Source organism: Prionailurus bengalensis, chromosome B2, assembly GCF_016509475.1.
Source record: "Prionailurus bengalensis isolate Pbe53 chromosome B2, Fcat_Pben_1.1_paternal_pri, whole genome shotgun sequence".
NCBI lineage: Eukaryota > Metazoa > Chordata > Mammalia > Carnivora > Felidae > Prionailurus > Prionailurus bengalensis.
The window spans coordinates 143,231,904-143,303,992 of NC_057349.1; the positions used below are offsets into that span (position 1 = coordinate 143,231,904).

The 72,089-nt window shown below is 39.7% G+C and overlaps 2 protein-coding genes across 2 annotated transcripts in view; both read right to left on the reverse strand.

Annotated features, from left to right (window-relative positions):
• Positions 1-5,718: 5,718 nt before the first annotated feature.
• Positions 5,719-35,428, reverse strand: RSPH3 (radial spoke head 3). The gene is given in 10 exon segments (XM_043593202.1): positions 5,719-6,211; positions 6,752-6,838; positions 8,592-8,754; positions 10,319-10,522; positions 11,545-11,690; positions 13,471-13,612; positions 26,371-26,458; positions 32,404-32,543; positions 32,545-33,138; positions 35,375-35,428. Coding segments are annotated over 10 exon segments (1,953 nt in total). The 3' UTR covers positions 5,719-5,876.
• Positions 35,429-69,801: 34,373 nt separating this feature from the next.
• The window catches only part of LOC122490140 (T cell activation RhoGTPase activating protein), a 9,683-nt gene continuing 7,395 nt past the window's right edge, over positions 69,802-72,089 (reverse strand). Inside the window, exon 10 of the mRNA XM_043592680.1 lies at positions 69,802-71,889. Within this exon, the coding sequence (XP_043448615.1) occupies positions 70,622-71,889 (1,268 nt within the window). The 3' untranslated portion in view covers positions 69,802-70,621. The remainder of the gene's footprint in view (positions 71,890-72,089) is intronic.

Sequence of the window (72,089 nt, forward strand, 5' to 3'; positions counted from 1 at the left end):
GCCTGATGGGCTGCTGGTTTTCTCAGTTACTGTGGTTCTGGGTCTGTTGGTTTTCACGGCTATGGTGGAGCTGGGAAGAATGAGATGGGAATAGAGCAAGGTAAAATAGCACAAGCTTTACTGTTCATAATGAGATTCAGCCATTTTTCTTGAATAAATGTTATTCATTGTTGCAAGTTTTTGGTTAATTTCCAGAGTTCTGAAAATTTTGATTTTTGACAATTTTGCCTGTGTTCTCATTGCTTTTATAGAGGAGATTTTCAGAGGTCCTTACTCCACCATTCTAGAAGTGTTTCCTCCATAAACATTAATCTCTGTACTGAGCTGTAATATAATGATGTATTCAGGGCATGTTGAGGAATATTCAGTTTTGGTCCCATACCACTGTGCTTTTTATCTTTTTTCCCTACCTTTTTAAAAAAAATGTATTTATTTATTTTTGGGAGAGCATAAGTAGGGGAGGGATAGAGAGAAGGGACAGAGGATCCAAAGTGGGCTCTGCACTGACAGGCTGATGGCAGCGGGTCCAATGTGGGGCTCGAACTCATGAACCATGAGATCATGAACTGAACCAAAGTCAGATGCTCAACCAACTGAGCCACCCAGGTGCCCCTCCTGCCTTTTTCTTATAAATGTTAGCCTATGAGTCTTCCCACAGCAGTCCCTTTTTCCTTGTTAATATATTATTGCCAATATGTTGTGGAGTTAATAATCAAATAGCCAAATTGGTTAGCAATACGCTAAAAAGCTTTGGATAGCCCACTGCAAAGTGTGTGGACTTTTGTGACATTGTGACTGCCTAGAAATCATTTTGACTTTTTCTCTATGTTTTAAGAATGAGGTTTCTAGATAACTGAATTTACAAGTGAGTTGGTGATGTCCAAATCATGGGAGATCCTAATGCCACAGTACTCCTTGCTGAGTTAGATTACATCTGTAGTGGTATATGTAATTCTGGGAAACATGTTTAAGATGATGTTGAACAAATAGGAGTTTCAAGATAACAGTAACCAGGATGGAGAATGAGTAAGTTCTGAAACTATGCCATATGAGGAATAATTGGGAAGAGTGGTGATATTTCATTCAGAGAAAGAAAAGCTTGGAAGAAAGGAAAAAGTTACTGGAGTATAGGACAGGGCTAATATGGTAATAAAATTGTTCTGTTTCCCTGAACCATACTCATGCCAAATGGTAGGATTATGACCAAAAAGCATAGGTTATAATGGAACAGATTCTGACTCAGTATAAGAGAAACTTCTGATAATGAGAACTATCCAATAATGTAATTGACTAAGCATTTATTTACCATAGCCTGGGCCTGGGGAGACCAAACTAAACATGATAACTGGGCACTGTTAAACATACTGTATTGGATAGAAGACTAGAGTATCTGACAGCTAAGGTCCTCTCTACAACAACCATTTTAAGGGTTCAGATACAGGTTGGATTCCACTGGCACCTCTGCAGAGCTGGCAGTGGCAGCTGCCATTTAGGGCAAGATAAAAAATTCACTGTGAGTCTAGTGTCTCCAAGGAATACAATGTATTTTTGAACTCTGTCTACCAAGGTCTCGTTCTCATCATGTATGAAGTTGGAGGCAAGTTCACTTTACCTTAGAGTTTTACTGACACCTAGTGGTAAATATGGATATCAGTATACTCTAAAATGTTAGAAGACCATATATACAGTAGTGCAAATAAAAATGTTCTAATACTGGGGTGCCTGGGTGGCTCAGTTGGTGAAGTGTCTGCCTCTTGGTTTCGGCTCAGGTCGTGATCTCATGGTCTGTGGATTTGAGCCCCGTGCTGGGCTCTGTGGCTGACAGTGTAGAGTCTGCTTGGGATTTTCTCCCTCCCTCTCTTTGCCCCTTCTCTGCACACCCTCTCTCTCTCAAAATAAATAATAATAAAAATGAAACTTAAAAAAAGAGCTAATAAACTATTTAAAAATGCTTTGATATTTACAAAAATTATTGATGCATATAGCGATAAAAATTTATTCATGCTTTGAACTCTTCTCAAAAGATTTAAAATTGCTCGGGACACCTGGTTGGCTCAGTCGGTTAAGCGTCCGATTTCAGCTTAGGTCATGGTCTCGCAGTTAGTGAGTTTGAGCCCCGCATCGGGCTCTGTGCTGACAGCTCAGAGCCTGGAGCCTGCTTCGGATCTGTGTTTCCCTCTCTCTCTGCCCCTCTCCTGCTCATGCTCTGTCTCTGTCTCTCTCTCTCAAAAATAAATAAACGTTAAAAAAAAGATTTAAAATTGTTTAAATGTTATCTTCAAGATACTTTTATCCTGAAATTATCTTCAATTTTTCATAGATTTTATTTATAAGCAAAATTATAGTGTCATCACTGTATCTTCTCACATATTTCAGTTATACTATTCTCATGGTTTATGAAAAACAAAAACATCATCTAAGCTATCAATTCATTAAATTTTAATCTGTAAGTTGATATCACTAACACTAACACCCAAAGGTAAATATCCTTCAATTCAAAGGGAGATTACAGACACCAATCCAATATCACTAACAGTATTTTTTATCATAGTGATAAAAACCTGATTTGCAACATTCTTGTTTGTGCTTCTGATGTGCTTCTCCTGTGCTTGTCAGGAGAAGGCTGGTTCTGGTTAGACCTGGGAACTATGGCTAAGAAACAATAGGTGCTAATTGGTCTGTGGGGAAATTAAATCCCTGTTTTGGACTTCTCCAGAATGCCTTTAGGCTAAATAAATTAAGATAAATGGCTACAGCTATTACGCTATAGAATGTATATAAATACTTTCTGTAATTCACTTATAAACAAAACAGAAAAGCAGAATGTGCCAAATTTTTCATAGTAAGTGAAGCACATGAAAATAAGATTATAGATTTAAAAAATGTAGCTGTTGTGGTTGATATGTTTTAACACCATGATAAGAAAATGAAAGCCTTCTAGGAGAGAAGAAATGGGGATCATTAACATTTTGATGGTTATGGTACCATAACATTTTGATATGACATGAAAATGCCACTTGTCCCATCCCCGTTATGACTTTCAAAGGAATTATAGTCTCCAAATAGTTTTTCCTTCTGCAGGTTTCCCACCCTGCCATATTTCAGAAATAGGACATGACTGATAAGTCGGTTCTTTTTCCTAATAACAAAGGCAAACCACCTAATGTGTGGTGAAGACTGTATTCTTGCAGGACAGAAAGCAAGCCCAGGCGGTCTGGCTCCGGTATCCAGGCTTCCAGTCACTGCCCTGAGCTGCCCTGAGTGACTTCCCAGGCCGTGCCAACACCCCTTAGCTCAACAGAAGTCAGAATGACTTGAACACCAAGACGCCTACACTGGAGAAAACTACTTTGAACTCTCTGCCCTATTTTAGTGATGTGGGAATTTATCACTGTCAGGGATGACAGTCTCTATAAATTTATTACATAACATGAATTTTATTACTATTTAGCATCTGTTCGCTTAGTGTTAGTAGAAATGATGGAAAGGAAAAGAACTCATAAGAAGAGTATCAGCACATGTAGGCAAAGCCAATTTAAAGTTTCCATTCAATAATTTTTCTCCAGATAATATATAACCTGCTTCTCTAAGTTTTCTCACAGGGACAGTCACCTAACCTCTTAATCATTTTTGTTTCTCTGTAGCATCTAATAGGATGGCAGTTAAACTTAACCGATTTCAGTGTGGAGTCTACAGATTTTCATATATTTAATAAACTGACTTAATTCATGGAATTATAGAGCACAAGTCTGGATGTTTAATGGGACATCTGCAAAGTGTTTAATGGATTAGGTTACTGTAAAAGAGGATTAGAATTGTAGATGATAATCAACCTCCAATCCATTTTGAAAGCATCTTTAAAACTGCAGGTTTTTTAAAATCAATAATAATGATTCACAGTGATCCCAATAAAAAAAATGTCTTGCTGTTCTTTCCAAAATTAATATCTTGTATACTTTAGGATGCTCATAGAGACTTTAACAAGATGGAATAACCTAGCAATGGTAACAGGTGTGATTCCAATTTTTAAAAATGCTGCTGATGCAATAATTTATTTAAAGTTATTCTCTGTATCTCACAAGGGCTCAAGGTTGTTTACAAGAAAGTACAGTAGATTAGAAGGAAGATTTATGTTCTAGCTTCCATCCCATTACTTACGAGGCTTGTGACTCATGGCAAATCACCTAAAATCCCTGAGCTGTGGTTTCCTTATTTATACCCCTACTTTATTTAGCCCACTGCTAGGCTGTTACTGGCAGTCTCCTACACAGGGCCCAATAGACAGCAGGCATGCAGTTAATGTTTGCTGGCTGACCTAACTAATAAGACTGTTAAAAATGAAAATAAAAATATTGCCACACATACTTCAGAAGGGTTGCTACGAGGTTAAAATGATAAAGTGGTATAATACATGGGAAAATGGTTTGAAAAGCATATAATGCTATGTAGACATATGGTGCATTTTTTACAAATGGAGGAAAATGTTCTTTCTCCATTTTTAAAATGTGGATACATTTTTGGTATCTATCTTCAAAAGAAACTAAGGTAAACGTGTTAATAACTGCAAGTTATTTCAACTCACTACAGCTCACTACAAATATTCTGAGGAAAATAGGCTGTATCTACCTAAAGCTTCAGAGGGCTTCAATGACTGCTTAAGGTTAATCTGACTTGAGAGAGAAAATATCTGTGATTTTCAACAGTCCAGGTAAACTCTTCAGACAAGTTTAGATTAAAAAGTCAAATGTGAATTCCCTACAATATAGTCATAACATATAATATCTTACCAGATTTAAAAAAGAGATTTATGGGGCACCTGGGTGGCGCAGTCGGTTAAGCGTCCGACTTCAGCCAGGTCACGATCTCGCGGTCCGTGAGTTCAAGCCCCGCGTCGGGCTCTGGGCTGATGGCTCAGAGCCTGGAGCCTGTTTCCGATTCTGTGTCTCCCTCTCTCTCTGCCCCTCCCCCGTTCATGCTCTGTCTCTCTCTGTCCCAAAAATAAATAAACGTTGAAAAAAAAAATTAAAAAAAAAAAAAAAAAAAAGAGATTTATATGTACTAACCTTTAAGGTCTATGATATATTGTTAGGTGAAAAATGCAAACTATACATTTACATTTATATAAAGAAAAGTCAACCCCTATATTTTTAGGTTTTAAATGTATATGTATATCTTGAAAAAGGCCTAGAAGGTACTCACCTAATTATAACAATGATAACACTGACGAGGGGAGTGGAACTGCATAAGGGCAATAGAGACTTTAGCTTCATTGGTATTGTTTGAATTTTTTTAATAGAAATGTGAAAAAAATGGACAAGCGCATATTACCAATTTGTAGACTCTTGGGCTTTACCTGAATATTGCAGATGGAAGGGGTAACCAACCATCTATTTAGTTTGACACAAATAAGGGTATATTTCTTGTCCTTGCCAGGAGGGGGCACTACAGCTTTCAGTGACACAACAGGTATTCTTGCATGGAGGAGGTTAAATGGTTTTCCCATAAAGAAGAAAAAGGCTTACTGGCTGACAGCACTGATATCTAACATGAAATATGATACTAAAAAAAAAAAAAAAAAAAACTAACCCACAAAATTAGAAAAATTAAGGGAAAATATATTTGTTAGTTATATTAGCGGTAAAGTTTGTAATAGACATGATTCTCATTAGAGTTACAGTATAGCTTCTAGATAGTCTACCAGTAAATAAATGAATTAAGTTTCATTTTAATTAGTTTTATTATTTCAACATATTTGATTTGTCCAATCCAGTAGACAAAAAGACATGTTGAGTAAATGCAGCATAATTTCCATAACCTGAGGGGGCCTGCGCACCATTACCTGATTGCTTGCAATGCTGACTGGCCGTTGATTGGTTTCATGGCTGGAAGTCTCCCCTTGGTTGTAGCACTTCTGTCCCCGAGGTTTTCCTTATTTTTGTTTGCTCATACTCTACTTCTTCCATAAGCTTCGTTTCTTGGGCTAACACACTCTCCATATACCTTCCATCGTCTGGTGTTCTTTGCAGGGAGTCTCTTCCCAGAAGTGGCCTCTGTGGCTGTGCTGTGCTTTGTTCCTGGAGTTCATGACCCACTGGTGGTTCTGTCGTCCTCCCGGACCCCCCGAGCTCGTCCTTAGGCTTCCCGGCCGGGGGCTGGTCGTCCCTCTGCTCATACGCAGCCAGTCTCTTCTCAACCACCTCACGAATCAACACTGAAAAATTTTATGTGGAAAAATCACTGACTGTTCGGATTTGGGTAGTTATAATGCTGACTTACAGAGGACTATAAAGCACTCACCAGGCCTCATCCCTTCCCTGTATTGTAACCTTTTACACGATATCGGCACATTTAACTTCTGTGCCACTTAACGCACTGAATATGAATTACATTCAATGCATGTTTTACCAGAATATCATTTATAAAGTAATGACAGAAGATATTGATTCTGACCAAATTATACAACAACCAAAAGTATTATTGAGGGTAAAAATATGCGCCTTTGTTAATACAATTGATATAATGAAACTTTAAAAACTAAAACTATAAAATTTAACATCTTTCTTCTATTCATTCTTTCTATTGGAACATTTCAGAAATGACTTTTCTTTAAAAAAAAAATTTTTTTTTAAGTAATCTCTACACCCAACACAGAGCTTGAGCTTACAACCCCGAGATCAAGAGTTGCATGCTCTACTGACTGAGCCAGCCAGGAGCCTCAGAAATGACTTTTACATAAAATAAAACAACTTACTGTCAAGCACTGTTCTTCCCACCATACTGTATTCCATGGTTTTGTCAACTTCATTCATTAGCCATGGAAGGAATCCTATTTCAATATCTGTAATTAAAAAAAGTTAATTTTGTTAAAATGAAATTCATTATAATTTCATTATAATGATTTATTTATGAATCATTATAGATAGGAAGAATCTGTGCTTTCCCCCTAATGTTGAAGGCTCATTAACACAGTTCTATTTACTTATTTATCTTAAGGTTATTTATTTTGAGAGATAGAGAGAGAGAGAGAGAAGACGTGAGAACAGGGGAGGAGCAGAGAGAGAGAATCCCAAGCAGGCTCTGCACTGTCAGTGTGCAGCCTGACATGGGCTCGATCTCACAAACTTCAAGATCATAACCTGAGCCAAAATCAACAGCTGGAGGCTTAACTCACTGAGCCACCTAGCACAACCCCCCCCCCCCCACTGTTTTCTTAACACTTAAAATATCAAATAGACTTATACAACATTAATTTTAATGAAACTAGGTGCTTCCATTAGTGATAAATTTGTTCAAACTGAAATGGAAATCTACTGTGTAAGCCTTTTAAAAAATATGATCCATTACAATATACATTTTAATGTTTCAAAATAGCTTTTTTGGGGAGGGGGTAGCATCTGTTACTTTTCAATGGGGTGACAATAGAGAGTATAATAGAATATTATATTCACTACTATAAATAATTTTTTAATCTGAGGCATGAATCTCATTTGCAAGCTTCTCAATGATCTGTGACTTTTTTTTTTTTTTTTTTTAGCAATTCATGAGGGGAAAAAAGGTTACCAGACTCTGTGTGGCTAACAGCAGTCTAGCTAGACCCCAAGGAGGCGGCAACGAAGCACAGGAAGAGCACTGGACCTGGGGTCAGAGTCCCAGGCCTAACGGCTTCCCTGCCTGTCTGGGAGAAGGTATTTAACTTCTCTGGGCTTCAGTTTCTACTTCTGAAAAATGGGAATTGATCTGCTCTATCTACCCCCCAGGGTTACTGGTATCAATGCTATCATGTATAAAAAATACTACAGAAATGGTAAAGTACAATATAAACTAATAATATTTGTCTGTAATCTGACCCCTTATGCATGTGTACTGAATTGAATCTGTAACCAGTGAAAATTAATATTACTGAACTCTGACCCCAAATACTATTAGCCATTTGAAATAGGACCTGTACACATTTTGTGAATTTAAATGCTTCTGAACGTGAGGAAGGAGGGCAGCTCTGAGAAACTGTTCATTTGGCCTGACTAGCTGAGGGGTGGGGCTCAGAGGGTGGACAGAGAGCTGACAGGTGCGATTCTCTAAGCTCAGAGACAGGTCTCCTTGTTTTTATCTCCCACACCTAATACAGGCCCTGGGATGGTGTCCACACCTAAGCGAATGAAGACTTTAAGGGTTTTTGAGCAGAACAGGGAGTCAGCTGAGAAAAAGTTACAAGTACGTACACGCATATTTTATACACATCGTGTTCCACACATATTTTGACATTTAGCTCCTAAATAATCCTCATTTCACCCATGAGGAAATTGAAGGTCATACAGCTGACCCAGGATGCAACTGGGGCCCGCACTCAAGTTTTTGACATCAGGTCCTAGTTCTTCCTACTGCCCAGTGCTGCTTCTCAGCAAAAGACAAGTCCAGGTCTTTCTAGCATACCCCTCATTAGTAATAGTACTAACTTAACACGACTCGAATTGACTTTCAGAGCTGGTGTCAAAGATAGATTCCAATTCCGAACGGAAACGGGCACGGGATTACTTGGAAGCATTCAGAGGAAGCGGACAGTAGCAGAGTGACCTGACAACACCCCCACAAACCTCTTTCAACGGGGTCGTAGAAGTAGCCGCCGTCCCGGAGGCTGTCGAACACCGAGGGGAGAAGGTCGGCCAGGTACCGCTGGGCGAACACGCGCGCCGCCACTTTCTGCGCCGTCTCGCCGTGTTTGTACACCACCTCCCACTGCTGTCGCTTCCGGCGCTCCTGCACGCACAAGACACGCCCGCACACGGTTACTCAGCCGCCCCGTCCTCCCCCAGCGCCGCGTGCGCTGAGGGCAAGAATCTGGACGCGGGTTTGGATCAAAGCGTGGACAGCGAGGAATCCGTTAATGGTGCATGAAGGTTTTAGAGAATTTCAAACAAGAAGTCAAACAAGGGATGGAGCTTCAGGTGAAATTCATCTGCTGACCCATTTTTAAGCAAAAGAATTTCAACACGTGCACGGTTGACCGTATGGGTGTTAGCAAAGAATAATATATAACTATTATTAGCAACTAGTATTATAATAAACTACCAATATGAAAATTATAGTTGCTCAGATATCTTCATTTAAAGTACCTGGGCCAACGAGTTGTGTCATTTGTAATGATTCTTTGAATTCATAAAATTCTGAAAATTATAAACCTTTTTTTGTTGTTGCTTTTTGTAGACCATAGGATATCTATAGAGCTAATGAACCATCTTCTCTGCTCCCATGTGGAAGTGGGAAAATTAACGTAGTTTCTTATTAAGTCTATTTTCAGAATTTAAGTAAATATAAATTTAGACGATTTGTATTCTTCATTGTTTTCACAGTATATTTCCTAATAGCAAATAAATAAGAAGTTTCCTTTGATGAGCATTTCACTGATTATTTCAATAAAGCTAATACTGCCACCGATCATTTTACATTTGTAAACAAATGGTCTTCATTTGCATAATCTCTACCATAAGCCCTATGCCCTTTACGCAATTAATTATTCATTTTGGAGAAAAACTAAAAGTCAATTTAATTAGGTACTGAGCAGAATATCCCAACAACTAAGCTATTCTGTGCTGTGAGTGAGACTCTTTGGGAAATTGTTTGAACTCTTTTAGGTATTCAGTCACTCCTACATAATTTATACATTCGGTGTCCAACAGAGGGCGACAATTATTGCCAGACCCAGAAGAAGTCTTAAAAGATGACTGAGCCTATCATTTCCTAATTGAAGGTTATTGGCATATTTTAAAAACTAGATCCTAGAACTTTTCTTATTAAAAGTTCTAAAAACTTGTAATGTGAAGCAATATTATGCAAAGAAGTTCTGGAGAATCCCTAGGGTATAGAGAAGGGTCTGGCCACTGAGAAAAAAGACCCAGAATTCTGTCTGGATCCTCTGCTTCTCCACCACACCCATCCCCAATCTAGTCCACTTTTCCCTTCTACTTTTCTGCCACTGATTATGGAAAAACCAATACATTTCCTTTGCTAGGAATCTTGATACGTAAGACTGCCTTTCAGTCGGGACATATGTGATTACAAATGAAATTAAATGTAATTACAAATGTAATTAAAATTACACTTAGAAACTTTTGGGAACTCTAGGTACATATACGTAAGCTGGTATTAAAGAATGTGCTTCTGTGTGTAAAAGTTCTGTGATCTATAGGAGATAAGTGAGCAACAAACTCTTTTCTAACATATTTGCAAAGATCTCTAGCTCTATGACATACTACGTGTGATTCAGAACATGATCTGTTAAACATCCAAAGACTGTCTAAGAAAGAAAACTAGAGTTCTATACTTTTTCCTCTCTGTGTCGTTTCTCTTGCTCTGCAAGTCGCTGGACTTCAGCAAGTTCGACGTTGCGTAACTCTTCATACGCATACTGACTGGCCCGCAGGTTAGCCAACTCTTCTTCTTCCATTACTTCCAAAAGAGACTGCTCAATGGTCTTTCCCACCAGAACTTCTAACATTGGTTTAACTTCAAGATCAAAGTCAAAGAGCTTAAACACACAAAACAAAGCAAATTTAAAATCTGAGTCATGAACCAAATGCTGAAAGAAACAACATCCAGAAAAGTAGTCATGACAGGATACTGTTTATTGAGGATCTTGTGTGTGCTATAGATGCTGTGATGGTGCTTTACTTAATGGTTTCCAACACTCAACACAGCCCCACAGGGCACACACAATAAGCATTTCATTTACAGGCAAAAATCATTTTGAGTCCAAATTATATAAAGACCTACAGAGCCATCGAAATGAACCCTGATACTCAATAATTTTAAGAGCAGACTCTGAAACCTGAAAGAAATATCCTTGTATTTCTCAGTTTTTGCCCTTTTGACTCAATTTTTACTGGTTTGTTTTCACTAACACTTTGAAGAACTAAGGAACAAGAATAAAGGGCATTTTGGTGGTTCTTCCCCAGGGTTTAGAGGCAGCTATACCCTTGGATGTAGTTTGTGAAGACTTATTTTATTTCTCAATTTCAATGGAAGTTCTTTCAAGTTCCTTCAAGTCTTAAATCTCACCCAAGTCATTATGCACATAAGCATGGCTTCTCTTCTTCCATTTCATAAACTGGCTTATTTATGTATTCTACATTGATATGAAAATGAAATTATTTTAGTTTTTTTCTAACATAGGGAGATTATCTTAATGAAAATTATATAATTTATAAGCAGCTAACAGTGGACCTCTTATACCAGTATCTTATACCAGAGAGGGTATTTTTCTTTATTTGGTACAAATTTACCTTGTATTCAGACATTAATCAAGTATGCGAACACACAAAAATCAAAGTGCAGACATTCTAAAAATATTTCTAATGATTTTTACTTCTGATCTGCAAAGAGGAGAAATCAGAATATGCTATTTCAGGATAAAACTATTATAAGTACAGTTGGAAAGAAATCCAATAAGTAGAATCTTTCTGATTATGAAGTGGTTTGTAAGCTTTTAACTAAACCTAACTTAACCTGTTTATAAAGAAGATAGAGGGAAGTCCAGATAAAGTACTGTACCTCTCCTTCTAGTATTTGGGTGGCCACATCTTTGCCAGTTTTGGCAGGAATAAAGAGTGGTGTTGGTGGTCTGTCCAAAAATGCATCTGTTTGGCATTCCACATCAACTTCTATTATACGGTCAGCAATTTCTTCAAGGTACATTTCTAAGAGAATACCATACGCATTGAGTTTGAAATTCTGGTCTCTTTTAGGCATATATGTGTATGGAAACTTTAGCTCCTTCAAAACAGAATTAAATGGATCAGAAAAGAAGTGCTCAAATGTGGGACTAAATTCACATATTGTACTAAGCATTTTTATGTATTTGGAAGACCCAAGGGCTAGTCAGGCTAGGACATTTATTGAATGTTGAGAAAGCACTGAGCTTTGTACTTGAAAACAGAACTAAAGGAGAACATGAGGCCTAGATGTTTGTAAGATGCAAAGTATAATTGGGGATGAAAAGTTAATAATCCACCTATATAACTGAGTTCTAAGATAGTAAATGTGTAAAGATTTGAAAATTCCTGGATATTTAAAAAATTATGCACCATGTCACTATGTTACCTGATGTTCCCTCTAGGCTATAGATTATAAGCAGGCTTATGAAAACAGATTTCACCTTAGGAATAATTTATGTGAGGCAAGGTCAGCGTGGTTATCATGCAAAGAACATGAGAACTGGAGTCAGATGTTGAACATAGGACCTAGTCAAGTTACATCTTCTTAGAGCCTTAGTTTCTTTATCTGTAAAAGGGATCATAATTACCATCACAAGGAGTCCTTCTAATAATAAAGAAAGGAGATACACGTAGAGGACTGGAATAGTTTCTGAGATGTAGGAAAACTCAACACAAAGTAATTGCTCCTGTATCATTTAATATTCTGCTGGTATAAAGAAACACTAAAATTTAGCTCTTACAGATTTACAACTATATTGCCTAATTACAGACATATCCTCATTCTAGACTTGGCCCCAGGGTAGGGGGAAAAGGCATGAAGTAGTTCTCTTCCATCTGCCCTAACTACCCAGAAATAACTGATGAAACCACTCATCATCTTGACAAGGTGCAAGGTGAATCCTTTTTTTTTTTTTTTTTTAATGTTTTTACTTATTATTGAGACAGAGAGAGACAGAGCATGAGCAGGCGAGGGGCAGACAGAGAAGGAGACACAGAATCCGAAGCAGGCTCCAGGCTCTGAGCTGTCAGCACAGAGCCCAACGTGGGGCTCGAACTCAGACCACGAGATCATGACCTGAGCCAAAGTCGGACACTCAACCAACTGAGCAACCCAGGCGCCCCAAGGTGAATCCTTAATAGTTACATCAGTCCAAGGAAAACACCAAGTATTGTCTGATTACCAAGATTCTGACAACAACACAGCTGGGACCTCTAGGTCCAGGTAAGCCTCCCTAGCTCAGAACCGGCAGACAAGCAAGAAAGCCTGGCACTGGCCCAGCAGAGCTTGTGTGGCCCCGGGGGGAATATGCGCAGTGAGAGGAGATTAAAAGCAGAGAACAGAAAAGGCAGGGGTGAGAGAGTTGGAGGACTCAGATCTGGATGAGTTCACTCCTTTTAAAAGACAGACAAAGTGCCAAGATGGAACTACCCTGCTCTCTCCTCCTGTAGGTCCCAGCTGTGATTCATGTCGGGCTATAAAAAGAAAAGGGGAGAAATAATCACAGTTTGGGAAATGAGTATGTGAAAAGGGCTAAGACAGAATTAATTTGGTCATCAAATTCTTTTCTAACCCCATCTCATACCCGATGTAATAACATAGTCTATGAATTTGTTTAATGAATGGACTCCTACTACCATGTGATCGGAGCAGTGCTGCATAGCATAACAGATATGTAAATAATGGAAAAGCCAAATAAAAATGAACGGATTTAGAAAACCGGGCAAACCAAGGAGGCATGATGCCAATGGCACGGTCACATACCTGTCTGCACATCCACGTGCTTTCTGCCTTCCACGGGCTCGGGTGTTCGTGGTCTGAACTGTTCTTGAGCTCGTTTTTTGGCAAGAGCCCTCCTCTTAGCCTGTTGCTGTCTCTGAATTTCTATAGGATCAGGCTGCCCAGGCTGAGTGACAGAAAAGGCTTCTAAAAGTTAGAAAATCTTTCTCAAAGCACACAGAACTGCCATTGCAGAAGCGATTCCTGGATAGCATGAAAATATCTGTCATATAATGCTTTCTGATTTAATGATTACAATTCTATTTGAACTTTGTCAGGTAATTATAGTTATCTGATGAAGCACGTAAGTAAGCATACTTCAAAGTATGACTGTTAACTGGAATAAACAGTGACAGAATCCTATCTAATAAGTTGTTTTTCCTCATTCAAGTTTTTTTACCACAAATTTCTTGGATGCTTAGTAACCTAGTATACTATATAACTCCTCAGTAATTAAGGAACTGAAAAGCACCAGGATTTTTTAAAAATCTGAATTTCATTTAGACAAAATTTCCTTAAAAAATATATTAGCTCACAAAGAAAACATCTTAACCCAAACAAAGCCTGTCCAAGGGCACAAAACAACAGGTGACTAAGGCATTAAAAATATATTCACAGTATTCTGCAGTATTTAGAGGTCCTTGATTTCATATCTATATCTCATTTTGTGGTCATTAATTTTTTTTTAATGTTTATATATTTTTAAGAGAGAAACAGAGAGACAGAAAGCATGAGTGGGGTAGGGACAGAGAGAGAGGGAGACACAGAATCCAAAACAGGCTCTGGGCTCTGAGCTGTCAGCACAGAGCCCGATGCGGGGCTCGAATTCACAAATTGAGAGATCATGACCTGAACCGAAATCGGACACTTAACTGACTGAGCCACCCAGGTGCCCCTGTGGTCATTTCTTATAGCTAACCTGTCTTATTTCAAGGTAAATATACAGAGAGGGGAAATATGAAAGTACTTTGCATGAAAAAAAATTAATATTTAAAATTAGAACTGCAAAACATTTTAATTGAAATAACAATGTAATAACATTAAAATTTTTAAAAGGAAAATATCCCATAATCCCATTTCCCTAATACCCTGGCTATTGTCATTTAAATGCACACAGTTTTTTGCAGTTGTGATAATCATACATTTTATATGGTTTTTCCTAACTTAACACTATCGTAAACTCTCTCCATATGAGCGTTAAATAGTAGAAAGAAGAGCACTGGGCTCTGAAGCTCAGATGCCAAGTCTTCAGTTTATTAATTACGAGGATTAGTAAAGCTCAGACTAACAACCTAAGTTTTCAGATATCCTGTTTTCTCTGTACAACAGCAATACCAATGACATATATCTAAAGTTTTTGTTTGCAAGGAACAAATCAGATAATGTAACAAGCCTAACATAATGCCTGACATAGGAAAGCTCCTCTATGTAGTTACCATTTCCTTTTATTATAAAATAATTTACCCATATTTCTTTAAAAAAGGAAGAAAAAAGAATCACTTATACTTCCATTTTCCTAATATAATTACTAATATAGTATTATTATTGGGATCATCTAGTGAAAGCTTTTTTCCTGTGTTCATTCTACATTATTCCAAATATCATGCTTGACTTACTTCCATTTTCTTACTGGAACAGAACTACTAATGTCAGCTCTGGAAAGATTTGGGATAACATAAATGCAAGTAAGTTCATTGTAGAAATACATTAATACATTGCCCTACTTAACTGTTTCATAATCTAGTCAAAATATTTTTTAAAAAAGAACTTTTTAAAAAGTTTTCTTTTGAAATCATTTATCAAAGATTGCAAAAATAGTAGAGTCCTTTGTCCCCTTCACTCAGCTTCCTGCAATATATAATTTATATAACTTCAGCACAATATCAAAATCAGAAAATTAACCCTGGTAAAATATAAACAGATCTTATTCAGTTTTCACAAATTTCACAAGCATTGATTTGTGTTTATGTCTGTGTGTATAGTTCTATGTGGTTTTATCCCAAATACAGATTTATGTTAGCTATCACCCAATCAACAGAGGGATCTGTTTTATCACCACAAAGGAGCTCTCTTGGGTATTCCCTTATAGTTCTTAAGTCCTATATTCATTCCTATCCCCTGGCAACCACTAATCTGTTCTCCATCTTCATAGTTTTGTCTTTTCGAGAATGTTACATGTAAGGAATCATATAGTATGTAACCTTATGAGATTGGCTTTTTTCACTAGGCCAAATGTCCTTGAGATCCATTCAGGTTGTTACATATATCAATAGTTCCTTTCTTTTTTGTTACCGAGTAGTACTTAATTGCATGGAAGTGCCAGGTTTCTTTAGCCATTTACCTATTGAAAGACACTCAGGATGTGTTTTTGGTTTTTGGCTATCATGTATAAAGGTGCTATGAATGTTTGTTAATGTACAGGTTAAAAAAAGTTTATTTATTTTGAGTGAGAGACAGAGAGAGAGAACCAGCAGGGAAGGGGCAGAGAGAGGGGGAAACAGAGGATCTAAAGCAGGCTCTGTGCTAACAACGGAGGGCCTGATGTGGGGCTCAACCCCATGAACCGTGAGATCATGACCTGGGCTGAAGTCAGATGCTTAACCGACTGAGCCACCCAGGTGCCCCTTACAGGTTTATATGTAAATGTAAGTTCCCATTTCTTTGGGATAATGTCTAAGGGAAATTGTGGATTCAAACAGTTACGTAAGACTTGTTAGTTCTTATAAGTAGCTACTAAACAATTATCTAGAGGGAACATACCATTTGACATTCCAATCGCTTCACATCCTCACTCTTGTTACTATTGAAAGGGCGGGCCTACGCCGGCCAACTCCATCTTGTTCTGTGTTCTCTACCTTGAGTGACTATGTCCCCGACATGACCCTTTTTCCGGGAAAATCGCAGAAACCTCAGATCGCGCCTCCTCCCCTTGAGTAACCTCCCGCTCACCCGTTCAAACTTCCTGATCAAAACACGCCCAGCGACCTGCGTAACAGGACTCTGACCCTTCCCCAGCCAATTGGCCGAGGCCACGACCCTTCCCCAGCCAATCGGCTGCCCCTAGACCCCTATAAAACCTTTGTGCTTTTGAAACTCGCTCTCTCTCCCTGGTATCTCACCGCTGCCTCGGTGCAGGTAGGGGATTGAGCTCGAGCTAGCTCGAATAAAGGCTCTTTTGCTTTTGCACCGGACTCGAATAAAGGCTCTTTTGCTTTTGCATCGGACTCGGCTCCTTGGTGGTCTTTGGGGATCACGAATTCTGGGCATAACACTATCACTATTTAAAAGTTTCAGCTTTTCAACAGTTTTTTTCCCCACATTTTATTTATTTTTGAGAGAGAGACAGAGAGGGACAGAACCCAAGTGGGGGAGAGGCAGAGGGAGAGGGAGACACAGAACCCAAAGCAGGCTCCAGGCTCTGAGCTGTCAGCACAGAGCCCGACGTGGGGCTCGAACTCACAAACCGTGAGATCATGACCTGAGCCAAAGCTGGATCCTCAACCAACTGAGCCACTCAGGCACCCCTGGATGATTTTTTTTTTTAATCTGAGTTTTGAGAATTCTTTAATATTCCAAATTTAAGATCTTTGCTGGATATGTGGTTTGCAAATATTTTCTTCCAGTTTGTAGCTTGTGTTTTTATCCTCTTATAAGGGTTTTCCGTATCACAAAAGTTTTTAATTTTTTAAAAAGTTTATTTATGTATTTATTTTTGAGAGAGAGAGAGGGAGAGCACAAGCTGGGGAGGGGCAGAGAGAAAGAGAGGGAGACACAGAGTCCGAATGTGAAGCAGGATCCAGGCTCTGAGATGTCAGCACAGAGCCCGATGCAGGGTTGGAACTCACAAACTGTGAGATCATGACCTGAGCTGAAGTCGGATGCTTAACTGACTGCACCACCAGGATGCCCCACAAATTTTTTATTTCAATTAAGTCCAATTTACCATGCTTTCTTCTCTGGATTGTATTTTGGGTATTATATCTAAGACCTCTCTGCTTAGCCCGAGATTCTGAAGTGCTTCTCCTAAAAGTTTATAGTTTTACATTTTACATTTAAATTCATGATCCATCTGAATTAATTTTTTTGTATGGTGTATTCTTTAGGTTGTGGTTCATGTAATTTTTTTGTCTACAGATGTCCAATCGCTCTGCACTATTTGTTAAAAAGGCTATTTTTCCACTACTGAACTTCTTTATCCCTTTGTCAAAAATTAGTCAAGTGTATTTGTGCTGGTATATTTGAGTTTTCTATTCTGTTTCATTGTTCCATATAGCTATTCCTCCACTGCCCTGTGTTAATACGATTACTAATGTCATACATGATAAGTCTTAATGTTGGGTAGAGTGATTCCTACCACTTTATACTTCTTTTTCAAATTTTAAAATAAGCTTGTCTAGCCCTACATATATCTTGCTGAGATTGATAGAAATTGTGATACAGATCAATTTGAGGAGAATTAACATCTTTGCTGTGGTGAATCTTCCAGTCCAGGCATATCTCTCCATTTCTTTAGATGGTCTTGATTTCTTTCATCCGCACTTTGTAACTCTTATCTTATAGATCCTGTACATGTTGTGTTAGATTTATACCTAGGTATTCCAAGTGTTTTGAAGTGATTGTAAATGGTATTGTGTTTACAATTTTATTTTCCGTGTGTTACTTTCTAGATTTATTATATTTCTGTATACAAAAATATGACTGATTTTTGTATGTTGACCTTGTACCTGTGATGTTACTCAGCCCACTTATTAGTTCTAGGGCTTTTTTTAATAGATTCATTGAGATTTTCTATGTATGTAATAATTCATCTGCAATTAGGGACCGTTTTACTTCTTTCTTTCTGATCTGGGTCTAGTACTGGATAGAACTTCCAGTACTATGCTGAATAAGAGTAGTGAGGGTGGACATCGTTGCCTTTTTTCCCAGTCTAAAGGGGGAAAGCATTCATTCTTTCATCATTAGGTATGATAGGTAAGCTGTAGATATTTTGTGGATGCTCTTCATAAAGTTGAAAAAATTTCCCTCAATTCCTAATTTGCTGTGTTTATCATCAATGAACATCGAATTCTGTTAAATGCTTGTTCTGCATCGATAAATATGATCATGGGATTTTTTTCTTCTTTAACCTATATGATATGGTGGATTACATTGATGTACAAATGTTGGAATACCCTTGCATTTCTGGAATAAATCCTGCTTAGTCATGGCATATGATCTTTTTATATATTGCTGGATTATATTTGCTAATATTTTATTGAGAATTCTTGCATCTACATTCATGATAGCTATTGGTTTATAGTTTTGTTTTTAGTGTCTTTGTCTGCTTTGGGTATCAGTAATGCTGATCACCCAAAGTGTTCCTTCTTCTTTTATTTTCTGGAAGAGACTGTGTAAAATTGTGTAAATTATGTAAAATCAATGAGGATTTTTTTGGTGGAATGAGGAATGTTTGGTAGAATTTTCCAGTGAAACCATATGGGCCTGATATTTCTTTTTTGAAAGTCTTTAAATTAGATATGTAATCTCTTTTATAGTTATATGGCAACTCAGAATATCTATTCCATTTTAGGTGAATTCTGATAGTTTATAGTTTGGAGAATTTGTCCATTTCATTTATTTTGCTGAATTTATATGTACGGATTTGTTTGTAGTATTCCAATTTTATCCTTTTGCTCTTTTAAGAGATGCAGTGTGTGTGTGTGTGTGTGTGTGTGTGTGTGTGTGTGGTCTATTTTCTATCTGTTGTTCCAACTGGGTAATTTCCATCAATTTGACTTTGAACTCATTGATTGTTCCCTATGTCAGCTCTGATGAGTCTGTCCTACGAGTTTTTTTTTTTTATGTTAGGAATTACTTTATTAAGTACATAAAATGAAACAATTTTAAGTCTACAATTGAAATAACTATGTATACATCAGTAAAACTACCACTCAGATACTGATCATTTTACATATGAATGCCATGTTATTTACCACACAAAGCTTAAGTATTACATACTACAGTTTTATACTTTATTATAACTTAAATTCTGATAAAAACGTTGCTCCTACTTCAATTTTTATGACTTAAGGTTTTCATTATCTTTAAATTCCTTTATCCTTTGTTTTGTACAAATGTGAACATTCAGGTTCAGAGACTGATTTTTGACCCAATTTGAATCTTTTTAACAGAGGTATTTAGCCTGATTATGAGTGTGATAATTCACCTCTGTCAATCTATTTTATGTTAATTTTAATGTTTCCTTGCTGTTTTTCGCACTTCCTCTCCAATCTGTAAAACTGGTACACTATAATCTACCTGTAACCTTATCTCAGTGTCAAATTTACTTATAACAAACTACTATATGAAGCAGGAACTACTGATTTTCCCTGGACAAGATGTACATAAAACAAGGCTTTCATCTACCACCTCCCCAACCAGGGATTTAGAAATTTTCTTTTTACACAGTATTCACATTATAAACTTGTTACTTTTTCCCCCTTCTATAATAAAAATAGAGGACATAAAACTGTACTGATTTCCCATTTTGTCAGATTAACACTTGGAATGCCTTTATGTGTCGTGTCCACACCGACAAAGCCCTTTTATTTTACTTATGTTTAGCTGAAGAGCATGCATATCTTTATCTACATTACCTACTAAAAATAACAGCACTTACTTGCTTTCTAAATTAAACATTTACCACACTTTTTCAGTTTACAATGAGAGAAACTGAAATTTTAGATTGAACTTACAAATCTATTTTTGCACTTAGTCTTATAACCCTATAGCTAACAATTTAATCTTAATGATGTTTAACTAGCTTTAATGCTTACCCACTTTTTTTTTTACCCTATTTTTTTTTTTTCATACAATTGTCTCACTACAATTGAATTGTTTTAACTTACGGTGTTTATGGGTTGCAGTAACATCATTTAACACATTTTTCAAGGACAGCATTTGGGTGATATACTTTAACTCCTGAATATCTGTGAATGTCTTCCAGTTGCCCTCGTATAGAAATGATAACTTAGCAGGATACAGAATTCTTGGCCCAAAATTATTTTTCCCTTAAATCTCTGTAGACATTGCTTCATTGTCTTTTTGGCATTTAGAGCTGCAAAAGAAATACCAGGTCAGTCTGACTTTTACCCCTTTATAAGTAACCTGCTTTCTCTGAATACTTGTAGAATTTTTTCTTTATCTTCCAGTTTAAAGTCACTAGGGTATGTCCAAAGTGTTGCTTTCTTTTTGTTAAGTTCTACTGGTAGCCTATGAGCTTTTCTATTTACCGATCTAGTTAGTCCCTCAACTCTGGAAAATTTTCTTCTATTGGTTCCTGAATTATTGTTTCTGCTTCATTTGCTTTGCCATCTATTTCAGGCATTCTTATTATGCATGGATTGCAACTCTTGGAGAGATTCTGTAGATGTCTCTTCTATCTTTTCCCTTTTTTTCTGCATGCTGAGTTTCTCGTTTTTCATTTATTTCTGTAATTCGTTTTTGTGACTGACCGGGTTTGCATGTTTCCGTTCTTTTTCAATTCTCTTATACTTTTCCAAGTGCTCTGATAGTAGCCTCTTTATCTTCGAGCATAGGTCTGTAAGCTCCTGTACCATATGATGGTCCATCTTTAAAACCTCTTCAGTTTCCACTTCTGTATCCGTTTCAAGAGGCGGCATTTTCTCAATTGTAAGCAGTTTCTGCTGAACTCAGGTATTACGACGTTTTGAACAGCGCTTCTTAGTAATCTGACCAAAAGTGACGATTAGAGAATGCCGTCTGTCTGAAAACCAAACGAAAGATAACTGTCCTATGAGTTTTTAACTTTGGTTATTGCATGATTCAGTTCTATATTTTCCATTTGGTTCATTTGTAGATCTTCTATTTCTTTGCTAATATTTTCTGTTTTTCATTTGTTTTAAGAATGGTCATAATTATTCCCTTTTGACTGAGGCACTTTTTATGATCATTGCTTTATTTATTTTTAAAATTTTATTTTTTATTTTCTAAAATTTACATCTAAATTAGTTGGCATATAGTGCAGCAATGATTTCAGGAGATTCCTTAATGCCCCTTACCCATTTAGCCCATCCCCCCTCCCACAACCCCTCCAGTAACCCTCAGTTTGTTCTCCATATTTATGAGTCTCTTCTGTTTTGTCCCCCTCCCTGTTTTTATATTACTTTTGCTTCCCTTCCCTTATGTTCATCTGTTTTGTCTCTTAAAGTCCTCATATGAGTGAAGTCATATGATTTTTGTCTTTCTCTGACTAATTTCACTTAGCATAATACCCTCCAGTTCCATCCACATAGTTGCAAATCGCAAGACTTCATTCTTTTTGATTGCCAAGTAATACTCCATTGGATATATATCTATACCACATCTTCTTTATCCATTCACCCATCAATGGACATTTGGGCTCTTTCCATACTTTGATTATTGTTGATAGTGCTGTTATAAACATGGGGGTGCATGTGACCCTTCAAAACAGCACACCTGTATCCCTTGGATAAATGCCTCATAGGGCAATTGCTGGGTTGTAGGGTAGTTCTATTTTCAGTTTTTTGAGGAACCTCCATACTGTTTTCCAGAGTGGCTGCACCAGCTTGCATTCCCACCAATAATGCAAAAGAGACCCTCTTTCTCCACATCCTCGCCAACCTCTGTTGTCACCTGAGTTGTTAATGTTAGCCATTCTGACAGGTGTGAGGTGGTATCTCATTGTGGTTCTGATTTGTATTTCCCTGATGATCAGTGATGCTGAGCATTTTTTCATGTGTCGGTTGGCCATCTGGATGTCTTCTTTGGAGAAGTGTCTATTCATGTCTCTTGCCCATTTCTTCACTGGATTATTTGTTTTTTGGGTGTTGAGTTTGAGAAGTTCTCTATAGATTTTGGATACTAACCCTTTATCTGATATGCCATTTGCAAATATCTTCTCGCATTCTGTCGGTTGCCTTTTAGTTTTGCTGATCGTTTCCTTCTCTGTGCAGAAGCTTTTTATTTTGATGAGGTCCCAGTAGTTGGTTTTTGCTTTTGTTTCCCTTGCCTCTGGAGACGTGTTGAGTAAGAAGTTGCTGCGGCCAAGATCAAAGAGGTTTTTGACTGCTTTCTCCTCAAGGATTTTGATGGCTTCCTGTCTTACATTGAGGCCTTTCATCCATTTGAGTTTATTTTTGTGAATGGTGTAAGAAAGTGGTCCAGGTTCATTCTTCTGCATGTCGCTGTCCAGTTTTCCCAGCACCACTTGCTGAAGAGACTGTCTGTATCCCATTGGATATTCTTTTCCTGCTTTGTCAAAGATTAGTTGGCCAAACATTGGTGAGTCCATTTCTGGGTTCTCTATTCTGTTCCATTGATCTGAGTGTCTGTTTGTGCCAGTACCATACTGTTTTGATGGTTACAGCTTTATAGTATAGCTTGAAGTCTGGGATTGTGATGCCTCCTGCTTTGGTTTTCTTTTTCAAGATTGCTTTGGCTATTCGGGGTCTTTTCTGGTTCCATACAAATTTTAGGATTATTTATTTTAGCTCTGTGAAGAATGCTGGTGTCATTTTGATAGGGATTGCATTGAATATGTAGATTGCTTTGGGTAGTATCGACATTTAACAATATTCTTCCTATCCAGGAGCATGGACTCTTTTTCCATTTTTTGTGTCTTCTTCAATTTCTTTCACAAGCTTTCTATAGTTTTCAGCATATAGATTTTTCACCTCTTTGGTTAGATTTATTCCTAGGTATTTTATGGTTTTTTTGCGCAACTGTAAATGGGATCGATTCCTTGATTTCTCTTTCTGTTGCTTCATTGTTGGTGTATAGGAATGCAACCGATTTCTGTGCGTTGATTTTATATCCTGCAACTTTGCTGAATTCATTTATGATCATTGCTTTAAAACGTTCATCAGGTAATTTCTACATCTGAGTCATCTTGGTGTTGTCATTTCTTGATTGATTTTTCTCCTTCAAGTTGTGACTTCCCTGGTTCTTGGTAGGATGAGCGATTTTTTTAATTGTATCCTGGTAATTTTGGGTATTATGACATGACACTCTGGATCTTATTTAATCTGTGTAGCAGGAAGTCATGCTTTTTTGTTTTAGCAGCAGGCATGGGTGGAGATGGAAGTTCAGCATCCTGCTAGGCCCCATGTGAAAGCAGAGGGTCAACTAGGTGCCTGGTAGGGGTGGTATCTCAGCTTCTTGCTGTTATCAACTGACACCAGTGCTGGGGTGCAGAGGAGTGGAGCTCTGACCAGCCCTGCTTTATCGCACCTGTTTCGCTTTGTTGCTGACAGGTAGGGTTGAAAACTCAGCTCCTTCATGGCTCTGCTGCTGTTGCCCCAGCAAATGTAGGGCACCAACTTGTACCATTTCTTACCATCTCCCTGCCCCTGGGTAGGAGTGGAAGTTCAGCTTCCTGCTCCACCCATGTTGACACCACCTCAGTGAGGAAATCAGAGCACCGATGAGTGTGGTGGTGTTGTTGCCACACGGGCTGGTAGATTAGTTGCCTGGCTCAGTCTCGCTGACTCCACTGGGAGGGCCAGGACAGTTTTTCTGTTGGGGTTTGGCTAGAGGAGGGGTAGTAAAAAGGTTTCTGCTCTGCTCGGTTACCCTTCCCCTAGTCTTCTGGATAGATAGAAGGAGCAGGCCTGCGCCTGTTGGTGGTTCCAGGTTGCAGGCTTTTCCAGGGCTCTGAATGGGATATGCAGGCAGCAAAAAGAAGACTTAGGGAACTCACCACTATCTCGCTCAAATCCTGAGAACCCCAGCCAGTTCCCTTGCTTCTTTCCACCTCCAGAGTCTTCCTATGTTTGCTTGTTGGGCTATGTCCGGGGCTTTTTCACTTGAAAGAGGGAGGAATGGGAAGGGATTGGTGAATCCCTGCTTGTCTGGAACTGGAAGTCTCAGTATAGACTTTTTATTTTTATTTTATTTTTTAATTTTTTATGTTTATTTATTTCTGAGACAGAGACACAGCATGAGTGGGGGAGGGGCAGAGAGAGAGGGAGACACAGAATCTGAAACAGGCTCCAGGCTCCGAGCTGTCAGCACAGAGCCCGACGTGGGGCTCAAACTCACGGACCGCGAGATCATGACCTGAGCTGAAGTTGGTCACTCAACCGACTGAGCCACCCAGGCACCCCTCAGTACAGACTTTTTAAATTGTTGAATAACTGACTAGAGAACTAAAAAAAAAAAAAGTATATCAAATCATCAAAATACTAATTAAAAAAAAAACTAAAAAAATGGTGATTCTCTTTTTTCCTTTACTTCTAGATGTGCCAGGGTTCATTCCTACTGCCACAAGATGCCGAAACACATATCCATATTGCATATTTGAGCTGTTGTTTTCAAGTGTTGGTCCCTGAATTGGCTGTATCAGGACTGCCTAGGGAAGTTACTAATAATGCACATTCCTGTGTCCAACCCTTGAAGGTTTTAATGTAGTAGATCTCGGGTATAGCTGAAACATCCATATTTTTAGTGAGTTTTCTAGGTGGTTTTGATGTATATTTCATGCTTCAAAATGTCTAATATTCCACATATCGCCATGTGGTGTTAGGCACATATATATCATACAGTGTTTACATATTAACTATATTTCATTTCTGTACCAAGAAATCGTCACTCTTAATATCATGCCACATCCTAATCATCTCTGTATCCTACGTACTCAGCACAGGAGTGCTAAAACTTTATAAATATTTACTGAGTGAATTAAAGAAAATAATTTTTGACTAAATAATTAAAATAGTATTACAGTATGAAATTATTTATTTATTTATTTATTTTAATTTTTTTTCAACGTTTAGTTATTTTTGGGACAGAGAGAGACAGAGCATGAACGGGGGAGGGGCAGAGAGAGAGGGAGACACAGAATTGGAAACAGGCTCCAGGCTCTGAGCCATCAGCCCAGAGCCTGACGTGGGGCTCGGACTCCCGGACCGCGAGATCGTGACCTGGCTGAAGTCGGACGCTTAACCGACTGCGCCACCCAGGCGCCCCTACAGTATGAAATAATTTAAACAAACTTAAATATGTTACATGGATGCCTATGAACTGTTTGGTCTGCAAAAATTTAATTACAGAAATTGAGAGTAGAAGTTTACAAACTTTTAGAGCAGTGTTACAAAGTTCTGTTAATCTAATAAAATCTTGGGCTTTGTATTATTTAATTGTTATTTTAAAAAAAATTTTTTTTTTAACGTTTATTTTTGGGACAGAGAGAGACAGAGCATGAACGGGGGAGGGGCAGAGAGAGAGGGAGACACAGAATCGGAAACAGGCTCCAGGCTCTGAGCCATCAGCCCAGAGCCTGACGCGGGGCTCGAACTCACAGACCGCGAGATCGTGACCTGGCTGAAGTCGGACGCTTAACCGACTGTGCCACCCAGGCGCCCCTTTTTTTTAAATTTTTTTTTTTTAACGTTTAATTATTTTTGGGACAGAGAGAGACAGAGCATGAACGGGGGAGGGGCAGAGAGAGAGGGAGACACAGAATCGGAATAATTGTTATTTTTAATTGCAGTGAAGTGCACATAAATTTACCATCTTAGCCATATTTAGGTGTAGAATTCAGTGGCATTAAGTACATTCATATTGTTGCACAACCATTACCACCATCCATCTCCGGAACTCTTTTCATATTGCAAAACTGAACTTCTGCACCCGGTAAACACTAATTCCCTATTCCCCCACTCTCCCAGCCCCTGGCAATCACCAGCAGCCTTGTATTTTGCATGTCTTTTTTTATTTTTAGATTTCATTTTTCCAGGAGTCTGTCAATATTCTATTTTACAAAAGTTTTAGTTTGCAACAAATTAGAAATCAAAACAAACAAACTGGTCCGTTAGCACAGTTAGTTTGAAAAGCTCTGTGTTAGAATATTCACATTATACTTACCAGCGGTCCTGTGTGTAGAGCATAAGTATTGCCTCGGACGACCCTTCTGTCATACATTATGTTTCCATGATGCACAGGCTCTTCAGCACTGTAAAACAGCAAATACTAAATAACTACGGTAATAGAGTGTTTGGTCTATGCAAGTCAACTCATTTTTTTTTTTAAATTTTTTTTTCAACATTTATTTATTTTTGGGACAGAGAGAGACAGAGCATGAACGGGGGAGGGGCAGAGAGAGAGGGAGACACAGAATCGGAAACAGGCTCCAGGCTCTGAGCCATCAGCCCAGAGCCTGACGCGGGGCTCGAACTCACAGACCGCGAGATCGTGACCTGGCTGAAGTCGGACGCTTAACCGACTGCGCCACCCAGGCGCCCCAAGTCAACTCATTTTTAATTGGATTTAGACTAAGATAAAAATGTTAAGAATACAGATTTTTGTTCTGACACACTCAATGACAAATGACTACCACTTATTGAATGCTTATTAGATGCCAGCCACTCCACATATTTTAATTATTGCTCACAATAAGCTTCCAGATGGGAACTATGATTCTCATTTGACAGAAGAGGAAGGAGATTGAGAAAGGAATGTGCCCAAGGTTACCTAGCTAGCAAGTGGTAGAGCTGGATTTAGGCTGTAAATCTGTTGGGCTAACTGACAAATGTGAAAATGGCCAGTGGGAAAGGGGTCTGCCTTCAAGTACTGACAATAATTTGATTGAAGGGTTGAAAGGATTCACAGAATCAGGTTTAAAAAGTAAGTCAAATTTCTCATTGTTCTTTAACCTCTAAGATATATTTTCACGGGACTTCAAGCTTAATACAAAGATGTAACCATCAAGACAGTATGGTACTGGCACAAACAGACACTCAGATCAATGGAACAGAATAGAGAACCCAGAAATGGACTCACCAATGTTTGGCCAACTAATCTTTGACAAAGCAGGAAAAGAATATCCAATGGGATACAGACAGTCTCTTCAGCAAGTGGTGCTGGGAAAACTGGACAGCGACATGCAGAAGAATGAACCTGGACCACTTTCTTACACCATTCACAAAAATAAACTCAAATGGATGAAAGGCCTCAATGTAAGACAGGAAGCCATCAAAATCCTTGAGGAGAAAGCAGTCAAAAACCTCTTTGATCTTGGCCGCAGCAACTTCTTACTCAACACGTCTCCAGAGGCAAGGGAAACAAAAGCAAAAACCAACTACTGGGACCTCATCAAAATAAAAAGCTTCTGCACAGAGAAGGAAACGATCAGCAAAACTAAAAGGCAACCGACAGAATGCGAGAAGATATTTGCAAATGGCATATCAGATAAAGGGTTAGTATCCAAAATCTATAGAGAACTTCTCAAACTCAACACCCAAAAAACAAATAATCCAGTGAAGAAATGGGCAAGAGACATGAATAGACACTTCTCCAAAGAAGACATCCAGATGGCCAACCGACACATGAAAAAATGCTCAGCATCACTGATCATCAGGGAAATACAAATCAGAACCACAATGAGATACCACCTCACACCTGTCAGAATGGCTAACATTAACAACTCAGGTGACAACAGAGGTTGGTGAGGATGTGGAGAAAGAGGGTCTCTTTTGCATTATTGGTGGGAATGCAAGCTGGTGCAGCCACTCTGGAAAACAGTATGGAGGTTCCTCAAAAAACTGAAAATAGAACTACCCTACAACCCAGCAATTGCCCTATGAGGCATTTATCCAAGGGATACAGGTGTGCTGTTTCGAAGGGGCACATGCACCCCCATGTTTATAACAGCACTATCAACAATAACCAAAGTATGGAAAGAGCCCAATGTCCATTGATGGGTGAATGGATAAAGAAGATGTGGTATATATATATATATCTCCAATGGAGTATTACTCAGCAATCAAAAAGAATGAAGTCTTGCGATTTGCAACTACGTGGATGGAACTGGAGGGTATTATGCTAAGTGAAATTAGTCAGAGAAAGACAAAAATCATATGACTTCACTCATATGAGGACTTTAAGAGACAAAACAGATGAACATAAGGGAAGGGAAGCAAAAATAATATAAAAACAGGGAGGGGGACAAAACAGAAGAGACTCATAAATATGGAGAACAAACTGAGGGTTACTGGAGGAGTTGGGGGGAATGGGCTAAATGGGTAATGGGCATTAAGGAATCTACTCCTGAAATCATTATTGCACCATATGCTAACTTGGATGTAAATTAAAAAATAAATTATTAATTAAAAAAATAAAACCTTTTATCTCACATAGGCAAAGAGATGTATTTTCAAATGATATATATTTTTTATTTAATGTTCATTCATTTTTGAGAGACACAGACAGAGTGCGAGTAGGGTAGGGGCAGAGAGTAGGGTAGGGGCGAGTAGGGTAGAAGCAGGTTCCAGGCTCTCAGCTGTCATCATAAAGCCTGATGCGGGGCTCGAACTCATGAACCGTGAGATCATAACCTGAGCTGAAGTCAGACACTTAACTGACTGCTTAACTGACTGAGCCACCCAGGTGTCCCACAAATGATATTGTTTTAAATGTTAATAAAATTTTAATCTGGGGGATCAGAGTATCAATAGTGAATAGTGAAAAACATAGAATTGATGTTTTAATTCAAAGTTCTTTTAAAAAGTTTTTTTCAGTGTTTATTTATTTTTGAGAGAGAGGGACAGAGCGTGAGTGGGGGAGGGGCGGGGAGCAAGGGAGACACAGAGTCTGAAGCAGGCTCCAGGCTCTGAGCTGTCAGCTCAGAGCCCAACGCGGGGCTCGAACCCACGAATTGTGAGATCATGACCTGAGCCGAAGTTGGACTCTTAACCAACTGAGCCACCGAGGTGTCCCTGATTTAAAGTTCTTTAAAATGATATCCTATGTATGGCTATGAAACAAAATATTGACCTACACAATAATAGTACTCCACCAGAAATGATTTTGAGAAGGGTAGTAAGTTGCTTTTTTATCATATATTGAAACCACTGTTGGATAACCTGACTTCATGTTACTTACAACCCAGACGTGTTACACTGTGCATTTTACTTGATCCCTGGGAAGTGTTCAGCTCAGTTGGCCACTCCTTCACTGAAGCACTCTCTTTTCTAGCCTCTGTGGCACTACCATAGTCTTCTGATTGTCTTTTCTAGGACTTCTTTAACTGTTCTTTCTCAGCCTGCGTTGGCTGGCTCCCCCTATACTGAAGGATTTCCTCAGGGCTCAGCCTTCTCTTGCCTTAGTCGACCATATCCATTCTCAAAAGACTTCACTCATAATCCTTATACCTAAAACTCCCTATTTTATTTCACCTTTAGCTCAGAACTCTCCTCTGAGCTCTAGGAATGTATATCCAATTGATAATGTTCAATGACATCTCACTGAGATATCTCAAAAGCAACCTCAAAATTGAACCAATTATCACTCTCCCACTCCAAACTGTTACTTCTTTAGTGTTCTCTGTTTCATTATATGGTACTGCTAACCACCCAATTGTCTTAATCTAGAAGCCTGGGAGTCATCCGTGGTTCTTCTTTCTTCCTCACTCCCTGCATCCTAGCAGTCCTATTGATTCTCCTCCCCAAATCTTTTTCACATCTATCCATCGCTCATTGCCACCACTGTCTTCTACGTGGACTACTGCAAAACTCTTTCAGTCTCTTAACTGTTAACATTTCTCCCTCAGTTTGTTCTATACGTTGTATCCAGTGGTCTTTTAAAATAGAATAATCTAAACATGACGCTCACTTGATTAAAACCTCCTAGTGCTAATTAATATAATAATGAGAAAACATCTTAGTTTTGTTTTTACACTATCAAAAGCCAAGAAGAAAGAAAAATCCCTACCACCTATTGCTGGTGAGGATGTATGGAAAAAGATATGTTCAAACATTCCTAAAGGAAAGGCCTATCATTCCATCTGTTCATGTTAAAAATATTCGTGACCTAACAATCCCATCCTGGGAATCTGCTTCATAGAAATCAAAAGGCCAGCATATGAAGTTGTTTATTGAAATCTTCCTCTTTGTGTTAAAAACTTGAAGCAAACTGAGTATCTATCAATATCAATAGTGGAAAATATGTGAATATCTGAATATCTACCAATATCTATCAATAGTGGAAAATTTTAGTAACACGTTATACATCCGTATAGGGCACATCATGCTATTGAAACTAATTGGGAGGGTTTCTAGAAAGAATTAACTGAGAAAAGGAAGATGTTGAGAATTGTGTATGTTATCATTGCTAAGAAGTAGACAAAACTCCTGTGTGTACTTGTATGTATATACTTATATATTTGTACACAAACGCAAATATGGAGAAAAGTCCAGAAACATTCATGTAAGGTCATTAACATGGTTTACCCTCTGGGCAGGAAGGGAAGAGCAGGTTTACAAGGGAAGAGGGTGGTGCACTAAGAATGTACCCCAGCATAAATGATAGCATTCTATTTATATAAAATTAAATATGTGTATGTATACATAAAGAAATTAGGAAAAAAAAAGAATTAGAGGTTGTAAAAAGCAGGGAGGAAGCTAATTACAGATTAATATGTGTAGTATGATTCTATTTTGGAAATAAACCTCCTATATACGGTACATATCCTCAAGTACAGAGGTGTAGAAGAATAATATAAGATTGTTAAGGGAAGTGGGAATAGAGGTGGGTGGGAGTTCATTTGCCTTTTTCATTCTTATTTTGTATTTTTCATTTGCTTCAACAAGCATTCATTAATTTTATAAACTGAAAATCACCACTGATAATTTTAAACTGAAAAATCAAACACATGCACATACACACTCCTTCCAATGGTTGTAATCAATGGATTGCTTCAATATAAACAAGGTCCTACAAGTTGCTTATCAACTAGCTATGAAAAAAAATCATTCCTAATGAAACACCATTTATTCTTATTTCATTGTTGGTGTAATTTACTAGTAATGATTTGTAAGCAACACTTAAAGACACCAGAAAGTGTTTTTGAGAGTGTTTTTAAGTCGAAACCTTTTACTGTATAAATAATCCATCTATAAATTTAAATTTTCCATCCTGGTTTCCTTAAAGTGACAGGAATTTTTTTTCTTTCTTTTTTTAAAAAAAAAATTTATTTTATTTTTTTAAAGTAACCTCTACACCCAACATGGGGGTTGAACCCACAATCCCGAGATCAAGAGTTGCATGCTCCATTGACTGAGCCAGCCAGGCGCCCCATGACAAGCATTTCTTATAAACAAGGTTTTTATTTGTCATAAGACAATTACAAATTTAGACTAAATGTTTGAAATAAGCATCAAGAGTTACTTAGCTGATATGTTCAGTCATTAATTCAACAATTTGTTTTGAGTGCTCCCTGTATGTCAGGCACAGTCCTAGGTGGACAAAAGACAACAAAGGTTTCAGCTTCCAGGGAGTCTGCATTCCTGGGCAATTCTGCTGGTTCCAAAATTTGAGGCTTATAGCAGGAACTATAAGCTTTAGAAAGGGCCGTAAACGTTATTATGGATAATAATACATATGGATATTTGAATATTTGCAAATAAACGCATTAATGTAAAAATACAATTTGGGGTCCAACATGGAAGGATGACCTGATGATTCCTGGCCAAAGACTGGGGTGCAAAGAGCTTTATTTGGCTTTCAGTCTGTTTCTTCATGTGCATAATGGGAGTTACAAAACCAACTTCACAGTACTGTGGACTAAGGAAGAAAACGTACATGAATGCCCTTAGTGAGGTGCGGATAGTTGGCCAACAATAGTGACTCAAATGTTGTGAAACAAGGGGGTTTCATGTACATGTTATTGATCATGCCAGCAACTCATTATCACTAAATGTTAACTAAGGGAGGCCACCCGTGCCCCTTCTTGCTTCATTCCTCCACGCCACGGGGGAGTTCTTTAGGGAAGAGATTTTATTTCGGAGGCTGTGGAGTGGGGAGAGCAGCGTGGGCAGAGTCGCCAGGGCGAAGGGGCCAGAATCCCGAGGTCCCGGGATGGGGGCAGGTGGAGACCACCCAGGGGGCCGGTTGCTCACTCACAGCTGCATCAGGTGGTCCCGGTAACGGCGGCGCTGGCAGGGCAGGGCCCGAGGCCGGCTGGTGTAGGTGTAGGTGTAGGTGCCCATGGCCGAGGAGGTGCGGTCGGTCAGCGTGGAGGCCACGCTCGGGGGCCAGGTCGCTCCGCTTCGGGTGAATACCGGCTTTCAAGCAGGTGGGCGCTAAGCGGTCTAGGGAGCCGGAGAGGTGTACGTATTGCCAAGGGCAGGGATTCCCCGACGCAAGGAGAGGCGGCCAGAAGGAAGGCGGCCGGGAAAGGAAGTTGCCAGGACAGGAGGTGGGAGCTACACTCGGCTTGCCCCACGGAACACTGAGCCAGCCTGCGTCTCCCACCGCGGTTGCCCGGCAACCCGGAGTTCCGCCCGGAGGCGGGACCTCCTGGCAGTTCCGGCCGGCGGTTTTCGCGGGAAGGCCCGTTCTCAGGGGAACTTCCGGCTCTTGCCTCCGCGCGCGCGCGCGCGCGCGCCTCCCCGGAAGGTGCGTCTGCAGATTAGGGGCTCTCTGCCGGGCGAGTCGGGCAGGGCGGTGCTGAGGATCTTGGCAGGCACCGCGGCCGTCCTCGTCCCCAGTTTGGAGTCTGGCTTTTCGGCGCCATTCTCCCAGGCCCACGTGCTCCCGTTCCTTAAGGGGCGCCCTCGGTCGTTTCTGCTCCCGTCGCGCCGCTACCTGGCGCTGCTCACCTGTGATCGCACACACGTGGCACCCGGGCTCCCAGCTCTGTTACGTGCCAGGGCCGGGGGAGGGCTTCTTGGCGTCTCCCAGCACCGCCACCCCTGCGCCTCCGGGGCGCGCTCCGCAGCCCTGTCTGCATTTCCCGCCTTCCTTCGCCTACCGCTCTGTTGCTAGCACCTCAGAGGACCCACGGATGCGCGGAGCTGCAGGGGCCGCCCCTCAGACCCCTAATTTTGGCAGAGGGGTGGGTGCTTTATTGAGTCTTTCTTTTAGGCCTCCTATATCATAATCTGTCAGGCTCCAGACTCTGGAGAACGAAGCATCATGGCGTGGGGTCTGCTCTTCGAAATGCAGGTGCTTTAGTTTTAGTATGAACAACGTTAAAAATGTTAGAGTTCTTGTATGTGAAGTGTGTGTATCCCCGGCCTATCAGTTATTTGCACGTGCATGTACTCCCTCAGTTCAGCCAAGTGCTGTGCGGATTTGAACTCACGTTCTGCCGTGTGCAAGGCCCACGACCTCTGGCAAGTTAATGCTTTTGCGCTTCGTTCTCCTGATCTGTAAAATGAGGGTAAGAGAATTTATCAGGGTTTGTCATGAGGATTCAAAGTGTTAATAAGTATAAAATACTTAGAACTGTGCTGGGGAATGATAAGCGGTTATATTGAGATCTAAATTCCTCCTGTACTTTGAAGATTAAGACCGAAAGCTAGTGTAGGTATTGTATAAATAATCCTAACATAGAGATGTGTAGGCAGTGCTAGAGGTAAAAACACTGCGTGAAGATTTGAGGTCTGATCACTGAATTTCGTGGTAACTTAGGATAACCATTAACAAGAGAAAGTGACATTTTTAGTTGTGTCTGACGGGTGACAGTGTTTTTAGTGGTGAAGGTCTTGGGGGGAAGTGCATTCAGAATGGCTTGATCAAAGGCTCAAAAGCCCAAGGGGTCTTTGGAGAACTCTAAGTGAGTAAATACATATGTTTGATAATTCCAAGAGCTAAGGAGAAACCACAGGCCAGGAGGTGTCAGAGGTGGAGGGGGACCTGGAGATTTCAGATTGGTCAGGGAAGGCTTCACTGAGAAGGGAGCCTTTGAATAAAGATGTGAAGGAGGTGAAGCCGTGAAACTGGAGACTAACATTCCAAGACGCAGTCAGTGCCAAGTTCTAAGGCACATACAAACCAGGTGTGTTCAAGGGTAAGAGTAAGGAGGCTAGGGTGGGTGGAGCAGAGGAGAGCATCAGGAGATGACGTCAGAGGTAATGAATTCAGATCTTTGTGCCTTGTAGGTCAGCATAAAGATGAACTTTTATTCTGAGGTTAAAAGCCCCAGAGGGTTTTGATTATTGGGACATAATTTGAAATTTTTTTTTTTTAAAGCATTTCTATTCTAACTGCTGGGTTGAGAATAGGCTGAAGTGGGGCAGAGAGAAGCAGAGTACCAGTAAGGCTGGCTGAGAAAGTGGTTTGGATCAGGGACCAGGCAATGGAGGGGTGAGATGTGGTCAGAGAGATCCTGAATCTATTTTGAAAGTAGAAACAGATGGAGTAGAAATGGGGCACTAGACCAAAGAGGAGCCAGTTAGTGATGCTGAAGAGGCAGGAAATGGGAGCCTCCCCAAGAAAAAGAGGAAGTTCTCTTCCAAGGAGGAGCCACTCAGCAGTGGGCTGGAAGGGGCTGCTTTCAGCAAGAGCAGGAGCTCCAAGAACAAGAAAAAGCTCCACAAGTTATCCCAGGAAGATTAGATTGGACATTTACCTGGTGGGGCATAACCCCACAAGACAGTTCCTAATCCATCCCTTATATCCCAATGAAAAATTCACAAGAAAAAAAAATTGGGCAGTAGAGAAAGAAAGGAGTTAAAGATCATGCTAAAATTTATGACTAAATGTTGAAGATTGTGTAGAAAAAATTGCAGAGGTGCTCCGGCAGGTGTACTCTTTTTCTAGAGGATGTAATTTTATTCCAGCTCCCAATTAGAGTAGGAGCAGATGACTTTTAATCAAGAATTCAGGCTTTAGGAGGGCTGATTACTTTCTGGTTTGCCCTTATCCCAGAGCACAGGCCTTTAGGAATCTCAACAGAAAGCCTGGGGTGTTCAACAGATCCCCATCTTTGGGGCCCTTGAACTCTCATTTTTGTGTTCCCAACTCTGTGAAGTTATTGAAAAGTCTGCTTACCATTTTAGCCACTGCAGTACCTTTGTTTCTTGATTTCTAGTGTCCTTGCAGCTTAGAATTTAGCAAATGCCGGTAAAAACCAAATTGTCAGGCTTACTTCTCTGTGATCCACCTTCGTCGGGGATCTTGTCCCTTCAAGTTCTGTCTGCATTTCTCAGCTCTGATTTCTATCTCCCTACATCTGACATCGCTAGACCATTGCTTTCTGCTTGCCTGTAAATGCCCTTCTCTGGAGCTCTGTAAATGCCCTGGAAGAAAAGCAATGGAGAAGTTCCGTGTCCCTGTGTATTTTCTTTATCCCTGGGATCCCAATCCCTCATGTCCACTGGTTTGGTTATTCTCTAGGGCCTTCACAGAACCTGTGTGGTTTTTGTTTTTGTTTTTGTTTTTGTTTTTGTTTTCAGCTTTTACAGTTATTCCTGTAGGAGAGTTGTCTCATTCAAGGTACTACTCAGTCCTAGGCAGAAGCTATGCCAAGAATGGAGTTTCTGTTTACTAATACAGGGAACACTGGGAAAGAGCAGGTTTTGGGGGGAACATTAGAAGTTCAGTTTTAGGCACATTAAGCTTGAAAAGCATGTTAGTCATCCAAGTGGAGATATTGAGTAGACAGTTTGACATGGGAGTCGGGCTTCAGGGGGATTGGTCAAGAGTAGAGAGGGATTTTTGGGTTGATGGCATAAAGATGATATTTAAAGCCATGTGACTTGATGAGATTGCTGAGTGTAGAGAGAAGACAGATGAGCCCTTGAATGTAGTTAGAGGCTGGGAATGTGAAAAATAACTAATAAAGGATACTGGAAAAAGATGGTCAGAGAGATGGAAGAAATTGCAGAAAGTCTGGTCACCAGGAATCAAGTGAAGAAAGTGTTTCTTTTTTTTTTTTTTAAAGTTTATTTATTTTGAGAGAGAGAGAGTGCGTGGGAGAGGGAGAGAGAGAATCTGAAGCAGGCTCCATGCTCTCAATGCAGAGCCTGATATGGGGCTCCATCCCATGACCTGTGAGATCATGACCCGAGCTGAAACCATGAGTTGGATGCTTAACCCACTGAGCCACCCAGGTGCCCCAAAAAAGTGTTTCAAGGAGAAGTAAGTATGGCTAATGCAATTTGTGGATCAAGCAAGCTGTGAACATTGGATCTGGCAACATAGAGATCATTGGTGATGAAGCAAAGGGTGCTTGTGATGGAGTTAGGGAGGAGAAAGTTCAGTTCTGTATTTTGAAGAGAGTGGGAAGAGAGAGAGTGACTCAGGGAGGTTTGCTGCAAAGGAAAAGAAAGAACCAGGGTGGTAGCCAGCGAGAAATTGGGCCAAGAGAAAGTTTTATATTTTTTAATGGGAGAGTTGACAGTGTATATGGGTGCTCATAGGAGTGACCAGAGAGGGCAGAATGGACTATGGAGGGCCGAGAGCCAAGAATTGATGGGCTGATGTAGGCCAGAAAAAAATGGGTTCTTGTGCACAGTTAGAAGGGTTGGCCTTGCCTAGAATCATGCACGTTTCCTCCATGATAATAGGAGAAAAGGTAGATATGACCACAGATGTACCACGGATGCAGGTAGGTACATAATAATTTTCAAATCCCTTAATAATTAATAGGTGTTTCTGATAAAGCAGTCACTGCACTAAGCACTTTACATATATGATTTCACTTAGTTCTTACAATGACCCTGTGAGGTAGGTTCTCATATTATTTTTACTTATAAGGGGACCAAAACTTGAAGGGGTTAAAGTAACTTACAGAGTCATACGGCAAGTAAGTGACAATACAGATTTAAACCCTTATCTGCCAGATTCTAGAACCTATACACTGAAGTATCAACATATGATGTTCATTATCTTCCTACACTTAATCATCTCTTGCTGTGTTTCTTTCCCCCTCTGTCTCTCATTCTCCGTATCCCCAATAATCACCAAGCCCCGCCCATTTTACCTCCTAAATTGTCTTGATTCTGAGACCTCTTCTTTGCATCCCCACTGTTTATACTAGCTTTGACCTGATCCAGACAGCCTGAGCTGGCTCTTCTGTGCAACCACAAAATGTAACTGAAATGCATCTCTCATCCTGCCAGCTCCCTCCTCAAACATTTCTGTAACCACTTTGCCCTGTGAGTTCAAGCTCCGTAAACGTGCTGTAGGCTCTTCTCTACCTGGTTACTGCCTCATTTTCCTAGCTCAGGTCTCGCTGGTTTCTCCTTGTGCTTTTTCCCCCAGAGTAGCTGAACCTTTGCAGTCCTGCTGTGCTGACTTTGTGTGTTCTGCCTCTATGATTTATACTTTCCCTTTATCCCTTCTGGTCGATTTTCTGCTCATCCTTTAAGCCACAGCTCCAGTCTTTTTCTCCACAAACACATTTCTGATGCCTCTAACTGGGGCTTACGTAGTCCTTGATCCTATTCCCATCTTTTATTTGCCACATGGCTTTTATAACAACTTGTCACCATGTTTGCCTCCACAACTAGACCACAAGTTTCTTGAGCATAGGAATTGGGTCCTATTCATGTCTTTGGCCCTACCACATGGCTTAATGTTTGCCTCTAATAGTTTATTGAGTGAACAAATGAATGAGTGAATAGCACATGTGCAGGGTTTATCCAAGGAAGAGAAGAGGGAGCCTCTCTGTTTAGAGTGTGAAAATGAGTTGAATGGCCATAGTTTTTGAACCATTTCTAAGCATAGTAAGAGAGTGTGAGAGAGAACCTATGACAGCTCTTATTTAACAAATATCAAGCACCTTCCATGTTCTAGGCACTTCAGTAAGATCTAGGGACAGATGGGGCTTACATTCTAGTGAAGGGAAACATAGTAGGCAAATGAATTGAAAAAGAAAGAAAAAAGTTTCATAGAACGATAAAAGCTGCGATGAAAACACGACAGGATGTTAGGTAGGATAGGGGGTGCCTAAGCAGCCCCTTTACCCCAACTGCAGAGAAAGGCTGCAAAGACAGTGTTTAACCTGAGATCTGTATGCCCTAGGAAGGAGCCAACCACATCAAGTTGGGGAGACCAACGCAGGCAGAAGGGAATGGGTAGTGTGTTGTCCTGAAGGTGGGAGCACAGCTGTCATGTTTACGTAACAGAAGGCCAGTGTAGCCAGGACTTGGAAAGCAAAGGGGAGAGTGATTGGAAATGAGTTTTTAGAGGTAGCTAGGAATCCAATCAGGTAGGGCCTTACAGAATGGGGAGATTGGATTATGGGGAGCCATTCAAGGGTTTTTAAGGTGGGAAGATGATACATTCTGAGTTCTCTTACAAAGATCACTGATTGCTATGTGAAGAATGGATTGTAAGAGGTGAAGACTAAAACTAGTCAGGAAGGTGGTGCAGCTGAGTTAGGGTGACCGTAGGGAAAATGGAGAGAAGGGGTGCATTTGGGGACATTTTGGAGAATGGATCTAGATAACTTACTGGTTGATTAGATAGAGGGGGAGGAATAAAGGAATAATAGATGACCACTAAGTTTAGGACTTGAGCAGAATAACGTGATAATCATGTCATTTATGGAAATGTAGTCGATGGGGTGGAAGAAGTAAGAAATCAAGAATCCCATTTGGGGTATGTTAATTATGAGATGCTATTGGACATCAAATGGATGCGTCAAATTGGTAGGTTGGAGATGTGAGTCTGGAGTTCAGTAGAAAGGTTGGGCCAGGGATATACATACATTTGGTATGTGAGCACTGGGAGGGCTTGAAAGGCTTTAGAGGTAAGAAGAAGACAGGTAGTGTTGCTCAAGACCAAGGTTTCAGGAGCAGTGGGCTCAACCTGGTCAAATAGTGTGAGGGCTTAAGTAAGATGAAAAGTGAGAAGTAACCGTTGGGTCCACGGAAGGCGTCTGTGAACTTGACAATAACAGCAGTTTTTGTGGAGTGGGGACTAAAGCCCATGTAGTGTAATTTGAAGAGAGATCTAGTTATGAGGAGAATCTATAACCTTAGATTATTCTTTCCATAACTTTTGCTGTTGTCTTAACTACTTAATAAGGCCTTTGGACAAGCCTGTCAAGTGAAAATGGGTGGTTGTAGCACACGAATTAATATGTTTTTGCCACAAGGTGTCGCTAATTGTTTATTAGTTTTTAGTAAGTAAATAGCTGCACAAGTTATACCTTGCATTAAGGAGATGCTATTTTACAAAATCGCATTTACAAAATAGACCAGTTAGAAAGTAGTTGTGGAAAGATTTCCTTTAAAGAGCCAGTCTCTGTAGCATATTCGACATGTGTGCCTGAGTGTGGAGTAGCGCACTGAGCAGCAGGCTAGGAATCTGCAGACCGGAGTGTGGGTTTAGAGCCCTGGATGTAGAGTCAGAAGACTTGAGCCCAGCTCCAGTTTCGCACCTGCTAGCTGTGTGACCTCAGGCAGAATTTGAATGTTCTTTGTCTTATTGGTAAAGACAACATTTTTTGTTGTTGTTGTTATTTTAAACTAACAGAGATAGTAGATTCTGCTTTACCCATCTCACCCAATTATTTTTACATACCAGAAGACAGTGTGTATGGCAGTGTTTCAACAATTGTGAGGTGCTATGTGAATATAAGATTAAAAATTATAAAAATTGTTTATGCCCAACTTTATAACAAGATAGGTATTACATAACGCAGTTGTATTAGTGAAGACTCGTTTGCAGATGGGAGAAACCCAGTTGGGATTTGATTGCCAAGAAGGGAATGTTTTGAAGTTTATAAGGACAGCTCATGTGACTTCAGGAATGGTGGTGCTGTGGGGTGGGTGACAGGAGGGGGCTTTGAATGTCTGCACCTCTACTCTTTTCTTTGCTTCTGCCTGATGTCTTTCTTTTCTTTGGCTTCAACTTGCTTCCTCTACTTAATAAGGAACATTTTGATATTACGAAGGTTGTAGGAGGTGCATATGACAACATCCTATAGGTTGAGAAGGTTAGAAGGCAGAGCTGGAGAAGTAGATGCTATAGAATTACTTTGATTTTGGTGAAGACCGTGGATTTCAAATTTATGAAAACCAATGTCAGTTAATACTAGCCTTCACATTAAAAAAAAGATAAAACCCAAATGTCCTGAAACAGTCTAATATCCTAGGGTCTTTAATTTTTAAAAGTAGACACTTTACATTATTATCTTTTTCTTCAATAAATTCACACTATAAAGGGTTAAGATAAAGGGATAGGCACACCTAATTTAAAGAAATGAAAGATTAAAAAAAAAATTCACCCAAAATAAAAAGATAGTTATAATTTTTCAAAAGAAATCTTCATTTACAAAATTTCACAATGTAATTCTTCAAAAAGGAATTGTGCTCTGAAATATGTGTTAATTTAAAAACCTATTTTTATATGACTTCAGGAACATATGTACCAATATTATGAAGTGTCCTTGCTAGATGTATATATTTAGCTTCTTTTCAATCCAAACAAATATGCTAATTCCTTTTAACAAAAAAAGTCTTAACTAGAACCATTACTAAATGTTTTTTTCTACATATGTATTAGTTAATCACAAGTCACTTTAGTTATCTGTAAAATTTTACCCGGAAATAAATTCTCGCAACCTCAATTCCCTTAGCAGGAAGCAGAAGCAAGTTTTCAGACATGTTCATATGTTGAATGAATGGAATCTCTCAGCCCTGAGATGATGTTGAAATGCAAGAGATGGAGACACTGGTAGGTAAGTCCCCTGCCTACCAAAAGGGAAACATCTTGGAACATCTTGAAAGTAGAGACCATTCTCTTTCCTGGGAGGCTGGTGTTTCCCCCTTCTCCATACAGTTTACCAGATATCTGAAAATATTAATAACATTGGTGGAATTGTGCTTTATTGTATATATGCCTTAGCTGTTTGTGCATATTCTTATGTATTTAGGTCTCTTCGATAAGAATCTCTAATATAATATATGGACATAACTAAGGCTTCTAAAGTGCGTTCAAGGGTACTTCTTGAAATTATCTGATAATGTCCCTGTCCCTGTGATTTGTTTAAAAGACAGTGTCAGGGACTCCTGGTTTAAAATGGTATTGACTCAGGGGAAAGTCTTCCAGCCTTGAACGAAATACCCACGGCAGCAAAGACATAGTGTGTCCCATTTCTGTCTGGAAGGACGTAGTGGATGTAGACAAGGGGAGAGGGGACAGGAGTTGTGCATAGCAGGCTGGTTGCAGCTTGATAAGGAGATTTCAAATGCACCCAGGTATAGGTAGAGTGAGTCCAGAGGCAATGATGATGCTGTGTCTGCTGGAAAATCCAGGTGTGGATTTATTTCCCTTCTTGGAAGATGAGGGAGAGGAGGAAGAGGAGAGACATGAAATTCACCAGGTGCAGTGAGGGGGGAAGAGAATACCACATGTGAAGCCTTTGAGATGAGAGGATGCCTAGAATTTTGAGGAGTTGAGAGCTCATCATGTCTGAACCAGAGCTCAAGGCAGAGTGTCAAGAAATACGGATTAAAGGGAAAGTAAAGATACAGTAACAGAATTCAGATCTACATACTGGAGGATGTTGTCAAATGTCAAATCAGCGATTTAAAGAACTACCGTGAGGAAGGTTCCCAGAATCTAGAGGAAAAGATAAAAAATATTGACCCAGCATGGGAGGTGATAACAATTCAACCTCTGATTCCTATCCCTGTAGGAAGATCGAAGCAACAACCAAAGACTTAATTTAACAAGTGTTTCCTAAACACACAGATCAAGAGGGTTCACTGCATTCTAAGAAACACTAATAGCAACAATTTTTATATGATAAGCATATAGGAAACATATCTTATGAGCATTTAGGCAAAAAGAAGCAAGTTACCTTTGCAAGAATAAAAATCCCTCTGGCCTTAGTCTTTATCTGCAACACTCAACATCAGAAGGCAATTAAACAGCATATAATAGTTTTCGGGGGAAAGTGCTGGAGCACCTTGTACCCAGCTAAGTCCATTGTCTTTCAAGGTAATTACTTATGCTTTCAGATTTGCAAGGCATTATGGACCATTCTGTCCCTTCGTTAAAAAATGCTTTAAGACTTCTGCTGCCCCAAAGAGCAGTCAAACTCAGTAACGAAAAACTCAGTAATGAGGAAATTATGACACAGGATTTGTAAGACTGACCTTACTCACTTTGGACCAAATGCAGATATTCGATTGGCCCACACGTGGTCTGGTCAGTTCTGCGTCTGGGGGTTGGAGGGGGGGTGGTGAAGCACGGTCTGTAGAGCTTCCCTGAGCTGTTCCCCCTGAGGCTGCTCTCATTTCCCAGAAAATGTCTGTGTCTTGCGCCACATGCTATACCCCATGTATCAGAAGGAATGTTTGATGACTGCTTAAACTGACTCGGTTCTAGTATGTGTTAATATTGGCTTAATTATTTACCTGGTTGAGATACTAAGTGCTCCCCCTTTCCCAAAACGAGTGATGGATAATGTGGCATAGTGATCATTTTCATTTCCAAGAGCCTCATATATTCTCTGCATCTGTAAGACTCTGACTTGTGGCACTTGTAATTGGGTGAAATTAGTAAACCATATGTTAGCAGCCATTGAGTTTAAAATTAAGCTTCACTCGAGCTCTTCCACCTGGGACTTGGGAATGTCCCCCTGTTACCTATGGTTGGAATCATTATTTTCATTACGGACGATGCTGATGTTTAGAAATGTAGCTTATCTGTTTTTCTATTTCTTAAAGAAAATCTCAGAATCAGATAAATGATTTATCATTTCCTTTTGATCTACGAAGTCAGTGACTCACTTTAGTGAGATATATTTTTAAAGGCACATTAAAGAAAAACTAAGAACTATAACATTTCTAGGTACTAGTTCCTCCAGAAATGAGTGGCTTAAACAATAGCCATTTTCCTGTGCTCCCAGGTTCTATGGGTCAGGAATTGGGACAGGATGGGGTGAGGAGGATTTGTCTTTCCTTGGCGAGGTCTGGGACCTCAGGTGGCAAGGCTCAAACTGGGGATGACTTCACAGTTGGGGCTGGAAGCACCTGGAAGCTCTTTCACTCCCCTGTCTAGTGCCTGGGCTCTGATGACTTAATATCGGCCCTACAGAGCAGCACTACGTTACCGCCTGGCCCAGACTCAAGGAAAGGGGATGTGGATCCCACTTCTAGCGTCAATATTTTGTGGCCATACTTTTAAAAAACTGCCTAATAATAAATGGCCAACACTGGTTTTCTTTCACTCATAGGTTTGGGGATGGTGTAATGGGCTGAATTGTCTCCCCTTAAAATTCACATGTGGATGTCCTAACCCTCAGCAGATGTGACCTTATATGGAAATAAGATCTTTGCAGATGTAATTAGTTAAATTAGAATGAGAACATACCGAAGTGGGGTGGGACTGATGTCCTTTTTTTTTTTTTATTTTATTTATTAATTTTGAGAGAGAGAGAGAGAGAGAGAGAGAGAGAGAAGAGAGCGCAAGTGTGCACACAAGTGGGAGAAGGGAAGAGAGGAGAGACCCAAGCAGGCTGTGCGCCATCAGCACAGAGCCTGATGCGGGGCTTGAACTCATGAACTGTGAGATCATCACCTGAGCCAAGATCAAGAATTGGACGCTTAACTGACTGTGTCACCCAGGCGCCCTTGAAATATGACTGATGTCCTTTTAAGAAAGGGAAATTTGGATGCAGATCTGCACACAAGGAGAACACCATGTGGACATAACGGGTATCTGCGTGTGATGCTTCCAAAGCCAAGGGATGCCGCAGACTGCCAGGGAACCAGCAGAAGCTGGGAGGGAGGCGTGGGATTGATTCTCCCTCACAGCCCTCAGAGGGGACCAGCCTTACCAACAGCTGGATTCTGGATTTCTGGCCTTTAAAACTGTGAGACCATACATTTCTGTGGTGTAAGCCACCCCTTGTGTTGGATTTTGTGATAGGAGCCCTAGGAAACTAATACAGATGGTTTTAATGTCTTTTCAATATTTTTCATATTTTTGACAAGGAACATATGCTTCTTTAAAAGTGAGGAAAAATAGGTTTATTTAATATAATAATTTCAATTTCTGTGTTCCGTAAAACATGGAAATAGACCAAAATCTAACTAAGGTTGTGTGTAGGTAATGTGACTATAGGTAACTTTTTTTTTTCATCCCTTCTTCATCTCTATATTTAAAATGTTTTCTATACCGTCTATGCATGACTTTTATCATGGTGGGAATCGAGACTGTAGGAAGCAGCCATTGAATGTAGCAAGAGGAGGGGCCTCAGCGAGTTCGCCCTGGGTCCTGCTCTGCTACTTAGTGACTCGGAGCCTGTTTCCCAGTCTGGACGTGGGGCACGTGGTGCCCCTCAGTGTTGCTGTGAGAAGTAAATGAAGGAATATATGCGAACCCCCCCAACCTGGTGTCTGATGTCTGTGGCGACTAGGTAGCATTCTGTGTCCACTCTCTGAGACGTGTTTGACAGCCTCCAGGACTGTGACTGTGGAGGGCTGGTGGGAGACTGAAGTTCTTAAAGAGCTCACGCATGTCTTTTCACTGATTATTGGTGGCGGACCGAGGGCTTAAAAAGCTAGGGAGCCCAGAGGCGGCTTTACTGTGAAGTAAGGGCAGCTGGATCTAAGGGCCTGTCACTTACCCAGGTCCCTCCTAAGGCTTTGGAAAGGATTAAGGTCAAAAATGGATTCACGTGGTGGTGTGGTTTATAAAATTTGCAAAAATATACATTAACTATAATCAGTTAAGACTCCTGTCTCTCTCTACTCTGATCTCTTGTGTTCCCCTCACCTACCACCTTTGGAGTGGCCATGGGGATTTGGGGATTGGGCTAAAGGAAAGTTGACTTATGGATATTTTTTACTTGGGTTCTGTGAGATTTACTTACATGGTTTGCAGTCATTTCCCTGAATAGGTAAGCTATTAATAGCTGTATAGCTGTCCTGGAGTAGGAAGAGCTTCCAGAGATATTCCCACTGGCCACTGTGCCTCTTTCACTCAGCTTTCAACACCCCCAAGAACACATTTAAGAATATTTTTCTACAGAGCCTACCACTGAAAGTATGTAGGTAGTGGAGGAGAAACGAGATTTGAGATATATGAAGCCAGAAGGTAGTACGTGGAAAAATTTCCCAAATTTTACAGCTCGTGTATGAAACTTGATAGAGATTTCTCCAAATTTGATAGAGTCTTAAAAATTTATATTAACAATGAGTTGAGAAGGTGAAATTTATTCTAAGTTATTAATATTGAAGAACCCCAAATTTTAATTAAGTGAACCCCTCCCCCCCAGAATTAACTTTTATTCTCACTACGGAAAATAATACAAAATATTTATAGGAAAAAGTGATTAAAAAAGGTATGTAGCCAAAAATTGTAGGAAAAGGAGCATTGCTGAAATGCATCAGGAGGTTGTTAATGAAAATACTACATAATTTTGGGGGGCAGATTTTACTAGTTTTTAGATACACCACCACAGCTTCATTAAATTTATAATTTAATGTCACTCCATTAGGCTTACAATTTGTGACTTTTGTTTCTCATTCTATGTAAATATTTGTGTTCATTCACTTTTTAAAAAAAGTTTTTGTTTATCTTTGAGAGAGAGAGAGAGAGAGAGAGAGAGGGAGAGAGAGGGAGACAGAGGGTCCTAAGTGGGCTCTGTGCTGACAGCAGGAAGCCCAATGTGGGGCTTAAGCCCAATGTGGGGCTTGAACCCAAGAACTGCAAGATCATGACCTGAGCTGGAGTCAGACACTCAACCGACTGAGCCAGCCAGGTGCCCCTGTGTTCAGTCTTAAATTTATATTTGGGAGTTTGCATTCTTTTTCTCACAGGGGGCTTCCAAAATTGTGTAAGTGGCAGGCCCCTCAAAACCTGGGCCTGACTTCAAAGAACCTGTTTCCAGATCAGTTCTTGTTCCTCTGCAACGTTGTTATTTGAACCTGATGCTAATGTTTAAGACTCCCGCTTCTCTGTTTTTCCATTTCCTACAGAGGAACCCAGAATCAAAGTATTTACCCATCGTTTCCTTTTGATCTAAGAGGTTTCAGTGGCTCTGTCTAGTAAGAGTTTCAGGATGTATGCTGTTTACCTCGTCAGAGCAAAACCGTGACTCAGAGTGTGAGAAAATGGCTCTCCGCTTCCTAGGAAGTTTTCAATATAAAAACATGCTGTGCTTTTGAATGAAAAGTAAAATTAAAAGCCAATGGATGGAAATTTCTTGTAAGAAGATATAAAAAACCCCCAACTCTTCCTATTCTTAAAAATAAGAATTGTTTTTGTCAAAGGATCTGAGACCTGAATAACGTTTTTTGAAGTGAATTTGGCAGACTGTGTAAAAGCCCATGCACCTATGATCTTTCCTTGGGGAAGTCCCTCAGCTGTTCTCCTTCCATACCCACGGTGCTTGGGTGTCTTATAGCTAAAGACAGAGGAATAATGGTCTTGAGTAACAAAATTACCTTTGCATACATGTGGTTTTAACTTAAAGCCAGAAGGTTCTTTCTTTTATCTCTTGTCAGAAGTTTTACCCATCTTGATGGGAACTACTCTGTGGTTTTAAAAATATTTCAATTCCATGAACTATAATGGGTGTATTATAGGAAGGACATAAAATCAGTATCCAGCCTAGAATATTTGTCCCTTATCCCCCATGCAAGAATGGGGAAAAGGGATGTGTCTTCAGAATATGGTCAATCTAGGTTCAGATGCTACCTTTATCTCTCATTAACCATGTGACCTTTGGAAAGTTACTTCGTTTCCCCATTTGTACAAACACGGATATTAATATTCATCCCACGAAGTTGTTGTGAGGATTAACTGAGATGGCAGGAGATAAATCCCCCAGATCCCCATCTAGTTCTAGCACCTAGTACAAAGAAGGAGCTCAGTAAATGTTTGACGTAAAAGAAAGATAATGCCTTCATTATCCTCCCAAGGAGTTTGGGATCTAGAGTGTATTAGGAAAGGAGGATTAAAATGAAAGGGTTAAGTCATGGAACCTTTGAAGTTGATGGTATTGAAGGAAGTGGTAGAAAGGTGAATGATTGTAGTTTGGAGAAATTCGACTTCAGAGAAAGTTTTGTGTGAAGCTGAGATGTAAGGAGGTACGTTGTGCGTGGGGAACCACTGTCCCATTTTCCTGGTTGAATTAAAGAGTGTGCATTCATGTGTTGCTTCTTTCATTAAAGCATGTGAGGATGATTTTTAGAACTGGGGAATGCAAAGAAGAAACGTGATCCATTTTTGCCCTCAAATAAGTTACAGTGTACTAGGCAGAGAGAGACATGAAAACATAAGGACATTAAGATTTGGGGTACAGAAGAGGAAGGGTCAGTTTTACACTGGAGTGGAGATGGGCTCTGTGAGGGCTTCATGGAAGAGAGAAGGTGTCCACACAGCAGTGGAGTTGGGGGAGTGTGGACTGTGTAGACGGTCCAGGTAGAGGAATTGGAATGAACAGAGCCACAGGTGTGGCTTTGCACGTGTGTGGGAGCTGGACGCCGGGCAAGAGCAGGTGGTATAGGATGCCCCTGCAGCAGTGGGCCGGGAAAATAGGCAGAGGCAGATGATGGAGGGTCTAGCCTGCCATGCTTCCGGGGCAGGGCTATGAGGGGTTCCATCCAGGAGTAATGGTGGCTATGGAAGGGATGCCATGAACAAATTGACATCCTCTGAGACCTGAATAACGTTTTATAAATTGCATGGGGAAGACAGTTGAGGCAAGGGTAAAAAAAAAATTTGTTTTTTTTTTTTACTGCTTATTTATTTTTGAGAGACAGAGCATAAACAGAGGAGGGGCAGAGAGAAACGGAGACACAGAATCCGAAGCAGGCTCCAGGCTCTGAGCTGTCAACACAGAGCCCGAGGCGGGGCTTGAACTCACGAACTGCAGTATCATGATCTGAGCCGAAGGTGGACACTTAACCCAACTGAGCCACCCAGGCTTCCCTGACATTTTTTAAGCTTGGGAATTTGATGTGAGCTGGGGCCAGTAGATTGGGGTTTAAATTTTGCCTTTCTATTTTCTAACTCTTTAATCCCAGGAATGGCTGGAAATTTAGAAAAATTGCTGTCTCTGCTATGGGAATGGATAGTCTCACAAATTAGACTTGAAATCTGATTTAAACAACTTAAACTGACTTAAAAACTTATGTAGCAGGAGGAATCTTACACATGCAAATGAACACCTGTGAAAATTCTTGGGCAAGAAATGCTAGATTTAGCAACTCCAGTTTAGCAGTTTGAGAGGGGATCTCTTCTGGGACTAAATGGCCAATTTTAAAGATTGTTTTACTGCTTGGGTCTGCTTTAATGTTTGAATAGACAATTCCTATCTCTAAAGCAGTTCTTGAACTTTCTTTATAAATTAGAGATCCTGAAAGGAATGTAGTTAGATAGTGTGCATTTCAGTGTACTCTGAGCCCTGGGGATGTTTGCTGTCTTTCCAAGTTTTAGTTTAGACCTCTAAGCTTTGCCATATAAATTTTTCGTAGGAACTAGGTGTATGCAACTCGAGTGTCACGTCTCCTACAAATTTGCCAGAAACGAAGCCACAGTTTTTCTCATTTCCAATCCCAATGAAGACCTTATCACTTTTTGCTATAGAGTCATAGATAAAAATAATTGAGGTCATGAATCCAATGACCAGATGGCTTCCCTATCACCCTACAGTGAGTGTCTCCCCCAACCCATGTTTCTGGTTCCTTAAGATTTTAATGTAGTTTTCTTAATATTTGTTTGGGCCATATTTATATCTTTGGAAACTGGTCAATTTCCGTGTATGTTTAAATGCCTCCTTTTACTTGACAGTATATTTAACATGCCAAAAGCATTTTCCAAGGTACGATCACATTGTATCCTTTTAATAAGTTTATTCGGGATCAGAGACACCAGTCCATGTTGAGAGCTTTTCACTAGGTCGTGCATAAGCAACGTTGAAGAAACATACCCAGTGTTACAGTGGAACAGGCTCTTAACAAATGAACCCTTTCACAAACTGCAACTATCAACTCTAGATAAACTACAAAAACAACTACCTAAGGGGTTTTGAGAGTGAACAAAAGCAGACAGAGGGGAGTTGAAACCTGGGGGAAGGTGAGTTTCCTGGTATTCAGCTTTGGCCAGAGGATGGGTCATAGTTGCAAAGGTTGTGTGGGTGGCTAAAATTCCAATGGAAAGCCTGTCAGATTTCTGGCCCGAAAAACCAGATGATGGAGCCCAACCATGAGAGAGTGAGGGATCACTCAGAGAAGAAGTGACCTGTATTTGAACTCTGTCCAAGTCTCTAGCTGACCCACATCCCACACAAGGCAGACTCAAAGCAGCTTGCAGCTGAGGTTTGGAGTAGTGACCTGACATTTAACTGCTACCTGCCCCAGGTGAGGCAGAGTTTGAGTTGGAGTCTCACCAAGTCAATTGCCTGTTAAAAAGAAATATCACAGTGGGATAAATACTACAAAATTCAGTCTTGACAGTATTAACATTCATGATGTCCAGGATACAATCCAAAACTATTCAAAATATGAAGAAGCAGAAAAATGTGACCTAATTTCAAGAGAGAGGACAATCAGGAAGTTTAAAGCAGCTGTTATAATTATGCTCAGTGGGATTTAAAAAATGCTTCTAATAAATGAGAAGACAGGAAATCTCAAGAGAAATTGAAAATGTATGAAGTGAAAATGTTAGAAATGAAAATATAACATTTAATAAAAAATACAAAGACAAAAAGGTTGAAAAAGAAATGGTTGGAAAAGGACATATCACACACACACACACACACACCCCCACACACACCATAAGAAAATTGAAGTGGCTTATATTACTATCAGATAAAATAGACTTCCAAACAAAGAGTATTACCAGAAATAAATAGGAACATTACATAATGAATGAAAACCCCTATTAGGATGATAAAACAATCATAAATGTGTATGCATCTCAAACAGACTCTAAATAAAAGAAACAAACATTGATGGAATAGTATCATAACCATAGTGGGAAGTTTTAACATCTCTTGCAGAGCAATTGCTATGATAACTAGACAAAGTGTCAGTAAAGACACAGATGATCTGAACACTATCAATCATCTTGACCTAATTGATTTTTAAAATCAATTGTTTTTATTTAGACATTATTTTTTTTAGAGCAGTTTAAGGTTCACAGCAAAATTGAGGGAAAGGGCCAGAGATTTCCTCATATCCTTTGCCCCCCCCCCCCCACGGCCTCCCCCATTATCAATATCCCCAAATGGTATATTTGTTACAATTGATAAACATATGTTGACACATCATCACCCAAAGTCCATAGTTTACATTATGGTTCACTCTTGCCGTTGTACATTCTATGAATTTGGACAAATGTATATTTGGACATGTATCCATAATTAGGTATCAAACAGAGTATTTTTACTGCTCTAGAAATTCTCTGTGCTTTGTGTATTCGTCGTTCCCAACTCCAACTCCCAATCCCTGGCAACCACTCATCCTTTTATGCTCTCCATAGTTGTCTCTTTTCCAGAAGGTTATATAGATGGAATCATGCAGTTTGTAGTCCTTTTAGATTGGCTTCTTTCACTTAGCAATATGCATGTAGAGTTCTTCCATTTCAGTTTTACTGAAACTGAAAAATGGATTTCCTGAAAAAATGCTCCCTGGTATGTGTGTATGTATTTATTTTATTTTTATTTATTTTATTTTTTAATAATTTATTGTCACATTAGCTAATATATAGTGTATACAGTGAAGTCCTGGTTTCAGGAGTAGGTTCCTGTGGTTCATCACTTACATACAACACCTAGTTCTCATCCGAAAAAGTGCCCTCCTGAATGCCCATCTCCCATTTTCCCCGCCCCCCATCAACCCTCAGTTTGTTTTCTCTTCAGTTCTCTTCAGCAAACCCTCAGTTTGCTTCTCTTCCCTTTTGTTCATCTGTTAAGTTTCTCAAATTCCACATATGAGTGAAATCGTATATTTGTCTTTATCTGACTGATTTCACTTAGCATAATACACTCCAGTTCCATCCACATAGTTGCAAATGGCAAGATTTCATTCTTTTTGATCACTAAGTAGTATTCCATTGTATATATATACCACATCTTCTTTATTCATTCATCAGTCAATGACCATTTGGGCTTTTCCCATACTTTGGCTATTGTCAATAGTGCGGCTGTAAACATTGGGGTGCATGTGCCCCTTCGAATCAGCACTCCTGTATCCTTGGGATAAATGCCTAGTAGTGCAATTGCTGGGTCTTAGGGTAGTTCTATCTTTAATTTTTGCAGGAACCTCCATACTGTTTTCCAGAGTGGCTGCAACAGTTTGTTTGCCACCAGCAGTGCAAAAGGATTCTTCTTTCTCCGCATCCTTGCCAACATCTGCTGTTGCATGAACTGTTAATGTTAGCCATTCTGACAGGTGTGAGGTGGTATCTCATTGTGGTTTTGGTTTGTATTTCCCTGATGATGAGTGATGTTGAGCATCTTTTCATGTGTCTGTGATCAATCTGGATATCTTCTTTGGAAAAGTGTCTACTCATGTCTTCTGCCTATTTCTTCACTGGATTATTTGTTTTTTGGGTGTTGAATTTGATAAGTTCATTATAGATTTTGGATGCTAATCCTTTATCTGATATGTCATTTGCGAATATCTTTTCCTTTCTGTCAGTTGCCTTTTAGTTTTGTTGATTGTTTCCTTTGCTGTGCAGCTTTTTATTTTGATGAGGTTCCAATAGTTCATTTTTGCTTTTGTTTCCCTTGCCTCTGAAGATGTGTCAAGTAAGAAGCTGCTGTGGCCAAGGTCAAGGAGGTTGTTGCCTGTTTTCTCTTCTAGGATTTTGATGGCTTCCTGTCTTATGTTTAGGTCTTTCATCCATTTTGAATTTATTTTTGTGTATGGTGTAAGGCTCATTCTTCTGCATGTCACTATCCAGTTTTCCTAACACCATTTGCTGAAGAGACCGTCTTTATTCCATTGGATACTCTTTCCTGCTTTGTCAAAGATTAGTTGGCCATACGTTTGTGGGTCCATTTCTGGATTCTCAGTTCTATTCCATTGATCTATGTGTCTGTTCTTGTACAAATACCATACTGTCTTGATGATTACAGCTTTGTAATACAACTTGAAGTCTGGAATTGTGATGCCTGCAGCTTTTTCTTTTTCGGGATTGCTTTGGCTATTTGGGGTCTTTTCTGGTTCCAGGGTATATTTAGTTTTACAAGAAACCACCAAGCTGTTTTCCAAAGAGACATCCATTTTGCATGCCCACGAGCACTGAATGAGAGTTCCTGTTTCTCCACATCCTCCTCACATCTGGTGTTGTCAGTGTTCAAGATTTTGGCCATTCAAATAGGAGTGACATGGTATCTCAATGTTGTTTAATTTACATTTCCCTAATGTGGAGCATCTTTTCATGTTTATTTGCCATCTGTATTTCTTCTTTGGTGGTGTCTTTTCAGATTTTTGTCCTATATTTTAAGGTCAGTTTCTAGGTTCACTTTTTTGCATGTGGATGTCCAGTTGTTCTAGCACCATTTGTTGAAAAGACTATCTTTGTTCATTGTGTTGCCTTTGCTTTTTTGTTAAAGATCAGTTGACTATATATATGGGTCTATTTCTGGGTACTCTGTTCTCTTCTATTAATCCGTATGTCTGTTCTTTCACTAATACTACACTATTTTGATTACTGTAGCTTTATAGTAAGAATAGAAGTCAAGTCAATACCATTCCTCCAATTTCTTCTTCAGTATTGTGTTGGTTATTCTAGGTCTTTTGCCTCCCCATGGAAACTCTACTTTGCTGACATCCACAAAATAACTTGCTGGGATTGCATTGACTCTATAGATCAAGTTGGGAAGAATTGACATCTTGACATTATTGAGTCCTCCTATCCATCAATATGGAATGTCTCTCCAATTAGTTAGTTCTTCTTTGATTTTGTTCATCAGACTTTGTAGTTTTACTCATTACTTTGTTATGTTTATACTAAGTATTTTTTCTTCTTTTTGAATTTAAATTCAAGTTAGTTAACATAGAGTGTAGTCTTGGCTTCAGGAGTAGAGACCAATGATTCATCTCTTACATATGACACCCAGTGCTCATCCCAGAAAGTGCCCTCATTAATGTCCATCACCCATTTAACCCATACCGCCACACTTCTCCTCCAGCAACTCTCAGTTTGTTCTCTGTATTTAAGAGTCTCTTATGGTTTGTCTCCTTTTCTGTTTTTTTTTTTTTTTAATTTTTTTTTTCAACATTTATTTATTTTTGGGACAGAGAGAGACAGAGCATGAACGGGGGAGGAGCAGAGAGAGAGGGAGACACAGAATGGGAAACAGGCTCCAGGCTCTGAGCCATCAGCCCAGAGCCCGACGCGGGGCTCGAACTCACGGACCGTGAGATCGTGACCTGGTTGAAGTCGGACGCTTAACCGACTGCGTCACCCAGGCGCCCCTCCTTTTCTGTTTTTATCTTATTTTTCCTTCCCTTCCCCTATGTTCATCTGTTGTGTTTCTCAAATACTAGTATTTCAGTTTTAGGAGTGTTAATATAAACAGTATTGTGTTTTTTATTTCAAATTCCACTTATTATTGATGTATGGGAAAGTGATTAGCTTTTGTATATTAACCTTGTATCCTTCAACCTTGCTATAATTCTTCATTAGTTCCAGGAGTTTTTGGTTGGTTCTTTTGGATTTTCTACATAGATGATCATGTTGTCTGTGAACAAAAACAGTTTTATTTCTTCCTTCCCAATCTGAAACCTTTAACTTCCTTTTCTTGTCTTATTGCATTATCTAAGACTTCCAGTATGATGTTGAGAAATTATGGTTAGAAGGGATGCCCTTGCCTGGTACTTAATCTTAGTGGGAAAGGTTCTAGTTTTTCATCATTAAGTGTAATATTAGCTATAGTTTTTTTTGATAAATATTCTTTATCAAGTTGAGGAATTTCCCTTTATTTCTGATTTACTGAGAGTTTTTTTTTATCATGAATGAGCATAATTGATTTTTATAGAATCTAAAACACAACTGAAGAATACATTTTTTTTTTTCAGGAACACATGGTACATTCACAAAGATAAAGCTTATGCTATGCTATAAAACAAGCCTCAATAAATTTAAAAGGATTGCAGCCACATGGAATATATTTCCACAGGCCAAAGAAGAAACCGTAGAGAAGTTAGAAGATATTTTCTCCTAAATGATCATGAAAGTACAACATATCAGAATTTGTAGGATGCAGCTAAAGCAATGCTTACATGGAAATGTGTAGTTTTAAGTCCTTATTCCAGGAGAAAACTCGACTTTCATCATTTAAGTTCTTACCTTAGGAAGCTCTGGAAAGAAGAGCAAAGTAACCAAACAAATTAGAGGGAAAGATTAGAGCAGAAATCAGTTAAATAGAACATATTAGGGGCGCCTGAGTGGCGCAGTCGGTTAAGCGTCTGACTTCAGCCAGGTCACGATCTCGCGGTCCGTGAGTTCGAGCCCCGCGTCGGGCTCTGGGCTGATGGCTCAGAGCCTGGAGCCTGTTTCCGATTCTGTGTCTCCCTCTCTCTCTGCCCCTCCCCCGTTCATGCTCTGTCTCTCTCTGTTCCAAAAATAAAAATAAACGTTGAAAAAAAATTAAAAAAAAAATAGAACATATTAACCAACAGAGGAAATTAACAAAACTGGAGCCTTGTTGGTTGAAAAGTTCAACAAAACTGATAAGTCCTGAGCAAGGTTGATGAAAAGAGAGAGAGAGAGAACACAAGTTACCAATATCGTGATTGAAAGAAGGGATATCACTACAAATCCTACATATATTAAAAGCATAATAAGAACAACTTGATCATGAACAACTTGATTCCAACAAACAATAATTGTGATGAACTGGACAACTTCTTTGAAAAATACAACTTACCAAATTGACCCAAAATGGAACAGAAAATAAGAATAGCTCTATAACCATTAAACTATAGTAACTCTGTAACTATCAGAAACCTTCCTATAAAGAAAACTCCAGGCCCAGTGATGTCACTTTTTTTTTTTTTTTTTTTTAAGAAGATAGAAGACGAGTAACACTTTCTAACTCTCTTTTGTCCTTCTCCAAGCTGGGCTGCTGGGTCTTGGGGGAATGGTGACAGGAGTAATGTGAAGCTGTCTTTCCTACCTACTTCAACGTATCTTTTCTTACTCCTGTGCTCCATCCAAGTGCTGTAATCCCTTGCCTGGAGTCCTTAGTCTTTATAAAGGTATTTTTGTGCATGGATAGTTGTTCTAAGTAATATTTCTGTGAGGGTATAAGCTCTGAAAACTCCTATTCCACCATCTTACTGGTATCACTCTCTCAAAGTTGTCTTAACATTAGAAAATTAATATTTCACCATATTAATAGAATAAAGGAGAAAACCATATGACCATTTTAATACATAGAGAAAATAATATGACATAAATTCAACATCCATTAAGAAGATCAGTTCTCACCAAACAAAGAATGTAAGGGTACTTCTACTCATAAAAAGCATCTATGAAAAACCTCCAGCTAACATCATATGTTCCTGTTGCAATATTAAATTGTTTTCTACTAGAATCAAGAGTAAAGTAATGTACTCCATTTTGCCACTTTTACTCAACATTGAATTGAAGATCCTAGCCATTGCAGTAGAGGAAGAAAAAGAAATAAAATGATAAAGATTGGAAAGGAGGAAGTAAAATGGTCATTTTCGATGTGAAATAATGGAAAAATACATATATTGGTCTATGTCCTGAGTTCCTGGCACAGAACTTCTAAAATCCTTGCAATTTCCCAAGTGGTAATAGAACTAGGGGCATCTTTAGTTCTAATATTTGGTCTTTAAACCTGGTTTCTGACACAGGGCTCTTGAAACCCTTGTAATTTCCTGAGTGATAGGAATGTTTTTTGTTCTAGTGAGATGACTCTGACTGGGCTCCTAGATAAGCACTGATCACAGGAAAGACCAAGCCATGATTAGAAGCTTGAAATTTTCAGGATACCCAACCCCACTCTCATTCTCTTGAGAAGGGAGGAGGGCTAGAAATAGAGTTAATGATTGATCAAGCCTATGTGAGGAAGCCTCCATAAAAATTCACAAAGTATTAGATTCAGAGAGCTTGCAGGTTGGTGAACTCATCTACATACTGGGAGGGTAACACAGCCCAACTCCACAGGCACAAAAGCTTCTGTACTTGGCATTCTCCCAGACTTCACTCTATGTACCTCTTTATCTGGTTGTTCCTCTGTATCCCTTATCATATCCTTCAATAAATGGGTTAACATAAGTGTTTCCCTGAGTTCTGTGAGCCACTCTAGCAAATTTAGAATCCAAAGGGGAAAGAGGTCATGGAAGCCATGATTTGTAGCTAAGTCAGGCAGAATTGTGGACAGTCTTGGGGACCTACTAGTATTTGCAATTGGCATCTGAAGTGGAGGACAGTCTTGTGGGGCTGAGCCCTTAACCTGTAGGTTCTAAAGCTATCTCTAGGTAGAGTGTCAGAATTGAGTTAAAATGTAAGAAACCCAGCTGGTGTCACAGAGAATTGCTTGTTGTAGGGAAAACCCTCGTCTGGTGTTGGGAGTGTTGTGAGGGTGGTAGTGGTGTGAGAAAAAAGGAGACACACAGGAGGAGGACTGGGTTTTTCTTAAACAGTAGCTAATACGCTTGTTTACATAGAGAACCCTGAAGATCTGCACAACAACTAGAAGTACTAAGTGAGTATGGAAAGTCATAGTATATAAAGCTAAAATTTTAAAAATCAATTCTATTATTATATCAGGAAAAATTGTGAAATGAAATAGAAAAACAATTCTGTTTATAATAGCTGCTTAAATCAGAATATCTAGGAATAAATTTAAACAGATGTTCACTGAAAACCACAGGACATGGCTGAAATTTTAAAAGGTATAAGTGAATGGGAATATATATTATCTTCATGGATTGAAAGATTCAATTTCAAGATGTCACTTCTTCCTAAATTGACCCATACATTTAATTCAGTCCCAATAAAAATCCCTAGAAGTTTACATACTGATGTTAAAATTTATATGGATTCAAAGGACTTGGAATTGCCCCAAAAAGAACAAAGTTGCAGGACTTACTATAAAGTTCCAATAATCAAGACTGTACTATAAACAAAAGGATAGGTATATTGATAAATCAATGAAACACAACAGACTCCAAAAATAGTTCTACACATATTTAATCAATTGATTTTTTATAAAGACACAAAGCAATTCAATGGGGAAAGGAAAGTCTTTATTTGTAAGTTCATAATAGTGTAGATCTTAAAAGCTCTCAGAACAAAAATTTTGTGACTATGTGTGGTGATGGATGTTAATAGAATTGTGGAGATCATTTCACAGTATATACAAACAGTGAATCATTATGTTATATACTTGAAACTAATATAATGTTATATGCCAATAAAAAAGTGGTCTTTCCATATGGGAAAAAAATGCATTGACTCTTTCCTCATATCACATACAGAATTAACTTGTAATGGGTCATAAACCTAAATGTAGAATCTCAAACTGTAAAACTTCTAGCAGAAAATGAAGAAAAAAAATTTTTGTGACACTGGATGAGGAAAAGGTTTGCTAAACAGAGATGAAAAGCACAAAGGAAAGACACACTAGAATGGACTTCTTTAAAATAAAAAGCATTTGCTCTCCCATAGATATAGGTAAGAAAACAAAGCCTAAAAGACAGGCCATCGATTGGGAGGAAATATTTGCAAAACATGGATCTTTGTGTCAAAGGGTTTATATCTAGAATATGTAAAGTACTCTTAGAACTCAATTCTTAAAGACAACCCAATTTAAAAAAATGGGCATAGGATTGGACATTTCACAAATGGCCAAGTAAAAACATGAAAAGATGCTCAATATCACTGGCCAAAAGAAAATGCAAATTAAAAACAATGAGATACTACTACATACCCACTAGGATAAATTAAACCAAAAGAAATCTGACAATACCAAGTATTATCAACAATGTGTTCCATATTTTGACAGTAGTGTTTTCATGAGTTTATATATAAGGCAAAATTAATCAAAGTGTACAATTTTTAATGGATATAGCTTAATGTTTGTAAATTGTACCTCAATGAAGTTGACTTAAAAAAATAAGCCTATGGCAGAATAACAATTTATTATCCCAATGAAAGACCAAGCCGTGAAGATGCTTGGGTATTTGCTAAAGTAGTAAGTGTAGCTGGGATCAGACTTTAGCTCTCAATCCAGACTATTTTGTCTTCCAATTAGATCGTGCTGCTGAGCATAGAATGCAGGATTGCAGGACAGGAAGAAGCAAGAAGGGAAATAAGTGTCCTAAGAATGGATCTGCTGTAATCAGATCTTGGTCTTATCCCAACCAGTGGTGTCAAAACACTTCCCCACAGTACTTAAGACATGCTTTGCTTTTAACTTGAAAATTTTTCATCTTTTAAAATAGCTTCCTCATTTTCCTTTCTCTTCCCTAATTGTAACAGAGTCAATTTGAATTATATGGACATATATGGAAATAGAAAGTCCAAGTGACTTACACTGTGTACCGTTAAGGGATGTGAATAAAGAACTTTGGACACATCTCTTCCTATCAGCCCATCAGTTTATTAGTGAATGTTTTTTGGAACCTATTTCAATTATGTTGATAGATTAAAAGTACATAAAGAATTTAGGGAGACTCAGAAAATGCAGAGAATGTGTTGAGTAAATGCTTTTTAGAATTAACATGTAAATTTGTCAAATCTCTTTCCAGCTTATTATCTTTAACATTTTAATACCCTATATATTTTACGTGTATTTTCTGATGCCTTTCTTAGGCTTAAAAATAAGTTCACTGAAATTTGATATTTTTTATCTAAGAGGGCATTTTATCATCTTGAAATTACTGATGTACTAAATTGTCACATATTTGATGTCAGTGTGAAGATTCCACTGTAAGAAAAAAAAGAAAGATAATTCAAGGGAGGAGCACGTACTTAAACATGAGTTCACCAGCCTTTGTTATCTTTAAAAAAAATTTTTTTTTGATGTTTATTTATTTTTGAGAGAGAGAGAGACACAGAGTGTGGGTGGGGTGGGGCAGAGAGGAGACACAGAATCCCAAGCAGGCTCCAGACTCTGAACTGTCAGCACAGAGCCTGACGCAGGGCTTGAGTTCACAAACCGCGAGATCATGACCTGAACCCAAGTCAGACACTTAACCGACTGAGCCACCCAGGCGCCCCCATCCTTTGCTATCGAACTGAAGCGACATCGTCACCTTTCAGGATTTCTAATGCATAATGATGTACAGTAAGGGCTTGAACTGCATACGTCACATTTCTGAAAAGCTCCTGTGTTCAAACAGCAAAATACCACATTGAGAAATTTAAAAATTTTCTCTGTGAATCTGAATCTGAATTTATGTAGCATATTTCACCTGAACTTACGAAACACAGATAATGTAAAAAATGAGTTCCTTGGAAATAATCTAAGTTTTATGTTCCAGAGAAAACTAGCATTTATCGACCACCGACCGTTCTTTGGGGACTGGAAGGACTTCTTGCATGTGATCTTATTTAGTCCTCCTGTCAGCCCTGCAGAGTAGGAAGTACTATTACCCCCATTTTGCAGATGGGGAAATGCAGGCACGAAGGGATAAGGATAAGATTCAAGATTTTTTTAATGGAATATTTAAAATTTTTTTTATTTTAGAGAGCACACAAGCAGGGGAGAGGGAGGGAGGGAGAGAGAGAGAGAGAGAGAGGGAGAATCTCAAGCAGGTTCCACTCTCAGCACAGAACCTGATGCAGGGCTCTATCCTACGACCCTGGGATCATGACCTGAGCTGAAATCAAAAGTTAGACACTCGGGGCGCCTGGGTGGCACAGTCGGTTAAGCGTCCAACTTCAGCCAGGTCACGATCTCGCGGTCCGCGAGTTCGAGCCCCGCGACAGGCTCTGGGCTGATGGCTCAGAGCCTGGAGCCTGTTCCCGATTCTGTGTCTCCCTCTCTCTCTGCCCCTCCCCCGTTCGTGCTCTGTCTCTCTCTGTCCCAAAAATAAATAAACGTTGAAAAAAAAATTAAAAAAAAAAAAAGTTAGACACTCAACTGACTGAATCACCCAAGGCACCCTGATAAGATTCAGAATTTTAACCCAGGCTGCTTTCTGTGGAACCTGTGCCCTCTCACCCCGGGCCATACTCACAGGAGTGGGTCCTTGCTCTTGCCTGCACATACCCTGTTACTTCCCATCCACGTTCATCCTGCTCTGTCCTCCTGGAGTGCCCAGCCTGCCCTCTCCACTGATCACATCCTGTCCACCTTTCACTGTCTGGACACTTAGTCCTTCCTTATTCCCACTCAGCCTGATTTCCTCCTGACCAGACGTAATTGCTTCCTAATGTTTGGGTAATAACCTCAGAACTGGCTGTTTTGTCTCGCATTGCATTTCCTCCAAGCCATCCTATGTAATCACCCTAAATACACATCCTGAAAAGTTTGGGTGGCTCCCACTTTTATGCTTTGAAGCCTAGTTTGGAGAACACTCAAGGCCCTCCGAAATCTGTCTCTGACCCACTTTACCAGCCTTATTCAGATGTTGAAACACCAACCCCAGGCAGGTAGTTCTCAGGTCATTTCAATGTGCTTGGCCTATAACACACACTGAATATTCATTATCATTGTTTTATGTTTAATATTTGAGTATATACATAGTTACATAGTTCAAACACTAAAAATATAGAAATATATTGTTGAAATGTCTTCTACTTATTCTTGGCCCAGTTTCTGTTCCCCGTCCCCACACATTAAACTGTTACTAGTAATTTATTTATTTTTTAAATGTTTTATTTATCTTTGAGAGAGGACAAACAGGGGTGGGACAGAGAGAGAGGGGGACAGGATCCGAAGCAGGCTCTGCACTGACAGCTGTGAGCTTGACGTTGGGCTTGAACTCACGAACCAGGAGATCATGGCCTGAACCGAAGTGGGACGCTCAACTGACTGAGCCACCCAGGCATCACAGGAATTTCTTTTTTTAAAAGATAAATTATAGCATACGATATACACTGGCCTACATGTTGCTTTTTTCTACTTAATATATCTTGGACATCTTTTTATATCAATAGCTGAAGAGCTTGCTCATTTCTTTTTTACAGCTGCATAGAAATTTTTAGAGCTGTACAGGCATATCACAATTTAATTAACCATAGTTTCATTATTTTCTGGTGATGCATCTTTTTTGTCATTTCCAGTCTTTTACTGCTATGAACAAAGCAAATGTCCTTATTCTCATTGTATGCATGAAAATGTACTTGTAAAGCACATTCCTAGCAGGAGAAGTAGGAAAGTGATTTATGCATTTGTCATTTTAACAGATACTGCCAAACTGTCCTACATAGGGGATGTATCAGTTTCTATTTCCAACAGAAACAAATGAATCAACAGTTTCCCTACAGCCTTGCCAACACACATTATAAACTTTTCATTTGTGCCTATCTGATGGGAGAAATGGTGTTTTAGTGTAGTCTTAGTTTGCCTTTAAAAAAAAAGAGGAGTGAGTTTGAGCTTTTTTCAAAAGTGTAAGGGCCATTTGTTTTTCTGATTTGGCTGTTCGTACCCTTTGCACATTTTAAAACTGTTCTGTGCTTTCCGTTATCAATTTACAGGTACTGTGTATGTTGTGGAAGTTAGCCCTTTATCTGCTGTATGAGATGCAAACATTTTTCCAAGTTTGTCATTTGTCTCCTGTTTCTAGTGTTTTATGTGAGCAGGTGTTTTTGGTTTTAACTTGTCATTTTCTTTCATGCTGTCAGAACTTTAAGTCATGTTATAAATGTCTTTCCCACTCTGAGATTACATGAATTTTCCCTTATTTCTCCAAGAAGTTTGGTTCTTTCACTTCACACATTTAAATCTTTGAGCCATCTAAAATTTATCCTGGTACGTCTTATGAGATAAATTATGTTCTCCCTTTTTTTTTCCCAGATGGACAATGATTTATACCAGCACCACTTATTAAATATTCCTTTTACCCCTCCTCCTGCTTTGAAATACCACCTTTATGTGCCAAAGTCCTGTATGTATCTGCCTCTCTCCTTGGGGTTTCTCTTCTGTCTGATTGGTTTGCTGTCTGTTCACATGTCAGGACCCAGCCATCTCATCTTCTGAGCATGGCTGAAAATCAAGCAGAGGTGGTTTTCTCTCACAGATCCTCCTTTCAGAGTTCTCTTTGCTATTAGCATTTGCTGATTTTTTATATTTATTTGTTTTTATTTTTTTTTAATTTAAAGTTTGTTTATTTATTTAGAGTGTCCCAAGTAGGCTCCAGACTGTCAGCACAGAGCCCCACATGGGTCTCGACTCATGAACCAGGGATCATGACTTTGAGCCCAAATCAGGAGTCAGTTGCTTAGCCAACTGAATCACCGAGGTGCTCCCAGTGTTTACTGATTTTTTTAAATGTGGTTTTCAGGGGTGCCTGTGTGGCTTAGTCAGTTAAGCGTCGGCTCTTGATTTGGCTCAAGTCATGATCTTGTGGTTTTGTGAGTTTGAACCCTGCGAAGAGCTCTATGCTGACAGCCCAGAGACTGCTTGGGATTCTCTCTCTTTCTCTCTCTCTCTGCCCCTCCCCCACTCGCTGGCACTCTCTCTCTCTCTCTCAAATAAATAAATAAAATTTTTTAAAAATGTAGTTTTCAGATTCAGTTAGTGTTGTCCCAGTAAGTAACAACAGCAATGACAAACAACAAAAAAACATTCCAGTTGGATGTTTTTTTGTGATCATTTTAAGTTTGTAAATTAACTTAGGAAAACTTGATGGTTTTGAATCTTACTCTCTAAGAATAAGTTCTTCTATTTTTGTTCCATTCTACTTCTTCATCCTGCAAGAACATTTAAAAATTTTTGTCAAATTGGTTTTATGTTTCTTCCTAGGTATTTTATCTATTTGTTGCCAACGGAGTCTTTTCTTTCATTATATTTTCTGTTAGTATGTATTGAGACTTTTGGTTTCTGTATATTAATATCACAGCTTGCTAGATTAATGTGTTTTCTTATTTCTAGTGGTTTTTATTTTTAATCGATTCTCTTGATTTTCGAAGTACTCAATTATATAACCTACAAATAGCAAAGCCTTGCCTCCTCTTTTATAATATTTATTCCTCTGTTTTCTTTCTCGTATGGGTGCTTTAGATAGTACCTTAAGAACAGTGTTAATAGAAATAGTACCAACCTGACTTTTTTCACACTGCAGCGGGAGTTTCCAGAGTTTCCTCGTTAAGCCCTTACAGCCTTTTCGTCTAAGATTGACATCTTTAAAAAATCATGTTCATCATTTTCTTTCATTAAGAATCTTTTATTTATTTAAAAAAAGCTTTTTAATGTTTATTTTTGAGAGACAGAGACAGAGTGTGAGTGGGAAGGGGCAGAGAGAGAGAGAGAGGGAGACACAGGATCGCAAGCGGGCTCCAGGCTCCTAGCTGTCAGCACAAAACCCAACGCGGGGCTGGAATTCACGAACCCTGAGATCATGACCTGAGCCAAAGTTGGATGCTCAACTGACTGAGCCACCCAGGTGCCCCTCATTAAGAATCTTTTAAAAATTCAGTAGTGGAGGGGCGCTGTGTAACTCAGTTGATTAAGCATCCAACTCTTAATTTCGGGTCAGGTCATGATTTCATGGTTCATGAGTTCAAGCCCCTCATTGGGCTCTACTCTGACAGTGCAGAGCCTGCTTGGGATTCTCTCTCTCTCTCTCTCTCCCCCTCTCTCTGCCCCTCCCCTGTTTGTGAGCACTCTATCTCACAATAAATAAAACTTAAAAAAAATTCAGTAGTAGAGATTAGATTTTGACAGGTCTATGGAGCTGGTTATATTTTCCCTGTAACTTATCAAAATGATGAATTATGTTAATAAATTTCCTACATTGCAATTATACTTGCATTCCCACATTAACTTCACTTGGTATCCATACATTCCATCACTAATATTTTATTTAGGATTTTTACATCAATATTCATAAGATTGATCTGTAATTTTCTGTGTCTCTTTTCATAATTTTTTTTTAAGTGGGCTTGGTGCCCAGCATGGAGCCCAGCACAGAGCCCAAACTCATGACCCTGAGATCAAGACCTGAGCTGAGATGAAGAGTTGGATGCTTAACCAGCTGAGCCACCCAGGCGCCCCTTCTCTGTTTAGATTTTCTCTCTCTTCCGGAGTTAGATTAGCAAATTATGTTTTTCTAGAAATAGTTAATCTCATCTACATTTTCAAATGAATTTGCATTCAGGTCAGCAAAGGAGTTCTTTGATTCTTTAAGTTTTCAGTCTCTGCTTTTATTTCCTATCATCATTTCTCCTGTTGTGTACTTCTGATGTATCTTTCCCTGGACTAGATTAGCCAGTGATTATTTTCAGAGTGACAGCTTTGGTTTTATTTATCAGTTCTACTCCTTTTCTGTTTTTGAAATTACTAATTTCAACTTTTTTTTTATTATTCCATTTCTAACTTCATGAACAGTATGCTGAATGCATTCAGTTTTATTTTTGTTTATTAATATAATTATGGAAGGACATGAATTTTCATCTGAACATTGCTTATCTCTGGTTCTGAAAGGTGGGGTGTACACATGCATCTTTCACATTAGCTGTCGTTCTTATTTATGGTAGAAAGTCACTGGGGGGTTAAGGAAAGAAGTTTGGGTACTATTTCTATCTTTCTAAGGAAAGAAGCCCCTAGGATGGGGCTAGATAAGGTGGGCCTTTATTGGTAGGTGGGAGGTGGAGGGCTTTAGACTTGATGAAAACGGTATTAAGTCATTGGAGATCTTTGGTCAGGAAAGTAACAAGATGTAAGTGTTGTTTTGAAAAGATGAACATCCCACATATTAGCAGTTATATTACATAGTACTTTGTCTTTTCCAAAACCATTTTGTATAGGAAATGCCTTTTTTGACGAGGATGGGAAAAAAAGAAATTGTCAATTTCCTTTTCAACAGTGATGTGCTCTAATCACATAAATGAATAGCTTCCTGGAAACTCTCATGATTATTTTAAATGTCATACGCTTGGCTGAAATCTTTCATTACTGCTCTGGAATCTGATATAGGAAGCACTTTTAAATATGAAGTATATCCTGGCACACCTGGGTGGCAAGGTCGGTTGAGTGTCTGACTTTGGCTCAGGTCATGATCTCATGGTTTGTGAGTTCAAGCCCCGCCTTGGGCTCACTGCTGTCAACCTGTCAGTGCAGAGCTTGCTTCACATCTTCTGTCCCCACCTCTCTCTGCCCACTCCCCACTCACAGTCTGTCTGTCTGTCTGTCTGTCTGTCTCTCTCTCTCAAAAAGTAAATAAAACATTAAAAAAAGTTTGAAGTATATCCTAAAACTAATTGGACCATGAAACAATCATTTCTCCTATAGCACTTTATGTCATTTCTCATTTGGAATGTACCTTACCTTCAAGGCTGTCTTATTTCTCTACTAGCTTGTGAATTTCTTATATACAATATGTCTTAAATTTTAATTTGAAATTTTGTTAGTAATTTATTTTACTTAAAACTTCTCATATGAGTATTCTCACAATGTGCATATGAATGATTGAAGTACTCCAAAATTATCTGCCTTGTCTTTATTTATCCCTAATCATATTCAACATTTTCATTTTGAGGTTTGTCTCATTATACTAAATAATCTGTGCTTTATCCTGCTTTCTATGTTAGAGCAACTAATTGTATGTGTTTTACCATATCCACGATCTCTTTTGATTTTTGTATCAAGAGCTAATAGTTCCTACTGATTTAGGCTAAAATCCTACTGATTTTGTTGGGAAAGGCAGAGTGCCTATGAGAAACTTATTTCCAAGACTCCTCTGCAGATGAGAGTAGCCATGGGAATAACTTCTAGCTGCTGGGATGTAGATAGAAGTTAACTGAGCAAGAAAGTTCAAGGCTGGAGGAGGAGGATCTTGCTCACAGAAATGATAGTGGATTAGAAAACCACAAAGTGTGAACAAGGTGAGCTACCTAATTTGCAGGGGGCAGCACGAAATGAAAATGGGGGGCCCTTATTCAACAGCTAGTAATAATGAAAAAAATGCCAACAAGCAGAGCAATGAACCCCAGTGCTGGGCCCTTCTAAGCGTGGGGCTCTGAGACAACACAGGTCCCGTGCCTATGATGCTGGCCCTGGTTTGAAGGAACCCGGGGGCATGGGATGTCCTGGAGCTTCCATGTCAGCCCTGGGCTGCCCATCTGCTTTTCTTTTAATGGAGAGCACATTCCCCTTCTTGTTTAAGCCTCTGTTATCTGGGTTTTCTGTTACGTGCATCCCACAACTGATGTGCTGTTGTGATTATCCTCGTTTTACAGATGAGGAAATGGATGCTCAGACGAGTTTAGTACCTGGTCCTGGGGGCACATTTGGGGTGTGGACTCAGGCCCTGCGAACTGGGTCTTGTACTATTATGCCAACACAGTGTCTTTCCTTGCCTACAGAGATGTTATCATTCTGCATTTCCTTTTTCCGGCAAGACTTTGCACTCTGCAGGTTTGCTGGTCTCCCAGGGGCCCCTCTTTGTAGGGGCCCTCTATAGTAGGAGGAGGGCAGCACTTTATCCCAGTGGTTTTTCCGCCTTCACATTTAATTTGTACCCCGAAGTTGACAAGATGCAGAATCTCTGTCCACATTTCAAATATGGCCAGAAAGTGATTCACTTCCATCTCTAGCAAAATGTTTATAGGTTCTTCCTCAGTGGTTCTGCTTTTGCAGATAAGGAGTTAAGATCTTACATAATTCAATTAAAAAAGAAACTCAAAACATGTGAGATCCTATCTGATGTGGGTTTCTGTCTACTTGACCCTTCAGGAGGAAGGCATGTACTGGCGATCCTTCCAGTGAGATCACAATCAGGAAAATGCAGCTAGAGTTTATTCCATTAACAGTGCATTAGGATAAATAGTGTTTATTGCCCTTGGATGTTCTCATCTATGGTCATGGAAAGCATTTTGGCCATTAACTACTATTTCTTTTATTAACGTACAGGCCACGGCTGCCACTTCCCTGCACGGGGACCCCATGTAGCACAAGCATTGTATTTGCTAGGCTCTGAGGTGAGTGGAGTTTGGCTGAGTTCCAGTATGAGCATCTAGCCTTGGTTAACATCCACAAGTCAACATTTGTGGACCACTGGGCAGGGGTGGTCACAATGTGTCATGTGGGAGGCTGGCAATGGCATCTGGAACCCATTTCTCTCCCTCCTTATAAGAGAGAAAACTACCTATCTTCCCTGAGAGGAAGAAATTCTAGTCTGTACAGCCAGATTCCAGGGCGGTGAAGGCTGCATATTATTCCCCAGTGGGCACATTAACTTTACATGCTTCCTTGTCTCTCACTTGGTAAGAGGGTCAGGGTCCCTCTTAAGCTAGGCCCAGGCAGGTGATGCATGGATGCTGGGGAGACCCAGTGGCTGTGGCTCAGAGGCTAGAGATCAGACCTGGATTTAGGTAGAAGCCCCTATTTAGCCCTTGACTTCCAACCTGATTTTACCATAGACCTTACACCGGGGTGTCAGTTACATTTGCAATAGTCCCATTTGTGATTGTGTGGCCCTTAGGAAGTTCATGGAGGACAGAACTTTGGCGTTCCTGGGTCCTTCACTAAAGCATCATTTTAACATTTTCCAATCGCACCATAAGCTTGGGTCTTCTGATTCCTTCACTAAAGCATCATTTTTTTTTTTTTTAATTTTGAGAGAGACAGAGAGGGAGAATGTCAATGGAGGAGGGGCAGAGAGAGAGAGGGAGACACAGAATCTAAAGCAGGCTCCAGGCCCTGAGCTATCAGCACAGAGCCCAACACGGGGCTTGAACTCAGGTACTGCAAGATCGTGACCTGAGCCGAAGTCAGATGTTTAACTGACTGAGCCACCCAGGTGCCCCAAGCATCATTCTAATAGTATCCAAATCTCACCATAAGCTTGGGTCCTTTGGTTATGGTGAAGTATTAAAAATTGTCAGCATAATCAAGGTATCATTAAGTAGTATTCTGTGAAGCTTGATGGAGGGGTTGCATTGTGTGCCCCCCCCCCATTCATTTGTAGAAATCTTAACTCATAGGATCTCAGAATGTGACTACAAAGAGGTAAAATGGATCATTAGAATGGGTCCTAATCCAATATGGCTGGTGGTGTCCCTCATGAAAGGGAAATCTGGGGACAGACACACATAGAGGGAAGACAATGTAGAGATACAGAGTGATGGCCATGTACAAGCAAGCAGAGAAGCCTGGGAAAGATCCTTCCCTTGTGACCCTCGTAAGGAGCCAACCCGCCGACACCTAGATTTCAGTTCTAGCCTCCAGAACTATGAGATGATACGTTTCTGTAGCTTATAGTCCTTGTTTGTGATACTTTGTTATGGTAACCCTAGGCAACTGATGGGCTTGGCAACTGGGGCTGGGCAATGCTAGAAGCCAGTGGTCTCCATGGATGGATGTGGGAAGACCACTCTGCAATATATAAGGTAGTCACCACACCTTTTTCTCCACTATTCAAAGATAGCAACAATCATGACATTTGCTCAACTGCAGGAAGCTCATAAATGTTTGCCACAAACTGTACTAGTTATGTGCAATAGGTAGACGGCTTCCAGTCACACCACCTTTTTTAAAATAAAGAAATTTAAGACAAAATTTTGGTGATCTGAGTTGGGTCAACAGAGGTCAGGTCAGTGGTAAAGTGGAATAGATGGGAGGCTTCCTAGTTTTAGTTTTTTATTGATGAGAATTCTGATTGTCAGTGGAAGTTGCTATTCTTGTTTTAGCCCTGAAATACTTAAAACAGTGCTTGGCACATGGTAGACGCTAAAAATTGTAACTGTCATTGTGTCCAACTCTGGAAAAGGATTGCTCTTCTGAAGTTAGTGGTCAGAGGGGAATGTCAACCCCTTGAACCTTATACATTTTTAGTGTGCTTAATAAAGTATTTCTCATGAAGTCTGAGCATGCTCCCTTGAGCAATCTGGGTTACATTTTTAACTTTGTACCACATTATCAATAAATCTCCTCTGAAAATAATAATAGGCCTTTGCCATCTGATGGTTGGCCGACATAAAAATATTCTTTGAACAAATAAAAAACACACAGTGTTTTATGAAAGAAGTTGATGAAATAAGGAAAATAGAAGTCCAGTATCTCCAATGTACTGGATAAATATCTTAATCATTGAGCATTAAAGTTCTAACATATGACAAATATTTTTACCATTATGTTTGTGAATAAGCAAACTGAGCATCATAAAAACAAGGTTTGTGAAGGTAATGAAGAGTTTCATTCACTAAAACCAGGAAATATTATATTGGTTTTATTACCCTGTATTTGCATACTAAATTTTCTGGTCTCTGAGTGACTATTGAGAAAATGGCTTCGAGTAGGTATATTTTTATGGTTTTGCAAACTACCAAAGAATAGGAATGATCTTTTCTTTCTAAAGACAAGATCCTCAGCCTGCCTATTAATCTAGAATAATGGATATACATTCAGTAGATGCTTGTTGAATGGACCAATGTGTGAGTGCTTTTCTTAGTGGGTTTCTATGAACCAAGGAAGAGAAGGCAACACATCAGTAAAGAATGAACATGTTTACTTTGAAACAAGGAAGGCAATTTATTGTAGTGAGATTATACTGAAGTTCTATATATGATCCCCAATGCATATCATGCATATAAAGTTTCCTGCACACTGTTGGAGAAGGCATTGCTGAGCCGCAGAGAAACTCAAAGTGCTATAAATCAGTTAATATTGATGTAATGCATTTGTGCTAATCTACCCAAATTTAGAATGAGATGATTAAAAGAACACATTTCACTATTTTTCATAAATGTTAATTATGGCCTTTTCATTCACTGGAGTTTGTAATGCCTTCGATATAACTCCAAACACTGAAGTCTGTTCTTGCAGTCTGCTCCTTTTTTCTTACCGTTGTGGGTAATTATCACAAAGCTGTTTACTGGAGGAAACTTCTAACAGAGATTTAAACATTTTCCCTAAATGGAGTTTGTGGAAAATATGAAAAATGGGATGACATTTGAGGCAACAAAGAAAGGAAAAAAATTATTTTTGAACACTAATAGTGTTCAAAATACTGCCCTAGGAGGCAGAGAACAGCAGTGCAGTTGACTACAAGTTCACAAATACACACATACTCATGTAGACATCTTTGCACCTAACACCTTGTCTCTAATACATTTTATATGCTGCTACATGTTGCATGAATTTGGGCACACACAGACACTACCTGAGTCCCATTGCGTGGCTATCCCCTCTAGGGAGGCCTGTATACAACCTTTCTAAAAGAGCTTATTCTCGACTTTTTGGAAAACAGAGTTCAAAGCAGTTGTTTATACAGTTGTGCATTTACAGAGACGCCATAAGCCATGTCATGGTGTCTGGTCTGCCGTCCTAAATGTAGGATTCTTTAGCATACTGGAGTTGGTCAGCCTCAAAGACCGGCTGACTACATTGCCGCACTAGATGGTCCAGCTTAGTCTTCTGTTTTGACTCAGATACAGTTCTTGGCCGGTGCAGGTCAGGTCTCCCTGTGACGGTCACGTGTCCTATTGTTTCTACAGAAACATGTACAGTCTGGCTCTGTCTCCAGCTCTCAGTCCTGGGAGATAGTCTGTGCCTGTCAAGCAGCTCTTGACTGCATGTATTTCTTAAATTCCCTCCGTGATGAAAAGGTCGGAGAGGTTCAGCATCCTGGCTGAGCATTCTGGCCCTCATGCTCCTGACTGTTTGGCCCCTGTAGGCCGAGAGGTCCAATGCCTGGCGCCGAATGGCCTCTTCGTAAGATGGCGGACTACCTGGGCTTCTCTGATCCACTTGTTGGAACACATCCCTGACAGAGAGGGCATAGGATGTGGAGCTACAGTCTAGAGCAGTTTGGCGCTGGATTTCAGACAAGTTTTCCTGGATGATCCGCCCAGAAAGCTGGCTTTCTTTTTTAAAACCTTTCTTTACTTGGTCTCTGGTAAAGCCTTTGGATTTTATAGACACGCAGCTGGGGGCTTTGGTCAGCACTCTTTTGTGAGAGGCAAAGGAGAATGACATGGAGTGTTTTTTAATTTCTCTGTTGGGCTTACTCTTCTCTGTCTTTGTGAAAGACTGATGTCTGGTGAAGAAATTTCTTTTCGGACTGGAAGGAGAAGCCACGGGTGAACCATCAGAGGAAGCATCCAGAGAGCCACTGGAGGAGGCTTTGGGCGCTAGTCCCCACAGTAACACTGAATCCTGAGTCGAGTTCTTCACCTTCAGGTCCTGTGGTCTCTGGGCTTTGCCTTCCACTGCAGGAAACACCTCCTCTGGAAAGGGGTCTTCAGTTTCCTTACTTTCCAAATGAGCCCCTGCCTGGGCCATGGCGACGTCCTCCTCGCTTCGTGTTAGTTTTTGGTGTGTTTTCTGGCTCTCGAGGCTCTCCTGTGAGGATGACGGGCTGGGCTCTGAGTACCTCCTGTCTAGTTCACTCAGGGAGTTTTTCAGCCTGGCAAGAGTGCTGCTGATGGGCTCCGGACTCAACTCCCAAGTGAGCTGGGGGCCTCTGGGCCCCCAGCCGGCAGTCGTCTCCACCGCTACTGGGGGTCGCCTATTTGGGGAGCCAGTGGCACCACCGGAGTCCACGTCAGGATCATTGCTGTCATAAGCTGAGTCATTCTGCAGCGTTGACATGTCTGGGGGAAGTTAAGGGACAGTTGAGTTTCTGGTTCAGTTTCTCTGAGAAATAAACTTTAGTACAATTCCCCCTACTTATATCAAGTATGGCCCTGGGTAATCTGGTGAAGCTACTTTGGGGCTTGATATGAAATTTGCCACATTAAAATTTTGTTTCTTTCCTAGTTTGAGGTGCAGAAGAGAAGCAGATAAAGGAAAT